This window comes from Excalfactoria chinensis, chromosome 4, assembly GCF_039878825.1.
Source record: "Excalfactoria chinensis isolate bCotChi1 chromosome 4, bCotChi1.hap2, whole genome shotgun sequence".
Taxonomy (NCBI): domain Eukaryota; kingdom Metazoa; phylum Chordata; class Aves; order Galliformes; family Phasianidae; genus Excalfactoria; species Excalfactoria chinensis.
The window spans coordinates 68,839,437-68,910,866 of record NC_092828.1 but is presented as its reverse complement, the minus strand read 5'-3'; the positions used below and the strand labels follow the sequence as shown (position 1 = coordinate 68,910,866).

Genomic DNA, 71,430 nt, shown 5'->3' with positions numbered 1-71,430 from the left:
AACCCAGCCATTCAAGGGGCAGTGGGTCACCAAGGCCCCTGACAGCACACCCTGCCTTCCTCTCAGAGGCCCTCTTTGCACTGTGGCCATCCTCGTGCAGATGAGCACCCATGGAACGAGCAAGCTGTCATTCTCCAGGATAAGACTGCAGCCTTGGGACAAGCTACACTCTTGCAGTGACCTGCAGCTGACAAGCCATTACTGATTAACATCTGTTTTTTTTTATTATTTTACACTGCTGTTTTTTAGCTCAGAAGCATTCAGCTTGCCCCAGGTCACAGCTGGCCTCAAGGCTGGGGCAAGCAGCTGGTGGGAAGGAGAGCCAGACACAAAGGTCACAGCCACAGCATCTCCCTCCTCCTACCCTGCCAGCTGCCCTTGCCCACAGATCAGCTCATTATTTGCTTGCCCAGGCCAGACAAATCCCAACTTCATGCAATGTGTGGAAAGCTGGTTCTGTCTCTATCCCTCACCCCAGCCCTGAGCCAGGTGGTGCTATAAGGGCAGAGGCTTTGCCAAGGTGAGTTTCACCTGAGATTCCACTTTTTGTTCAAAACTGGCTTCTTGCCAGTTGGTTTTAATGCAGTGGTAATTGTTACAGTGTTTCGGGATCACATCACACCGAATTGCTTACAAGAAGTTTTTATCTCCCACTCACACCGCTGCTGAAATCGGAAAAACACGGAGGGAATGCTGGAAGTGCCCAGATAACTCCTTCAGCTGCGCCCCGTGCATTTCTCAAGCATGAAATAGTAACGTCATTATCACTAGAAATAAGGCTTTCCATCAAGTGAGGATTAGGTCTTTACCTACGATTACAGACAGATATCCCTGCCTGTCAGTATATATTCACTGAGTCTCTAGAGGCTTTTTCTGTATGTCTGTTTCATTAATGCTCATGGGAGCTGTATGCAAGACATTAGCTGTGTTACCAGCTGCACTCCGTTGTGCTGGAAGACTGCATTAGTCAGGCAGGAGACTGGCTGCACAGGCTAAAGAAAATCTATCTTCTACTGCTTCTCTGCTGGATCTAGCCTTTCTAGCCATTTTTTAAAGGCCAGCTCTGCAGTAGCATAAATAAAGCAGCTCCCCCACTAGCCACAGGCATCCTACGCTGCTGAACCACAAGATGTTTAATTTCAGCATTCAAATACCTGTTTCATAGCAAAGTTACTTCAAGTGAAAGAAGTTAAAAAATGTGAGCAGCAAAACCTGAAGGAAAGAAGAGTTCAGACAAACTCTGGTTATCATAGGAATACATAAGTTGATAGACACTGTAGGCACTTGGTAGCTGGCACTCCTCACATGAACTATTGCACCATATGCCACTATGCAGTAACAGCAGTTAACAGCCGGGCTATAAGTGAATCAAGATTAAGGATTGGTGTTAGACTATGATATATCTGGAAGGACAGAGATAAGATTTCAGTTCCTGTTCCCCAGTTAAATCTACTGTTGCCTACATGAACCATAATTCACAATTGTGTAGCAGTTTCCCTCAGAGGATCAAACCTTTTAACACCATATTTTTTTTGCCTCATTTGTAAGTCTCTTGAGTTTTGCCTGCATTTCAGATCCATGCAGAGACTGGTTGTCTCTGCCCATCACCTGTCTCCACAGTATTTCTCCAGTAAAAGAGGACTCTATCATGTAGAAACAACGTCCCTCCCTATTGCCCTCTCTTCATGTATGGGAACAAAACCCAAGTACCACCCCCCATCATGCTAACAACCACTCCAGCTTCAGAGGGCTTACTGCAGACAAAATTGCTCGCCATTATGAGCACCAACATGGTTTGTCTTTGATTTAACCTTGTATATAGCCGTCTCCCAGCCCTCCAACCTCTGGGTTGGAGGCCAGAAAGATCCTGCAGGGATGGAAGCAGAATCAGCCAAGATGCGCTTCCCTCCAGTGTTCTCAGTACACTTGTGATACTATAGCACTCCTCTGGAAACAGGTCCAAGTCACTCACGATATTACTTAGAGCTGAGTTATCTCCCAAGGGGTTGAAAAAGGCTGCTTTTTCAACATGACTTGCTGACTGCTTCTCCTTAGCTCTCTATTCACTAGTCTGATCTCCATCTGCTGCAGCAGCAGTTTGGTAAGAAATGTAGGCCATGGGGAAGGTCCTTACAGAGCTATCAATACACGCTCTGGAGCTCAGAGTCATTTGCTCTTCTTCTGCACTCCAGTGCCTCTATCCAAGGTATTTTACCTCATTCAATGAGGCTCAGATGCAGGACTGCTGTTGTGCTCTGAGGTATACTGCTAAGCACCCAGCCATCTCTCTCTGAATTTTACTGTTGTAAAGGGAAGGTAGGTGTGGATTCTGCTGACTGACTTCACATACCTCACTTAGAGAGGAAGACCTCCTGCTTTTTCCTGGCCCAAGATCTGTCTCACTACCTGAAGAGATATGTGCTCCCAGCCAAGTGCTTAACACCCGAATTTGATGTCTAAAGATGAGCCCTGATCCTGATTTGATGACATCCCTGACCCCATCCTTTCAGGAGGCAGACTGGTTCAGGGCTTTTAGTTATGATAGAGTTAGAAATGACAGTTCACTGAAAGCTGGGAGTCGTTGACACAGTCCTACAGGCTGAGGATGCTGTGGACATGATCTACTTCATCCTAGCCAGCAGCATTTAGATTAATCCCAACTGAAACCTTCCTTCTCATCTCTCCAACTCCATAGGAAAGACATTTGAGAAGCTCCCCTAAACTTCAGCCAGTCAGACCCCATCTCTTTCAAACACATTGCCGAGTACATCCCATAGGTAGCTTAGGCAACTGCAACAGCACTGACCCAGCAGCACGCAGACTGTATCTGCTCCAGGATGGCACCCATGGCCCAGACAGGAGTCAAATCACAGTCAGAGGGCTCCTCCTGGACCTGCAGAATAGGCAGCTGACTTCCACAGATAAAGGGCTATAGATGCCTCCTACAGACTCATTCCAGGTCACTTCCTGAACACAATTTGTCCCTTTGAGGTTTCCTGTACTGCATTTCACTATTTTTTTCCATAGACCCAGGTTTTCAGACTGTGATCAGCACCAGTCTCATTCAGCTCTGCATGTGGTCTTCATCCGACACATGTTAAACAGTGATTCTGTTCACACAGGAGCAGTTCAGACATCCCCAAACCAGGAGACATTAAATACCTCCAGCAAATTGCTGTAGTAACGCACTCCACGAGCCATCCTTCAAGAGGGATTACACCAGCTTGCTTCCCTGAAACATCATGGAGCTTCACACTTGTAGGACTTGTAAACAAGTGCTTTACTTATAGCCGACAAGTGTAAGGGCTGTTAAAAGAAGTTAAGCCGATATTTGAGGTTTAGTCTTCAGCCTACAGAGAGCCAACCCATTCAAGCTGCTGTAGCAAACTACAAGGGTTTGGGGTGGGGGGGGTGAAGGACTTTCTAAGCGCCATAACAAGGTCAAGTAGTTAAAGAACAGCAGTGAGTATTTCCCAAGGAATATTCAGTAAGACAGTTGGATCTGCAGGAAGCAGGAGGCAATGGCTTTCTCTCCTAGCTGCCTTCACTTACCAGGCAAAAAGGGTGGGAAGGAGAGTAAGAAGAGTGTTAACTAGGGAACTGTCCTGGCACCCAGCATCTCGCTGGCACTGAAGCTGACACAGCAATGGGTCCCAGAGATGGCTTAAAGAGTGATGGGCCATGAGAAAGAACCAGGCTTTTGAAGGGGAGTGGAAGAGTCTTCCCAAGGGATGATAAAAAATAGATTAAAAGCTATCATTAGTAGTGGATACAGACTGAAAAAGGTTGCAGGGTACTAATAATCAGACACAAATGCTGTTTTTTTTTTTTAGACATGATTAAAGTCTAACATATCCTTATATTTATAAGGGCAGACACATTAGAATTACTTGACATAAGATGTCTATCCACAAAGTTTTAAGGTCTACGTGTCTTTCTACCAAATAAATATGCCCAGTTCAACAGACCCACATACACCCCACCAAATATATGCTAAGTATTTACTGACCTATTAACACCATCAGCAGAACACCAGAATGCACTGCAAAGGATGCAGAGCCTTGATGAAAGAAGACCTGATGAAAACTGTAAAAATCCTTAAGTTTATATGATAATTAGGTGCTTGCATCACCTTCTGCCTCTCAGGAAGGGAGGGAAGGTAGTAATTATCAACCAGCCAAACTCCTTGCTACACAAAGAGGGCTCCCACACTCCTGTCAGCTATGACAGCAGCCAGTACTCTGTGGGCAGTGCCTGTTTTATTCCCTTGCCAAACAGGGAGTGAAAGAGGCTGCATCACCAGCCTGCTTGTATCAGCATGGGCAAGGCTCATGTAGATTAAGAACTGCATGGCTTAAACCAAGGAGCTCCTACAGAGCACTTTGGAGCGAGCACTGATGATCACCATTCTCAACACTTGCCCAACATCTGGACAGGTCAGTTCATGGGATTCCATCCAGCCAAGCCAGCCTGCCAGCCACCACCTCCAAGGCATCTCTTGCCAGGTGCATCACAGCAGCTTTGAAGTCAGGCTGTGGGAGCGAGATTGCTGCCCTTGCCCCATGGAAACATGCCTCTGGAAACAGCAAAACAGGGTCTTCTGTCTGCCTCCTCAGATTCCCATAACTAAATTTCAGTCCATTTCAGTAAGAGCAGAATGGACTTCTCTTAGTATTTTTTTTTTTCCCCTCCTGTAATTGAATTGGGTGTCAATTTGACTTGTCAGCTTTAATTAGCAATTGCATTATGTTCTGCTCTGAAGAAACTGCTCTGTTTTGACAAACAAGGAGGAAAGTCTAGTAAATAACTCGAGCCTAGAATCGAGGATGTCAACATGAAAGGAAAAACTAATTAAGATGCTTCACAGGAGATCACAGTGCTTCCCACAGATACCAGAGACATGATGTTTTAGACAGGCATTATGTACAAGTGGATATATACAAACACATCCAAACTGTAAGGGATTCATAAATGAAAAGTGACATCAATTAGTACTAGCAATGGAAGAGAGCCCAAGACCTGCAGCTAAATTCAAGACTAATAATACTAAATGTATTTGCAAGAAGGATTGATTCTTGCTGTGCTCTTGCAAATAGAAGAAATGTAGCAACTCAAAATTAAAATGCAAAGGAAGCATTATCGTCTGCAGATAATGAATGGAAAACCAACACAAGTACAGACTCTCTGGAGCAAATTTGGTTTATATCTCCTGCTGCAGTCAATCAGTATTACAAACAGGTATACCTCCAGGGACATCAATGGAAATACAAACATCTTTTTAAAGAATTTTAGACATATTAGATACTTCAATTGGCTGAAGCAAACAGACATCAGTTTATTTAACCTATTTAACACAGACTATCAGACAGTGTGCAGCAACCTACATGCAAGCACAAATTTGTTTAGTGTCTTCTCTAACACCGAGAAGCAGCACTGCAAAGTGTCGCTGTATAAAACAATGAGGTTTTTCCACAGGATGCCTCCAACCCTTGCAAAAGAACCTCAGTTCTTAGCAGCTTTACTGAAATGGTGGGAAAAACACATTGGAAAGAGGAAAAAGCTATTTAAGCACTGCAAAAAATATATATATATCGTCATACACAGGCAGCTTTCCATTTTGACTGGAAACCAGCAAAGACACTAAAAGCCATCTAGGAGTAGGAAAAGAAACACCACCATGTCTGTTGTAAGATGCAGTTTGTTCTGCTTATGATAGAGCACATGACCTCACCGGCTGCAGTTATGGGAGACACGCAACAAAGATTCTCCACAGACAGAGTGGTCCCTTACATGTTCTTCCTGCTAGCATCGGCAGCTTCCTTGCTCAAAATATCATCAGTTTCTGGAGTGCTTTCTTCCCCCACCCCAGGGTAAAAGGAAGGCAGAGAGAGAAAGACTGAGGAGAAATTCTAATTCTCTTTAATACATTGCTCAGTTCAGTGTGACAACAATTATTTACTTGCTTTTACAAGCAAGTTAAAAGACTCCTAAGAACTGAGGTTTGTAATGGAAGTAGCAATTGGCCTTCGATTACAGCAGCGTGAACACTGCAGCTCTAATAACTCATCAAAATCTAAGTTGAACCATAGCATCAGGGGGAAACTTCTGACAGGGGATCAATGGTATTTTTTTTGCTTCAGTTTTGGAATACCTGACTAGAATTGGATTAGCAAAAATATATCTATCTCCTTTTTTCTCCTTACTACAACACGGAAAAGAGCACAAACAAGGAAGTTAACAAACAGAAATATTTAGCTTAATAGCAAGGCTGCGGTGTTTCAGTGGATGGCAGAGTTTTGGTGCATGCTGCTCTTCCCACCAGCCCTCAGTTCAAAACCCCAGTTAGGGCCATACTCGGTGACACTGTGGGGTGAGAAGAACATGATTCCTTCAGTGAAAGCTTCTTCCCTACCTACATGGACTTGCACTGTAGAAGTTAACACATTTCATTTCATCCTGCCTTCAGTGAAAAGCATTTCCCCTTTATCTACATTTGATTATGGCACTCACAAACAGAGGAATTCAGGTTGTTCCAGGAGTATAATTCCCTCCCCCCACAGCCAGAGCTGTAGGAATGCAGATTTGAACAAGTTAGAGCCATGATGGTGTTGACTGTTGTTTAACCACCTCTTGTACACAGGCATAGCAGCCACCTCGGCCTCATTTGTCAGATGGAATTACACCATATTCCAAGGTTTGACTCCAAAGGCTAACAAGACAAGGCTCCTGAACAGCACTACTGGACCAAATAACCTGTGTTTCAGGAAGCTACCCTCTTGGCACCTATGTCACATGCAGGTGTGTGACATTAGTGGCAACAGCTGAGGTGCTGGATTGAGCACCACCCAGGAAAAGATCTGTCCCAGCTTCTTGTTAAGCCAAGAGCAGGACTTCCTGTTGTGAAGAAGCATCACATTGCATAAATTCAGGTCCCACGTAATAGAATGCCACATACAAGGAATCTTCAGACCACGATGAAGATCCAGAACAGCACTACCCCATCATCTCTTTCAAAGCTCAAACTGTGCAGAACAACTTCACATAAACCAACTCTACTCTATCAGTCCACACACCTGTTTCCAGAGTTAACTTCTCTCCTTACACTGAGACAAAATGAAGGAGGCTTAGAAAAACCTCAGGCTCACAAAAGTTTCTTCTTCACCATGAGATATTAATGTTAATAGAGAGCATGAATAATTGAGATTTTCTGATCTCTTTGAAGAATCTAGACTTATCATTTATAAGTCCTGTAACATTCAATATTATTTGGATAGTAGAGGAAATAACAAATGGCTTTACCCCTTCGTTCTGTCTAATAGAGAGCCTTAAGGACACTAATAGAGAGCCTTAAGTACAGTAATTGCTGTTATGGCAGTTTGCCCACACTAAGTCTTAATGTTGTAATAAAAAGAGGTTTTTTGGCTCTCCGTTACATTTTAGGGTGAATAAATCTTAATCTGGAAATTGGACTTCTCATTGTTTAACGCTGCTCCCACAATAGTGATCTACTGAGTCACTGGGGCTCTATACGCCCTCTCAATCCAGAACTGGCCAGATACAGTAAACAGGGCAAAAGGGGAGATGAGAGAAGACTGAGACAGGAATCCCAGCACATTTCATTCCTTCCTTCAGACTCCTCAGTCCCAATTTCCTATCAGTAGGCTCAGATCTCAAGCATATTTTGTGCCTAAAAATAAACATCAGATGAGCGCTGCCCCGGGTTTGGCTGGCTACCAGCATCTTCTGCAGACTTTCCCAAGCAGTGCTCAGGACCGCACAGGACTTTGTGGCAGAAGTGCACCTCACAGACCAGACCATCAGTCCCCCAAGGCAACACAATGGTGCTGTGGGCACAAGTGACTGCAGAACTCTAAAATGACCAAGCACAGGGATCCCATGACCAGAGACACCTCACTGCTCACCTGCAGCTTTACAGACTTGTTGATGCAACTTTTCCCTTTAAATTTATATCCTCCATGGTTAACAGAATAGAGCGTAAAACAGAACGCCTTTATTTCCCGACTTAATAGCTGGACTAATCAGCTGTTATTAGAAATAAGCCAAATGATGAAATTATTACACTTACTGTTAAAAGAAATGAGTATTTTCATGTTATTCGTTGCCTGCATAGCAGTAACATTGCCGTACCTCAGCTAGAGGGAATTGTAGCCCAGTGTTGGTCAGATCAGCACTAACAAAGATTCCCATAACCAGCACAGTGCTGAGGTGAGACAGCTCCCAGCTCAGGCTCACATTTCTCAGGATAATAGTGTTCAAGGACCTGAGCACAAATCTGTGTCCCAGTGACAGGGTAATGGAGAGAGGCACACACAGCATAGAGCAAGAGAAGCTGCTGCTCAAGCTGTTTGCTCCCAAACATCAGGCACAATGCATCACCTATTAGATCTCAGGATACCCAATTCAAACATGATGTAGTGTTGCAAAGCACAGAAATGAATTTTTAATACCAGAAAGAATTAGTACTGTCAGACTAACCTCCAGAGTCTGAGACTGCATCTCAGCATTGCTTCTTAAAAGGGCTGCTGCTCCTGAATGCCAGCTCCAGCCCCACGATAGCTGAACTCACTTTTCCCCTGAAAACATTATAGCTATTATTCATATTACCTACAAAACAATTCCTGTAACAATCTAAGATCAGTTGTTTTTAACCAGTCTTACTGGCATCATTAAATCATTTCTCATTTCCAGAAGTAAGCAGTATATATTAGTATGAATGCAACTTGAACCAGAATAAAATCTAGTCCTGGCTGCATTAAAATAACTCAACAAAACGTAAGGAAAATTATAAATTGGCTTGGCTGAACTCTAATGCATTACCAACAATTAACATTTAATCAAATTAAGCATGGTATGCAGATTGGTCCATCTTTCCCACACTTTTGGTTGATCCCAGCCCTTGCAGTGTCAGAGACGAAAGGATCCTGCTCTTCTCAAGGCAAAGCAGATCACAGACCTCATCTGGGTACTCGTGGATGTTTCTGGCTGCTGTCCCCCAGCCAAGTGTCCTGCTAGGATAACTGCCCCATCCTCACAGCTGCTGTGGACAAACTATCCTTTCCATCAAACCTTCATCCAAGTTACACACAAAACATCAGTAGCAAAGAGTAGTCAAGTACACAACTCTACTTTCCATATCGTGAGCTGACAGATTAGATCTCAAAACTTTATCAGGCTATATTTCACATCAGTGTTTTCTGCTGCATGGTATTTAGGGTTTATTTATTTGTGGTCTATATGAGATTTCTTTTTTTAAGCCCATTATTTCACTGCACCTCACCTTTCCAAAGCACATCAGCAGAAAAACCAGGGCAGCAGGCAGTGCAGCAGGCTGTACACCTACTCCTGTGGTTTGGGCAATGCCGCTAATAGACAGTGTCTGTAGAGCCTTGTCTCAACTGATTTACTCAGCTCTCTGCATTTCCAGGAATGATGTTCACGTTTGATTTTCATTTCAAAGTTCCTGCTTCAGCAGGGCTAATGAGAAGGAAAGAAATCATATAGCAAATGAAGGCTTAATCATCATGCGATTCCCTCAGATAAACGTTAATTGTCCCATCCTTGGTCCTTCACAGTGTAATTAATTGTATCTCTGTACCAAAGGGAAAAAGCTACTGCACACTTCATTTCAAGGTCACAAAACAGATGTGAAAGCAGCAAAACGTCCTCTCTGCCCCACCTACTAGGCAGCATCCACTGTTCAGAAAACCAAACAACAACAAAAAACCCACAAAACATCGTCGCTCCCAAGTAAAAAGCAATATGAAAAAAGGCCAGGAAAAGGGATGTTTGCAGCACCGATCATATAAATGAACCACAGCTTATATCTGTGTGTGCTTGGTATGCAATAAGTTTGACAAACAGACTTGCATATAAAGTTACCTAGTTTCTTTTACATATCCTTGTAATGACTACAGCAGTTATGGGCTTAAATATCCAAATCCCATCTCTGAGCTCAGCTGTAATTTACTTTTCTTCACTGGGCTATTTATCATCCTAATGTCCCTGCCAAAACAAAAGTAAATTCTACCAGACACATCGTTAAACTATTTAGCAATCAGAACATGATAGCAACATAATATAACACAATACACAAAACCGTAAACACCCCAAAATACTAGCTGCTGCTATCCCTTTACTGTTGCTTAAGCGTCCTAATGAAATTTCATCTGATTGCAAAGTGAAAACATGAATTATTTATGCATAACAAATAGTCTATTTAATTAGCAGCTGAAATGTTTAACGGCTAATATTAATTTCTGTTTAACTCAGAACTAAATCTCTCCCAGATGAAAGCTCTGAACTCAGGATTCTGTGCTTAGCATTCACTCCAATGGAAAGACTCAAAACCAAACTGAATTTCAAATGCAACTATGTAATAAGGAAGCTTAAGAATGACCAAATCACATTCAGGCTGGAGAGACCTACAGAAATTGTTACAAGGTGGTCATGTCATATCCATCTCAGCCTGCTTTAGGCAGTTTAATAATATGATGGAAAGCACAACAACAGCAGAGCAGCAAGGTTCTAAGCTACAGCAAATGATAGCTTACTCAAATGCAAGAGCTGTAGATGCAGAAATAAAGGAAATAAGCTGCTTACCTTCAGAAAGCCTCAACTACACAAGGATCCCCAGCAAAAAAACCCTCAAGCTCTGCTGCAAACCCTTAAATGATGTCTGGAAAGGGGTGGACCCAGAATCCACCCCTTCTGGCCACTCAGCTACATTGCATGCACCTGAGCTCCCCTGGGCTGGACCTGCCTTCCCACCAGGTGCTCAATCACTGGTTTAAGCCATGACTTATGATTTCTGCTGCAGCACTGTATGCTGCTGACCCAGATTATAGCACGGTTTCATAGAGGTATCATTCATTCTTTACTGAAAGGCCTATTACCATATCTTAAGAGATGTGAAAATCAAAAGATCAAGCAGTTACCATCCCAGCTGTTACCACTGTCTGTGTCATTCCAGCCCAGCTCAGTGCCTCTTTAAAAGGCCACCAGCACATAACTAATTCTTCAAACAGTAACCACTGACATGCTCCAAGGCAAGCAACCAGTTTCAAACGCTTGCAGGGTGTTGCCTCATGGAACATTATAAGATCTAATCTTTGCTTTTCAAAATTCTAACATCAGAGAACAGAGCAGTGGAAACATTTGGCAGCTGGAAAGGTATTGGCTGTCAGTCTGAGGACCTACAGTTGCAAGTGACTTATTTCCTTCTTGAAGTGAAGCCTACCAACCCCCTCCAGTCTACTGAGGGGAATCAGCAGGAGAAAGGCATCTTCATTTTTGAGCTCCTACCGAGCCAGGTGCAGGAAGGCACTGTGCAGTGCCTATCCCTTCTTCTTCTTCCTGTTCAAACAGCAGTCTTTAAGCACACTGAGTCTATGACGTCACCAGTTTCCATGTTAGCAACTCCCAAATTCTTTTATTTTTTGCGGACTTCTGTGCAACAGGCCCTAAAAATGAAAATTTCCATTCCCTACTGATATTAGGATATGTTGGACTGGTTGGATATCAGGACAAATTTCTTCTCAGAAAGTGATCAGACACTGGCACAAGCTGGCAGGGGGACAATGAAGTCACCTGGAGGTGCTCCAGAAACACGGAGATGTGGCACTGAGGGAGAGATATGAATAGAGGGCGTAGCCAGGGCAGGGTGGGGTGGTTGGACTAGATGATCTTAGACATCTTTTTCAACCTTAATGATTCTATGATAAAATAAGTAAAGGAAAAACAACCATGTTGCAGCTAAGGAAAGTTCATTTTATATACCCCAGTCACCACCAAAGTGCCAACCCCTGCTTTCCCCAGCATCACTACCCAATACTTCATCAGTAAAAATAAAAACACCAATTCTCCTCCCTGTGCACAAAAAGGACTTTTCTGTTACTTACAGTTCACTGATTTTTCTGTTGTTTGAGTATGAAGGAATCTGTAAGACCTCACCTCTGATCACTCTGCACGTGTTTTTATGTCAGAGCATTTTAAAGCAGTAGAATTTCAAAGTAAACGAGATACACAAGTGACTGTGTTTCCCCAAGGGCAGAAAAGCACTGTCAGCCTCTGTTGCATTTTCCATTTGTTCTTTCTAACTTATGATTAAAATTGATTCCTTTTGGAAAACGTAGGGGGTGTGTATATCTCTATATATGTTTCCATGCAGTGAGAAGTAGATCCTCTTCTGGATGCCAAGGGCTTCAAGACTGGCTTGCTGGTGGGGGCCCACTGACCAGGGCTCCTGAAGTTGAGCCCTTGCCATTGTTTGGAAGGTGGAGAAGTAGCAGCAGAGCACCAGACACAGCCGCCTTTCCCTACTCCTTGCCATGGTCGTCCTCATAAAGACAAACCTGGGCAAGGCCTCCCTGGAGAACCAGCCATGGCCCTCAGGGCCCTCCTGAGCAGTGGAGCCTGCTGCCAGGTATGCTCCAGGTGGGCTCCAGGACAGCCACATGCCCCCATGCCGTGGAAATCCCAGGATCATTTCTTCTTCTAGCATCCTCATTAGGTTCCCCATCTTGGCCAGGTCCCAGGCTGAGCAAGCACAGTCCCTCCACACACACATTTCTCTCTCATTCCAGCCACAGATGCCATTTTCAGTTTCTTTCCTGCAAACTGCTCTGGTTCTTGTCTGTTTGTTTGTTTGCTTGTTGCTTGTTTTTTTTAATTAATAGGAAAAAAGCTGCCACTTTTCACCCAAGAGGCAGTTGTATTTTGATGCCAGGTTAATGCCTCTATCCTACACACTTGCGAAAAACAGTGGAAACCCAACCTCAAGGCAAAAGAATCTGCTTACAGTTGAGGAAATGATAAGTTTTGCAGCCTACTTCTAGAGAAATGTTGAAGTTTTGTTCACAGCAGAAGAGCACAATGCAGGCAACATTTACAATTACAACAGACCGTACGATTACAAGTCATAAATAAATTTACAACTGCAATAAACCACAATTTATTAAATGTGTTACCTATAAAATATTATCGATACAGAATGAATGATGTTTCAACTGGAAAGACTTATAATACGGTTTGATGGCTCAGTCTATTTAAGAGGCAGCCTAAGCAAGCGGTGACTGCACATCCATTACCTGTAATTTCAAAGACATTAACGTTTCCCTGGCTTCCTAGAAGTTATTATTTGAGTTAAAAACCTTATCTAGAGACTGTGCTTGGGAGACCACATAGAAACATACTTCAGTTAATGACTCAAACCAACCCTTTTTGCTTTGGAACCTGACCCCATACTGTAAATTCTATCTCTGCTGTGCACTGCATTACTTACAGCATATGAATAATGGATATCATAAACAAGCATCACAAAATGAAAATTCCATTAACAGTATTGCAGAGCTTCCATTCACAAACGTAGTTCTTGAGAGGTACACATTTTATTGCTCTTACCACCAAGGAAAATATTTGCATACCTCATCACATAGTTCTTACAAGAACCCATTCTGCTTTTCTTATCTCGGGGCTTTTATGGTAGGAAATATTGCATTAGGCCCAGTAATTTGCATTTTGCTGATAAAAGTCTAAATACATATGCAGCAGATCTTTATTGCCTGGCTTCATGTTATAAATTATAAGCTTGAGAGTAAATATATGAGGACAAATATTGACTTCTAAACAGTAACCATGAATGAGATCTTATCCTGGTGTTGAGTTATGGCACCTCTTGTCTTTTATAGCTGCACCTTATCTCCTAGCTACTAATACTTTGTGGCAAGTACATAAACGAATAACGCCACCTCACTTCTGACAGTTTAATTCATTCATGGTGGAAACAGCAGGTTCAGGAGTCAGTACAAGGATGCTCTAGGATAACTACATGGACAAACATTTTGGGTTCTGCAGTTATTATAGGATGCTCTCAGCATGTTGCACCAAGCGTTGCAAGCTTTACTGGGGAAACAGCAGATGAGTTGCCATGTCTATTGGAAAAGATCAGTGAAAGAAGCAGCAGTACTGCCCTGGGATCTCTTGGAACAAGCAGCACTTCTTCTTTCAACAAGTCTGTTTCATGGCTGCTCAGCCATTTTTGTTTTAATGGGAAATCTCAGCCTTTCCTACCCCTGCACTGCAGCTGCACCTGATCTTGTTTTGCTGTGGTTTGTGGGCTGTTCAGACAATTGCCCCATAAATCGCAGCTACAGTACCAGCTTCAGTCTCCATGTAACTGCAGATGGTTTTACTTCAGAGAAGAGCCTTAGTGCTATTCTGTGGAGCTCAGTAGACTCATTTCATGATCAAATTTGCTTCTCAGTGGAGCTGTACAAGTGTATGGGTTAGCAGAATTTAAACTCTCTAACCTATTTTCATCAGAAGTTTGGCCTGCTTTGAAATACATTCATAGTCACATTGAATATGTAAACTTGGAGGTTCAGTAAAAAATACACCTATGTATCTATTTGAACAGTGGTAACTGATAACCATGAGGTCACACTGACATTTGGAGCAAAGTAAATACTGTCCATAAGTATCCGCTGGGTGATTACACACGGTGTTTGGTTAGGAAACAGCAGTAAGGCACTGTCTGTGTAATAAATCAGGGATCTCCAACTGCAGCTGTGACTGGATCCCCTTCTGTATTCCCATCACCTCTGTTATGGGAGGCACTGAGACCTGTGACAAAACACCTCCAGCCAAGCCAGAATGGAAATATCACTGCTGCAACCTATGGTTGGGATGTAGCAGCTGGAGAACTGTATGAGTACAGCAAAACCCATGACCAAAACGTGCTTCCTTCCACCAGGAACTAACCTGTATGCCTTTTCAGTAAGTCCAGTCCTTGCCTTAAAGGACAAACTCCAAGAGGAAGCTTTGCACATTTCAGTTGTGTTTCTATGTTTATTTTCAAGGTTGTTTTTAATTTTTAAGCCTGTGTTTCATCATGGTGAGCTTGAGGAAATGCAACGAAGGAGACATTGTATCCTGCATCTGCTAGAGCAAGATAACCACTTACCAAAGAGATAGAGGCAATCCTTGCTTTTCATAGGGGTAGTTCTCATGTATTTGTTCTTTTACAACAACGAAACACTGCTTTTCCTTCACGGACTGCGGGGACAGTAGCTCACTTTACATGTATTTAATCCCACCATTTTCAAGCAGTATAACCTCATCTCTAGGGCTTGAGACTGCCCATGGAGAGCCTGGCAGCCTCTGCACAGCACTACCCCAGTGCCAGCAAAACGGAGAATGCCTAAAATACAGCAGAAAATGCAATGAAATGGAAGTCTGCATTTCTCTGTAGACAGCTCAGCAGATGTTAACTGCTAGATGCCAGCTTTCTTTCAGGAACAGAGATCTGGTTCCCTGAGTAAATAATTTACTGATTTCAGACACGCTTTTCTTATCTAAAGCCATTTCTCTCGTAAGACCTTACTGATTATTTAATAACTCTACGCTAATTGCCCTTTCAGGAGTATATCTAATATTCTTCGTCAGAGCACAATACAAAGTGCTCGCAAGTCCAAATTTGACATAGCAACCAAAAGAAGCCAGCTTGCTGCTGTCCAATAATCAAAACAAAACAAAACAAAACCAGTCAAAGCAGTACCTTTACAGGGTGTTTTTTCCTCAGTGGACAAGAAACAAACTCAAAGAGGTTACAGGTTGCAACCCACAACCCGACAGCTACAGAAGATAGGCACAAGGCAGAGAGCTTTGGGTGGACAGTGATGAGACCAATGGCAGGGTGGGAGTTTCCTTCTGATGAGGACAGCTGCCGTGCACTGAGTTGCCTGCTCAAGGAGGGTGGAAGAAGAACCCTTGGATATGACGTATGGCTGAACTCAATCTCTACTTGAACCAATGATATCTGTCAACTCAATCTGCTTTCTGGTAGTCAACAAAACCCAAGGTGTTGTTTCAAATATTTATTAAAAAATAACTGAGAAGGAGGAAAAAAATCAATCAACAGTCCAGTGGGAAATTTATTACAGCTTTAACAGGTAAAGGGAACAAATCTACTTTATGAACAAAAAATTGCAGTAGGAAGTATACTGAAAATTTCTTAATCAAATGATAAAGTGGAAACAGCATATGCAATATATATTCATATATAAATATACCAGTTATGTTCCTCTTAAATAGATTAAACAACATCTGTTGCCAACATGCCAAAGTATTTCTCTATGGCAGGAGATTTGTCTTCCTTCACAACAATACTGTCTCTCTGGGAGTTCATGCCCACTGTGACCATTTCAGGACCTGGGGCCAGGCTCTATGCAACACCACCACGCCACTTCCAGAACAAGTGATGTAAATCCTGTTCCTAGGAGAGGTCAGCCTTATTTCTGAAACTCAAGGTCAGATATAGGACAGGTGGAACTGGCAGAGCACAGGTTAAGATGTGGGATCTCCTTGAATGCTCAAATTGGATTCGAGCTAGATTCTCACAGGGAAACAGACTCTGCTCAGGATTCCTTCCCAGTATAAGAAACACTTCAGTTTTTCTGTAAACAAATGTTAACAAAATAAACTCTCTGTACCCTGTTAACCATTTTTTAACATGAAAATAAGGAGCTGCTTGGGCAGTCATAAAATAACTCAGTATAAAAATCTACTCTATCCTATCCTAAGTACTGTCTCTGTATCAAAGTGCTAGCAACTGGCACAGTGTTTTCTGTTTGAAGCCACATTCCCTGCTTTATCCGCTGGGCAGTGAGGACCACCACCTCTGGGACAGCCTGGTGCCCTGACTGGGTTGTGCTGGGGTGAGCTCCTAGTGCTGTCAAAGCTCTGGAGCTCATTGCAGCACCCATCCCTAGGCTGGGGGCAGCAGGGACCCACTTCACTCAGCCCGTCCCTGCAAGCCCTGCACAGGGCTCAGACCTACGGCAGGAGAGAAGCTGAGGCCCCATCACTTTGCATAGTTCACTTCAGCAGTGACCCTGTGAGTCCCCAGAAGATGCCCATGGTGCTCCTCATCCTACGAGGCGCCAGCAGAGGACCCATCACCTGCCTGCTGGGAGCTCTTTGGCTTACTCGGTTTGGTTCAGTGCTCACTAGCTGTTACCTTGGAGCCTGAATAAGAAATAGTGCAAATCCAAGCTTAAAGAAAAAAACATCACGTGGCCTGCATTGAACATTCAGCTGCAAAGACAACGAAACACAGGATGAAGCCCCAGTTGTGGGGGACTATTAGACACTCGGCAAACCTGTAAAGTAAAAGCAAATGACTGCCTTAAAGGAGTGCTTTAGGTTTGGGTCAGTACTGAGCAGTTAGATAACTTGCTAACATGATTCTGACTAACACTGCTGGGCTGAGGACTGGTCACGGCACATGAACACTTCCCTGGGCACCAGGAGAAACTCCCTGCAGCTCCAGGCGCCTTGGTGCTTTTCCTATCCAAGTTTGACTTGAAACAACTTTGTTTGCACAGAATGGTGTGAATTCATCCAGACTGGCTTTGCTGTAAAGCAACCAGACTGCATTATTTCTGAGGGTCAATATACCTTTATTTGGCCATGCACAGGCAGATTAAGAGGCCAAAACAGAACTCAGCTTGATTCCTATTATGGGATGCTGGCTGCAGTGCATTTTAAAACAATAATTATCTGAAGCTGTGAAGATGTTCAAGTCTGAAAATGTCACAAAGTGCCAAGGCACCATGAAATCGTGGACACACACTCACACTGCAGCAGACCTCACTGAAGCAATGCACTCTACAGTGTTCCTTGGCCTGATCTACAAAAAGGCTTAGTTTCTTTAAACTCTTCTTCCCTCAAAGAATTCAGCAGGAGGGATGTTCAAGCAACAAGACGCTTTCAGCAAGTGATGCACAAATGACTTAACTTTGCTAAGGATTAGGCACTTGGTTTGCTCAGGGTCTTCTGTAAATCCTATCTACCTCCATCTCCAGGCGCCAGCCTGCTGCTACAAAGTCTGGCTCCCAGTGTTTCAAGGCTCAGCCCTGGGAACCAGTCCCTCTTTGGTCTATCGTCAGTGCTTTAACAAGGCTCTGCTTGGCGAAGAGCAGGGATTCTCCCTCTCCTTGCTGCACACACGGGGCTCAGACCTGCTCCCACCCACTGCACAGCTCCTGCTGTGCCGCAGTAGACCAGCACCACAACAGGTCTGCCATCCTGAGGACAGAGCTGCATCAAGGCAGTTCTATATTGATTTAATGTCTCAAAGCAGGATTCTCTCATTTAAAAAGCACAGGGAGATGAATATGCAATAATGCTAAGGAAAAACAAAGTCATATTTAAAGACAGCAACCAGCCTCCATACACACACTCCATTAAAGAAACAGCCTTATCTCTGCCCCTGTGCTTCTTGCTAATGTGATGCTGGCCTCAGCACTCAGAACATCGTTAAAGCAACAAAGACAACAGAGTTCAGGCTTTAACTGAAAACAGATGCATGAACACGCTTAACAAGTTTTCCCCTCTGAACTCCTGTGAATTAATCACTACTTTGTACATGAATAAAATGGAAGAAAATACCCCCCTTTTTTCCCCATCAAGTTCATGCCATATGGTGGGCAAAAGGAGAGTTTGAAACCAACCCTTTCTTACCCTTTTGCTTTCATCTGCAAGTGTATAAATATTGCTGGAACCTCATTTTCTTCTTCTGTTAAAAGCCTGCACGTGCATTGAATGGATAGGGCTCTGCTGTGTTAATCCTTTGTATGATGTTAATGCAGAAGGGACTTCTGAGAGATACTTGGAATGGATGCTGGCCATGACAGGATACTGCCCAAATTAGAAGCAAGCTCCAAGTATCTTCCTGCAATTAAATTATGTCATGTGCTGTACTCTTATTCATGGCCTGGAAGGAGAGTACAAGGGTACTTAATATCTGCAGAGATTCAATTAAAATGAGCACATCTGACACTCGGGAGGTCTGGCTTCTGCTCGCCTCATCTCTAGCCCAGCCTTGCTACTAGGTTGTAAAACAAAAGAAAAAGGAAAATGAGCACACGCAGTGGAAGTCAATGTGTTCATTCGTCTGCCGGCTGGTGAATACTGTTACTAACCTAACCGAGAAGGTCATGCAGTTTACACTTTGATTGCTGTAGCTTGGGTTATGTTAAGCTACAGAACAGAATTCAGAGGGAGGAAGGAAATGCTGGTTTGTAATATATGGCAATTTTGCAAGTTGCATTTCAAATACAAATGCATTTTTCCATGCTCTCTGAGTGCTTCCCTTTTCGAGGGTATTGGCATGCTTGTGACAAAAGCAACCAAAGCAATTAATTAGGCACACAGTGAAAGATGGTATAGGAAAATAAAAGGTAAAGGTCAGTTGTTACTCTTCTGGGAGCTGTTACTCAAAGTCGTGCTGTCACGGTGATAAGTTGGGCACAAAAGGTTGCAGGCTCCTTCCTTGCATGAGAAGGGGTGGCTGTTTGGGATCCAGCAACATCAGCTGTGAAATACACAGGCAGAAAGGCTCTTATATATTACACATACAAATGTAACCCAGAATAAATAGTGCTTCTCTCACTCATAAGTGTATTTCGGCTTGGTTGTTGTTTGTTACGGCTGGGGATGGCTTGCTTTTCAGCCCTTCCGTCCCACCCTTGGACACATCGACGAAGAGCAGCCTGGGAGTCCGAAGCATCAGCAGTATCCTTTTGTACTCCTTGCGGAAATTCTGGTTAAGCAGCCCATAGATCACAGCATTGAGGCAGCTGTTAAAATAGGCCATAAAATAGCTTAGGACAAAAAGCCACTCTGGAATGTGTGGCTGCACTTTGGAAGGATTAATTGAAACAGCAAGGCCGATAAAGTTTAATGGTCCCCAGCACACAGCAAAAAGGACAAAAACCACGAACATAGTCAAGAAATTCCGGATGTCAGCAGCTCTGAGCTTCTGCTTACAGTCTTGTCTCACCCGGTGTTTGACTTGAATCACCAAAATCCAGATCCGAAGGTAGCAAAAAGTCACAATAGACAGCGGGACAATGAAGTGGACGACCACCACTGTGATAGTGTACGATGTACTCACCGTCTGGGCAAAGGTGCAAGAGTAAATCCGGGGGTCATACTGTAAGGAGCCAACAAAGAAGTTTGGCACAATGGCCACCACTGTGAGCGTCCAGGTCAGACAGATATAGCAGCAGGTGTTCTTCAGGTTGAATAGCTTATCATACCGAAGGCTGTGGCAGATGTAGCAGTAGCGGTTGATTGCAATTGCAGTGATGTTGAAAATCGACCCAATGACACTTAAGCCCATCAGGAACCCACTTATCTGGCAGTGAACGTTTCCCATAGTCCATCCATTATGGAAAATGGCACTCAAGATTAGAGGATATGGATACACCGCGACTACCAAGTCTGCGACAGACAAGCTGACGACAAAGATGTTGCCTACGAAAAAGGAGAAGAGACCATGAGAGGTTAGCACAGATCTGACAGACAGCTTCCAGCTCAGAGCTCCTCTTCAGCCTCACTGCTCGCAGCCTTCACTCCACCTACCGTTTGGAGTCTGAAACCATATAAGTTCCTCTAAGTTTCGTAAGACTTTGCTCTCCTTGTTAATAGGCCAGCACGGCAGCAGCCACCAGACAGCTACACAATCACTCACTGTCCTGCAGAGAGCTTCATTACTTTAAATACTACACAGAACACGACGCTTTCTGTATTATCACACAGTGACACTTCACAGAATCACAGAATGAATTAGGTTGGGAGGGACCTCTAGAGACCGTCTGGTCCAACCCACACCTCCACAGAAGCTCTGCTCATTATGGGCCAAAGAACTGGGGCAGGCAGGTTAACTTTTCAGCAGTTTGTTCATTATACTGACAGCAGAAGCACAGGAAAGGTTTTTTTCTGGTCATTTGCAAATGAAAAGCTAAGTTTTCACCACAACTTTGCAGTGCTCATACTGAGGAGCATGTGTTCCAGGAGACAGTGCAGTCGGCCTTTATGTGCCTATCTTATCTCGTTCTTCTGCCCGTTCCTTTAATATTTAAAGTTGTTCAGAGCAATAGGAAAGGTCAATCACTCCTGCACAGCCTGGGCCTATGCAGGGAATATGATTAATAAGCTGCTGTCAGCTACCTCTGCAGTGTATGTGCTGCAGGTTGCACACTTAGGCTTTTAAAACCAGGACAGTAGAGAATCTGTGCAGATATTAAGTAATTTAACCCTTGCTGGACTGAAACTAACACGCCACATAGGAAGACATCTGCCAACAGCACTGCATGGAGAGCCAATGGCCCGTGCAACCCGTGACTTCCCATAGTGGTTTCCAAAGGCTGGGAAGGGCTGCAAAACTTCAAGCACCATCTGCAGAAGTAAGGTACACCTTCACATCACCAAGAGGTTTGGAATTCACTCTTCTGCTTTTGAAAACTGTTCCTGAAACTAAATTAAATAATCCTTTTGAAGGGACCAGAAGCCAGGCTCCCGTGGATCCATGCTGAGCAGATGCAAACAAGAGCAGAGACCATGCCAAGGCACTTGTGCAAGTCACACCGTCACCTCTGCAACAGGGCCCTGCAGCTTGCCAAGCCCAGGCACTGCTGAGCAGAAGCCAGCACGAGGAAGCCAAGGAGATGCAGAAGTGGCCAAGAGCTGTTTCTCCCCATGGCTGCAGAGGTTACAGCTCGTTTTCTGAGTCTGGTGTATTTTTAGGAGGGAAAAAGCTTTTCTGTTGATTTTGCCAGTCAGACCAGAGGAGCACATTAAGAAAGGAAGTGTGAGGTCTTTAGAGAACTGGCAGAATGACAGGAGTAGCCGTCATGCTGGAAGGGATTATCTGCCAAAGTGCAGCTTTCTGATGACTAGACAAATCACAGTTTCCAGAGGAACTCAGCGATGCTGAGAGGACAGCACACTAGGGAAAGCCATTTTCCAAACATCATTACCTGCAGGGTATGTCTGCAGTAGCAGGAAGGAAAACACTACTAGAGTGTGGGTAGAGAGTATGTTTAACACATATAAGGTGCTAACACCCATGCCCCTACATGTTGCTAGCAACACCCCAGCCCACCAATCACGCCAGCATCGTCTCTTCAAACCTTCATAGCCTGCTCTCTACCAGACTATCTCAACCAGAAAAAATAAGAATAAATAAATAAAAAACATGGCTTTTTTTTTTCCATATAGTATATGTGAAGAGACTCTCTGAGAGCTCAGTTCAGCTCGGTCACTGGTTTTGGTATTTGGAAAGCATACCCAAGGGCTGCTGGAAATCACAGCCGCATTGTCAATGCAGTTGGCTCATTGCTATGTTTGTTCCAAACAAAAACCATCAGTGTCAGTCAACAGCTCCCATCAGGCTGCAGAGCACACTTCACACCGGCTGGAAAACAGTCCAGACTTGAGAACAGCCCAACGGTGGCACAGAGCTGAGGCAGCTGACACGAAGCATCACTTGAAAGCAAATATTAGCACAGGTCAGGCGAAGGGCTGAAATCTCAGCAGGAGAGATTTCACATGCACAGCCCTAACGCAGCACACCACTTGTGGGGCTGCCCTGCCTGAGCACCGTGCTTTTTGCTGATTTCATACCTCACTTAGAGCTTTTTAAAACGCAATCACTGAACCTGATCCCCACATAATTAGCTCCGCTTATGTCAAGTTCAGAACTGCTTGTAATTGGGCTTAGGGCTCACGTAGGCACACAGAGAAGGAGCACTAGTCTGCAGCAAAATTCACATTCCTGCAGTCACTAACACGTCACCTCAGCAAAAGGCAAAGGGGGTCCTCAGCACCAGAACCTCCTCTATTTTTCCCAAACAAAGTGGACTGCAAGCCTTGGCATTTCCTGGAGCTGAAAGGCAGCCATGTGCAACACCCAGCTCCGAACCAGGCAATGCAGAACAAGGCTGGATATCCAACTCCTCTTTGGGAAAGCAAACCTGTCAGGCTCTGCTCTGTGCTCCCTGCCAGCAGGACGTCAGCTGCCCTGGCATGGTGTCAGCTACCTGAAAATAAAATCAGAAAGCTTAACTTGGCACCATTTTGCAGAAAAAACACTCATCTTCCCTTTTATTTGGCAAGATGGTCAATTTCAGTCTTCTTCTCCTGGCAGGTGAACATGGAGGCCAGAGCTACACAGCAGCCCCTCGCCAGCCAATCCTGGCAATCAGTACATGTTTAATGACTGAGTACTCCAATGAGGGGGCACACTGCGTGCCTCCAAGCAGAACAGGCCCTTCAACGTGTGGAAACGAGCTGCTCATTATTTAAAAACATGGTGAACTTCAGCACTGAATGCAAAGCCATCTAATGTGCAGCTGTTGTGGAAGGTAAACAGTCTCTGCTAATCATCTTTTTCATTTCACTACTGCATTTTTTCTATTTTCCTAACAAAGGAGTAATACCAGCAAGTAATACCAGCAGGACATTATCTCAAAATCATCTGCTGCTGTAACATTCATTCTTAATGTGTCTTTTTCTCTTTGTATGCATGTAACTAATTCCTCATTGCCTTTCACACTCCTCCATCACGTTTTCAACTTCTTTGCAGCATGAATTAAGTTTGTGGCTGCCTGTGTTCCGTCCCTGCTACAGTCACACAAGAAGGTGGATGGCAGCCTGCCCCACACATAGCAGCAGTGCAGAGCTGAGCATATTTCCAGAGAAACTTGGAAGTATTCTATATGCCAAAGATCCAGCACAGGCTGTGGACTACAGAGGTATAACACAGTTCACAGTGTAATCCACAGGTTACCTGGAGCACAGAACAACCTGAAGCCCGGCAGCAGAGCAGGTTATAAGCATGTGTAGGTAATGCAGAAGGAGATTATCCCAGTGCTTCTGCCCAGCACTTTGAGTTCCACTCCTCACTCCCGTGCTCCCATAGCCACGCTTCTGCTCACTCCAGCTGCTGCTCCTGTACCCAGCAACTTCCCAGAACCCATTCTGCCAGCGTTATCTGACCACACAGGTTATCTGAGGACTTACTGTCAGGGCCTGGCACTAGCTTTCATACACGCGGAAGTCCTGCAGCAAGTTCTGCAAACCAATCAACCAAAAAGAAAGGTTTCCGATGGCAGGCTGCCCAACCACCACCTGACCGCCAGACAAACACACATCACTCTTCTACAGAGATTAACTGAGCATCGCTGTGCAAACAGAGGGGTCACAGCCCTGTAGGGAGGAGATGACCCAGGAGCAGGCCACACGCAGGTGCCACGGGGCTCTGCCCAGCAGGCAGAGCAGGTGCCACGCTTCTGCCCAGCTGTAGGCAGTGACTGACAGCAGGAGAGCAGCAGATGCAAGAGCATATGTTGAGAAAATGTGCTAAGGCACACAGAATGTTAGAAACTTGCTAGGGCGAGCAGTGTGCGTGTTTGTGGTGACACTTCTCTATTTTCAGCTTGCAATAAGAAGCATCTTAACCTTTATACTTCTCTTCCCAGCTTTTACAGCAAGCAGGCTACATAGGGAAGCGAGGGAGACACAGGCACCAGAGGGGTTTATGAATCATGCACTGAGGGTCATGGGTAGTGTGCATGGTGGGGTGGGCTGGGCTTGGACTGGATGATCTTAGTGGTCTTTTCCAATGTGAATGCATTCTATGACTCATGTCCAGAGGGAGATAAAGTGGAACTGAGACCCACATCATCTTCAGAGGTATATCTATACATATAATAGGGTTCCATAAACACTAGGGCCAGAACTGTAAAGCAAGCCGTCGATGACCACTTACTCTATTTAACCTTTGAAAGCTTACCCTCACTGCTAAACAGAAGCAAAATGCACCATTTGCCCCGAGCAAGATAGATAAAGTCTTAAAAGCTTTATTCAGCACACAAGACTATTAGCTGTGACAGCCTCCTCTCTGTGTTTGTTTTCACCTGCCACTTGCTGTGCATTTGCTTGTACTACACAGACCTCCACTCTGAAGACATGGAGCGGAGCTGGTTCACAGAAACCCCTTCCAGAACAACTTGGTTATTTCTGCAATATGAAGATGCAAGTGAGGGTTCTCAGTCATGTCACATATCACTGTTTTGGATTTTGGACTGATCATAATACTGTGATGATTGTTGCTTCTGGACCTTCAGCCCTCACTGATGAGCATCTCTGGCATCAGGAGCTGTGAAGGATGACTGCAGGGCACGAAGTGCCCGCTTGGAGAGCATCAGTTCAGCTTCCTGAGGGGCCTGTGCTCAGTGCTGCTGCTCCACACAAGCCCTGGGCTGCTTGGGGAGCTTGCCCTGAGAGCATCACACACACAGCAACAAAATGGCAAATAAAGTCCAGACTGACATTTTGACATGGAAAGTATTTGACAGGGGAGCCCAAGCGGAAACCTGAGAAACTCTCCCTGAGGTCCAGGCAACAGGAAAAAAACCTTGCTGCTTAATTCATTAATCCATACATTCTAATTGAGAATTTCATTTGGGCATTTAGGAAGCCTGTTCTAAGACAAGAATAAACTAGAGAAAGAAAAAAAGCATCTAATCAATTATCCCACATCAGTGCTCCCCTGGGATCCAGGAGAGGGCACAAAGCCTGGTCTCCTGCAGCCAGGCAGACCAGGCGGTGGGGCTGCCAGCCACTCTCAAATTCTGACTGTGCTGCATAAAGCGATACTGAGGGTAATGAACAGCCAGGGGCATGCAGCATGCTTGTGATGTAAGGTTAGAGACTGTGGAAATACCCTATGTAAGGACACAGTGAAGGTCTTAGACAAAGGTAAAACACTGCAGGATAATTTAAGAGTTCTTTGAGCTCTCTCCACACTACTTTGACATCAGAGAGCAGCAGTGAGCTCTGCACGCACCATCGCCTGTTTTGCTCTTACCATTCCCAGAAGGAAAGGTGTGAGCACTCAGCACTGCCCTGTCTCGCAGCAAGATCACATCTGTGGAGGAGCGAGGGTATGGCAGCCCAGCATCCCTTCAGCACCATGACTGGAAGCCTCAGAGCCCACCTTGCCAGCACATGGCTACGGCTGCAAGGAAGTTCCTTGCCCTCTGGCTTGGTCAGAAGCCTTGCTTCTGGAGGATGGGAAAACTCCACTGTAATCACAGCAGAAGAAAGGACCAGCTCCCACACACTTCCATCACATTCATTTTTTTCTGCTCCATGTATTATTTTGTCTGCTAGCTAAAGAAAGGAATTGCTTACACTGCTAGGCGGAGGACTGGATTTTAGACACTTTTAGGTCATAACCTTTAACTGTATTGCTGTCAAAAACATATCTGAGCCATGCCTTCAGCTGCTCTAATTGAGTGCAGTGAAGGGCAATCATTTGCAATGTTTACACTCCAGAGACTCACAACTTTCATTTGGCTAAGGCCAGACAGCTTCAAAGCAAGATCTGAGCTCATCAGTCTGTGGAAATGGGCTGGAAATGGAAGACCAGCCCTGCTCGCAGGATTTCCTATCTTTCCTTACATTGCTTACCATTACACTGGAAGCAGTGTAAACACCAGCGCATTTGCCCTTGGTATGTTGCAGATGAAAGGCAGACGATGACTCTCAGCTGAATAAAATGAGTTGAATTCCCTCCTCTTCTAGAATTTGAAAAAGGGGTCAGCTCTCTGGTGCCAGTTACTTTCAGCCTTCAGGAGATGCTGTAGTACTAAATCCAGACGACCTTTCCAAGATACACCCGAATACTGTTTCAGAGACTCAGACTTGAAATAAGGCAGTATTGTGTAGCACCCGACTCCAGGAGTGAGAAAGCTGAGCTCAGACAACAGAGGAAAAGCTCAGCCTGGACACAGATCAGCACAACCTAAAATGATGCCATGAATCCAACCTCGCTTTCTAACGGAGGCTCAGGACAGCCCTCTAACACATACTGGTCCTGACAGCATTGCGCCTCCAGCACTCTATCCAGCAAGAATAAGTCAGTTGTCATATAAAATCCAAGGCCATTTCTAGATAGAAGAAAATTAATTTATAAAAAGACTAAGTCTAGATCAATAATAGAGGAATAATAATGAAAACCTTGAGATAACAGAACAGAGTTACACTGTGCACACATGATAAAATAGAGCATCTGTGCTCTGAGCATCCTCATCTCAGAGATGCCAAAATGGGCTTTAAATGCCTGAAGAAAGCTTGTCTGCTTTTCTCATTCTAAAGCAAACTGTTTCCTTTCCCAGCACAGAAAAAGTTTGTGCTACCTCAATTACTGTTCAACCAGCCTTCACAGTCTGCTGAGAGGAATAACACTGCCTGCATCACAGATGGAGAAAGACAAACCCATCATTTGCTGGCCTGGCCACGGCTATGAGAACTGTGAGAGAAGCAGTGCGTGTAAGGAGGAGACTAGGAAGTGAAAGGAAATCTTTCCTAGACCTTCTGTTCATTCACAACTAGCTACTAATCCTATTGAAAATAGAGTTATTTTCACCTGGGAACACTTTAGGGACTCCGATACAATTGCACTGGCCAAAATCCACTGCAAACAATTCAAGATGATTTAATAATCATAAGGACATTGGAAAAAATTACCTCAAATTAATAATAATAATAAAAAACAACAACAAAACCCAAGCAAGCCCTAGAGGACCTCCTTTGTACTTTTCCCAGAAATGAGTCCAAAAACAATGTTTCCCAGATCATCAGCATTCTTTGCTTTAGATATTCCACAGGGCTTACCGGACTGAGTCTGGAGTTGAGTCTGGGTCCAGGATGGGCAACAAAGAGCTACTGATGATGTGAGAAACTCCTGGGAATGGGGAGTCCCAAGTGAGTTACAAGAGGACATCTTCTATTTTTTTTTTTCCCCAATGCCTTGTGACATTTAGTCATCTCTGAGGTGCAGCGTGTTCAGTTATTAAAAGAGAAAAGCAGTCCACACTAAACCTGTTCTAACATAAGCACACGTGGATGTGGCTTAAATGGATGTGCTCCAACACCCATCACAATAGGAAGTCTAACAATAGCTAATATTCAATTAGATGAATAAGGATAAGATTTTATGGGACTATGACACTTAAATTACTGGAACAACCTCTTTCAATAAACAGGCACACGTGCAGGCAGAAATACACATGGTAAATGGAAGATCTTGCACTCATGGAGCACAGCCAATGGAGCTGAGCAGACACCTCTGCTACCAACAGCTTCCAGCACAAGAGCACTGCTGGATTCTGCTCTTACACAAGCAACATCTTGACCTCAGCAAAAACCAACCAACAAACACTAGAAAGAATAATAGATTCTGGGGAAAAAAAAAAAAAGCCATTTGTATGAACCAGAGAAACTCTGAGTTTGCCTAATGCAGAAATACCCTGAGTCCTACTTTCCTGTCTGTAATGATGGGGGCAGACCTACTTTAGAGTTGCATAATCACCATCAAGCGATGGGGCTTTTAAGTGCCTCCTTAAACTCTTCTGCCCTCTCTCTTTTTATCTCTATTGAAGTTTTCTCAGCAAGAAATAAATCACAGGGATTTCTTCTCTCTGAAACTATTTAACATCCCAACCAGAATACTTCAAAGTGGTACCCTGAAACTTTCGCCTTATGACTCCCATCACAGGCTTAGAGACAGAACTACGTGCAGCCCTTCAAATGCCAGCCCCACATTTAAGTCAGTCACTGAATGCTGGAGAGATTGCCTCCCCCTCCAGTGCCCACAGGGCTGGAGTATGGTCAAGAAACCCACCTGGAACACAGCTGAAAGCCACCCCAGAGGTCAGTTGATCATCCCTGCAGGCACAGCTTCTCATCCTAAAGATTATCCACAAGATGGAGTACTGAAGATGAAGGCCACTGCCCTCACTCAAATCCAAGCAGCCTCCCACGCTGCAAATAGAGGTTTTAATTGTGTGCTGGTTGAGCAAGCCTAGAAACAAGGGAAGATTGCAGCAGCACCGCTAGCCAGTGTGCCAACGCCCCCAGGCAGGGTAAAGCAGAGAAGAGCACTGGCATTTCACACTGTCTTCTGCCATCTAAGTGCTGCAACTCCTGTCAGCTTTAGAGGACACCCTTTCATCTGCCATTCTCTCCAAAGGCAACAGAAACGGTCAAGATTCCCATTTTTTTTGAAAGAAAAAACTCACTCAGCCACCTCTGAAAAGCCTCTTCCTTACTGCTAAGCTTTCCTTGTCTAAAAACAGCATTTTTAAAGTGCTGTCATTTGTCAAGCATAAAATACAAATTCCTGTCTCCCTGTCTCTTCAGAACCATTTGTAACCCTCCATTTCCTCTGCTTAGCAGCATTCACTGATATTTTTGCCTTTCCTTGCTGAAATCCCACGTTGTTAGCTGTCCCAGTGAGGCATCTTTATCAACAAGCTCCGAAGTGACAAAGTATCTAAGGAGCTACATCAGTATGAAACAAAAGCTGGGCTTAATACAGAGGTGTCTACGAGAGATCTTTGTGCCCAAATACAAACACAGGTATCATACATTCATCTTGAAGCACTGAAGGCTTTTGCAGTATCACATATCACTAAAAATACCTTCCTGAGAGGGGGCTGTTTTGACAGGGTTAGAAAGGTTGGGAATTTCTAGTCCCCAGCAGGAGTGTAATACATGACCCCAAGGCAGGGAACAAAAACTCACAGCATGCTGCCCACCTCCTGATCCAAAGGGAGCCCCCATATCAAGCTGTTAGGAACACAGACAGTACGGGTAGATCTACGACGAGTTTAGCGCGTGCTGCAGAGAGCTTTGCAGAAATTCTGCCAGAAAATTTGCTTGGCACATTGCCGGAAACGTGTGAGAGCTTTGCACATTAATGAGAAACTGAGCAGAGTCCAGCAAACGCCCTGCGCTTTGTGAGCAGAGCTGGCAGCATGGCCGACACGAGTGCATTTCCCCGGCGGGGATGTGAATGCACCCACAGCGGCTGTGCCCCCTACCTATGCAGCTCAACTGACACCCGAGAGCCAGGAGGTCACTTTCAGTCCTGCAGGACTGTCCTTGCGCTCCATGTGAAGCTCTCAACAGTATGAAATAGCTCAGTCAAACATCCGCATGCGTTTTAAGGAACCCAGGGGTGATGCACAACATCAGAGCTCAAAGGTAACAGGGTGTGCAGCATCAGTAACAGATGTGCATCATCGGTAATAGAAGGACAGAGCCTCAGCACGGGCAGCAGGCTGCAGCCAGGCACAGGGCAGGATGGCCTGGCCACCACAGCCACTGCCCAGGCAGATGTGCCCAGGGAGCACATTGGCTGCACACCATGAAACACGCAGTCTGCACCAGAAGCCAGTGTCTCAGCATCAAGAGTGCGGGGCACGGAGAGCTGTTGCTAATTGGGATGAGGCAGGAGCGAAGGGCAGAACAGGGCAAGAAGTCTTCTTTGGTCTCCCCCAACAGTTCAGAGTCTTTCCCAGATTCAGCTACATAACAAAGCCTTTAAAAGGAGAACTATGGCTTCCTCTGCCTTAGGAACAAAGTGGGAGCTCTCATGCCAGCGCTGCCTTCTGATACTGTCCTTTTATCATTTGTTCGGGAATGAAACTGTAACAAGGCAGATTTATATCAAATGACAAATAACAGCTGTGGGGAACAGGAAAAAAAAGTGTCGCACTTTATTAGAACCCTTTAAGACCCTGACAGCCCGAAACACACTGTCAAAGTGGCAAATGCAGCCGAAAAGGGGAGACAGAGCTCACAGCAGCTGCTAAACCTAATGAGAACTTGTTAAAATTAAGGGCCACCTTCCCCCTTTCATATTTAGTTTCAAAACACCACATGAAGAAATTCAACCTTTTATAAAGATATGTGTCATTAGTGCAGATGTGACACAAGACCCTGGCAAAGATTTTAGATTGAAAGATAGCTGTTAACTCCCAGGCGGTGGCTAAAACCCTAGGAATACATTCATCTGGTACTAAACTGAAACCCTCCAATATTAAAGTCATAAATCTTGCCAGAATGAATTTCACCATTATTCACTTGGTGTTATGATATCGCTTAAAAACCTGCGAGCGTTCAGCTGGGAGAAAGGGATGCTGATGGCTCTGGAGCATCAATCTTCTTCACGCAGTCTTGAGCAAACCACTGCTTGGCATTTCAGCTCTCTGCTCTGCCAGCACCAGAGGATGACGATGGCAGTCGTGCAGACCAGAGGAGCTCCTGATGAACTCCAACATGGATTGCTGTACTCAGAGCTGACCTGCTGCTCCCACTTGGGAACCATTCATGTTCTAAGCTGGATGTACTGAATACAGCCACTGAGTACAGGTCCTGGACTGTCAGTGCTTCAGTGCATATACCCTGCATCAGCCTACAGAGTGCCCCAAGGTCTCCTTAGGAGAAACCTTGTCAGCTGGTTTCTAAGGGACAACCCAGTTCCCCCCAGGGCTCCTGCTGCCTGCACGCCTCCCAGCAGGCCCCACTTTAACTAAGAGCTCACACATACCTCTTGGCTTCCTGAAACTGAATGCATGCTCACCTGCCAGGGAAGAGAGCATTGGCACAGTTGTACAGCAGCACGGTGTTGTGTCCCTGGCTGTAACAACAGCGCTGTGTGACTGCTGGGAGCAATAACGTGGCTCAAACTACCAGCACTGCACTGCACGGTGTTCTAGGGCCACAACACACCCAGGCAAGGCGCACGATTAGGTCGTGTGAAGCACAAAGAGTGACATTTTTGCCAAGAAGCCCGGTGCCTCATGGCGTGTGCAGGCAGCGTGACGCACAGCACACCCTGCGCCAGCATGGGTGCAGATGTGGCTGAGATGCACAGTGACGGACGGAGCTCTGTGGAGGCAACAGCACTCAGCAGCAGTGCCTACCAAGGAGATCCAACACCAGCAGTGCCTACCAAGGAGATCCAACACCAGCAGCGGCCATAGATGCGCTACAGACCTTCGTCTTCAATTCATTCCACTTCATTATTGACTTTTGTTTTAAGTCAGCATTTTCAGCACAATCCTCTGATGGAGCGGACTCTGGAAAACACGGCACTGTGCATCACTGTGATGGTACATGCAGGAGCTTCCTCAGACTGGGCAAAGACAGACACAAGCCAAAGCGTACGCAGGGGCCGCTTTTGGGTAACGGCAGCGTTTATGACAATGTCATCTTCCAGCAAGTCTATTCTGGTAACCACAGAATTACATAAAACATGGCTGAATGGATGCGAAAAGGTTATCTGATTCACTGCCTTCTTCCTTGGAAGACAGAGCACAGTGAGCTACGCTCAAGTGCTGGGGTGCCAGTTGCCCCTACCAGCCCAGCAGACACTCATCCCTTCTGTGTGCACACCTCAGAGTACCAGCGCTGCTCCTCTTTTTTCCTATCCACTCCCTTGAAAAACGAAGTGTGTCTGATTGCAATGCCTGCCTTTCCCCAGTCATTTTTGTTTCTGAAGGCCAGCTTCATTCCCATTTCATAGCAGAGTGGATGACTCATTTAAAACAAAAAACCAACAAAAACCCAGGTTTCCACACAATGGAAACAATGGTTTCCAGCAGAGCGGGGATATTGTTTGTGATCACACTCATCTAAAAGGTATAGGGTGACCCAAGTTTTCCAGGAAAGCAGGGCATTCAAAACTACGGACCATGGAACAAATCCATACACACACAAGGTAGAATTGGCCTGTGGGAAAACTGGCTTCATTTTGGAGCTCGGGGATCAGCTCCACTTTAGTATGAATGACACTCAAAACCAGAAAAATCAGAGGTAATAACAGCGCTGGTGAGAAATCGCTTCCAGTTTCAGGTTGAACTGACCCATCTTTAATCCCTCAGCCTAAACAAAGAAAGCTGCATGGGAATTCAGTCCCATGAGCTCTTGGAGAAATGCTCCCTTTGCAGAAGAAATAGTTGCCATAGTATAAAGAAATAAGCTAAACCTGTAAAAAATACATATGTTAGGAGGGCAGCAAACCCAGATTTAAGTGGAACAACCACTGCATAATGCCGCAGTACAGCAGAAAGGTTGAGGGTTACCTAAATTGCCACTCGAGAAAGAAAAAGCAAGACAAGGAGGCTGAAGTAGTGCTAGCCAGAACAGACAAATTGGTTTGCTAATGGATCTGATGCTGACTTAATCTTCTGATTTGGCAGTGCCCTGAGAAGCCTGTTCTTTTAGCCTCCCCTTACCTAAATGAAATTAACCTATTCCAGAAAATTAAGGACAATTTATCAGGCCATTGAAGGTGGACTGCTTGTTGGAGCTGGGTCTGTGTTGTTCCACCCAAGACAAAAGAGAAACTTGACAATTCAGAAACATGAAAACGGGAGGGCTGGCATTGTCCACGCAGGCTCTGTCTGCCTGCCACCCCAGTGTGAAGCCTGCACACCCTGTCCTGCATTCTGGAAGCACTGTGTGCACATTGGTGCTGCAGGGAACGTCACTGCCAGCACATTGACCAGCCAACGGTTTCTGAATGAGCACTGCAGGGCAAAGGATTCTGCTGTGATGCCAAACCCTTTTCATTCCTTGGTGAAGCTGAAGGTAGCTGAGGCTGTGCAGGAGGTCTCTGCAGGACATCACACCCTCCTTTGTCACCTTCCAGGCACAAGGCAAGACCCATCTCATCAATGGCAGAGGGCTCAGCCCTGGCTCTGGGGACACTGGGAAGGGTAGGAAGCATTTCACATGAGCCACTGAAGTCAGCATTCACAGGGCCTTTGCTCCATCCCATAACCCTCCCAAGGGTGGTGGGACCCTCCCACACCGCAGACATGCCTCCACCTCCTACCATTACCTCCTCCCTCGCATGACCTCCAGCAAAAGTGCATGATGAATAAAGAAGTGATATTGGGATTGTTATCCACGTTGGGGGTTCTGTTGAGAAGGAAGGCAAAGCACACTGTGCCCATGTTGTGAAAGTGAAAATGTGTCAGGAAGCTAACAGCTCTGGTGACACTGTGTAAAAGCAGGGGAGCAAAGCCAGGCTCCACAGAGCACAGCTGTCTCCTGCCTATTCACAGATTGTTTTCCATGGATGTGGTCTTTTGTTTACATCAACACTTGTGGCTATTGCAACAGTCACACAAACATCCAGCAGATACAAATTCAAGAGCCTAAAAATGATATGCTTATAATTATCATTAATAGTCATTACGAAAGCATCCAAGAAATCTTCCTATCCAGGATAACAGAATTCAGAGTTTACCAATGCTCCGGAGATATATTTTGGAAACCAGAATGACATAATGCAAAATACATTTCATTACCCACATAACATCCAAGACAAAACTAGATATTGGATAAAGGCCAGATGAGAAGTCACAAACTTTTGCAGTTCTATAGCTCACGGGGTATTCAATCCTTAGATAATTGCACAGGCTCAGACTCTGGCACACGATACCACACAAATAATTACCTATCTGCACTCATTTCCCAGAGATACACGATCACAGAGGCCTTAATGGGAGGACACCGCACAACTTCATCAGGAGAAAAAAATAAACACACTTTATCCTCACAAGAGACCGTTCAGACACTGAAAGGATGTGGAAAATTGGAAATAAGATCCACGCTGAGAGCATAAACGATCTTGCTCTCAGGGAGAACAGAACTGGGCTGCCGCACCTTACTGGGAAAAGCAGAAAAACATTTGCAAACACGAGTCCTATTACGAGAGCCATAAATCCACATCCCGCAGCTCCTACTGTTCCTCTCATTTCTTCTTCAGCTCTTCTATATTTCAAAGGGCAGGGAACAGCCAGGCACCGCTGCAGCTAAGCCAATCGCATCATTTCCCCTCTCAGCACAGGAGGTCCCCCAGGCCATTCCCCCCTCTCACAGCGGCTTTCCCAGCATGGCAACTCCCAGGGGGAGCACAGCCAATCTCACTGCTTCTGCAGCAGCAACATCAAGAGCACAGCCTTAAAGGGTGGCTTTGACAGATGTATTTAACAACAGTGTGCAGGCAACATCACAAGTTAAGCTCTTGTTTCTGCGCCTTCTCTCTTCTTCCAACCCCTCATCACATCCAGCACACGAACCATCCAATTTTCAGGTTTCAGGAGGAGAAAGAGCATGAAGCATCACACCAAATCAAAACTCCATAAAATGCTTGATCGTAAGGTAGCATTAAGTTCTCCCCCACTTTAAATTTTCTCTCTAAATTGGGATGAATATGCACAGTATTCTGAATGGAATAAATCACAGCCCGTCCCAGAAATGACACAGAGCCCCGATGCACAGGGCTTCAATACATGGCGTCATGGATAAGCTGTGGAAATTGTTCTCCTTTTGCTTAAGCATCCTGCAGTTTCACCTCCGTATATAAACCATGTCTTGGACGTCGAGTACCACCAGAATGGGGAAGTGTTCAGAAAGCCACTTACCACGTTGGATTACTCCGTGGAGACGAGAGGGCTCGCGTGCACCCTCAGAAGAGCAGGAGCAGAGCCGGGGGTCATCCGTCCCCTGTCCCTCTGCCAGCAGCAGCAGCTGCCTCCCAGAGAACACACACTGGGCTGCGGTGAGCCAGTGTGCCCTGGGGAGCGCTCCTCCTGACATGCAGCCAAGCACTCCACACTCACATGTAATATTAATACAACACGCTCGCTTTTCTAACGAGAGCACTCGTTTTTAAACGGTAAATATGCAAGAAAATGTTACAAAGTGGTTGACGCATAATGCTTTCATTTAACAAGTTAATGAAGGGAACTGGAGGAAGAGATAAGGCGAGGAAGCAGCAGCTGAGGCCGGGAAGGGAGGGAAGGTGCTGCGCCTACACGAGACAATGCTGCCAGAGCACAGGCACAAACAGCGGCCAGAAAACCCAACTGGTTCAACAAAAGCACACCCTTACAAAGCAGGCAAATCTTGAGTCACTTCCAAGAGAAGCCTGCATCACATAAGTCTAACTTGCTGTTAGTTCAGGGATCTCCAACAAAGCCATAGCCATGCTGCCCAGGTAACAGCTGACCGAGGCTTGAGGCTCCAGCAGAGACAAACCAGTGGGAGAAGCCTGGCAGTCCATGCAGATGCCCTGGTTAACCAAGTCAGGCGCATGTCTTGCCTATAGTAAAGCCCCCATCGTACATAGAATGGCCCAAGTGCACCCATTATACATGAGAGCAAGCATATGCTCACTGCCAAAGAGCTCTACAGCAAGAACAGGAAACCCTGCTGCAGAAATAAATCAAACCACACTCTTCCCAAAACAACACACAGGGCCAAATTTGCGACCTTTCATTTTCCCCATTCAGTAAAGGGGAAAAATCCCACACAACAGCACATATCCAATATGATTGCTTTGGAGAAATGAGAGGCTTACACCTTAGGGAAGTGTAAAACCTGCATCACTAAGGTGTCCTCAGCATCGAGGGAACAAAACATTGCCTCCTGGTGATTAAGAATGTAATTATTATTATTAGTTCTGAAACACTTTGAATTACAAGGTCCATATTCTTTAAATGGGCACTATCGTTAGCACAAGCCGATGCGAACCACTGATTTACCCATATCTCAGTAATCCCATGTGTTTGGTACACTTGGCACTTTTTGCTTAGTGCTCTGCCTTACAGGCTGGTTGCCATAAACAATCAGTTGAAACGTAAAGAGAAGCTTTTGAAGCAAAGTTATTCAGAACAGATACACAAATTGAAACACCAACGACGCTGATATCTTACTAGTGGTTCCTTCTAAACTCTAAGCACCTACATGCGCACACTTGGATCTCAATAAAGCTTACAGGCAGTCTCAAGTTCAAGGCCATATTCAAGCAAAGCTTTCCACTCAGACTCACTCACATACGGAGGAAGTCTGCCAGGCAGTCTGAAATTTCTGCTGATAAAATCTGAATCAGGCTTCCCCCGTGGTGACGTTAATAAAACATCTCCTATTAATCTGCAGTATTTCCTCCACTTTCTCAAGTAAAAAAAGCCCGGCTCCACTGACTTCATATCAAAGCAGGTCCTAAGCAAAATTAACCATGGAAGAAGAGAAAAAGACTTTATAAGTTTCCCAGATACACTGCTGACAAGAAATGACACATATTTAACCGCCATGTAATTGCAATATGATTTTCATTCTGAAAAGAAACAAAAAAAACAACGGCTGTCTACAAACCAGGATTGCACTGCAGGAAGTGTCAGAGCCTGCCTGTTTGATTTCATCCCACGTGCAAGGAAGAGTGGGCACCTTTCAACACTCAGAGCAAATGGACAACAGCATCTCTTCAGAAGGTAAGAAAATGGTGAAGGACCGGCCCATCAGTGCAAAGTGAGCGCCTCAGCAGCTGCCAACTGCTTTGTAAGGTTAACAATCCACCAGAAGATCTGCAGCCTACGCCGGGGAAAAGAAATGTCTCAAAAAAGGAAGCGGATAGGAGAGAACTGCAGTCCAAATGTAAATAAGGAAGGACAGATGCCACGGCGGGAAGGCAGAAATAGTCTCGCTCCTTGTAAGACCTACTTGTTGCTTGCCCGCTGCTCCACTTCCATTTCTGTATAATTTATTCCAAAGCAAATTTATTACTTTAAAGACTCCACAGAGAAGGCGGAGAAGGCAGTGCCTGTGCTGAGGGACACAATGCTGGTGTTCACCCACCGGTTACTTCTTGCTCCCACACTAATCGCAGAGGCTTTGTCTAGGCTGGGATTTACTAGGATTTTAATTAACGGTTTCCAAGAGTAAAGCCACACCAGGAAAGCTCCTCTCATTATCTATTTAGCTAATTGTCCCAATTAGGCAGGGCAAGACAGTTTAACTCCCCGGTTTCCTTGCACAGAAACCACTCACCTGGCACTTCCTGCAGGCTGGTGCCTGGCTCCCATCTGATCGTCTGCAGGAGGACTGGGCAGGCTGCGGCAGACAGCATTGCTTGGCCTTTTGTGCCATGGTCACCATGGATGTCCTGCAGTGAGCAGAGTGTGCTGACAGCCCTGCTGAGCCATGGGTGGTTCAGGGCTGGCTGCCCAGAACCCATCAGTGAGCTCCAGGGTGTCCGGCCACCCTCAAGCTGGTGCAACTAGGGAACTGAGCCCAAACACAGTGCTAAGGTCATTTAACACACACAGACCTGAGGCCTCTGCAGAAGACACTGAACGGACGGCCTCAGAAGACACCGATGTGCTGGTTAAACCCAAACTTCCAATGTTCAGGAACAAGCACGGCTGAACATCAAAAAGCACAAAGCAATGCCATCATTGTGGGACCGTGCAGGACCCTGCACAGCATACTCCTCCTCACCCCCTGCCCAGGACATGGCCCCATTCTCCTGCTGTGCTCTGCCATGGCCTGTGGATGGGATTAAACATTACCCATCCGGAGAGGAGAAAGAAAAAGCAAATAAAACAGAAAGGAAATGGAAAAAAGAAAAGGAAAAAAAAAAAAAAAAAGAAAAAAGAAGAGCAAACAGAGCGTGTGTGCCCACCTTCTCTCTTCCTGACACCACACGGAAATGAGCTTTCTTCATGGCATCCCAGCCTAGAAGGCAAAGCTCAGTGAGCAGAGCTCCCAAGGGTTGCAGATGAGTCTAATGCAGATTTCCTAATTAGAGGAACTTTGCTTGAACTAATCCGAGCGCAGTGTGTGGAGACCTGCAGCACCGAGTAGCACAGCTTGCCTGGGCCATGCATGCTGTGCTGTGGGCACGTCCTGCTCCAAACAGAGGCTCCTGGAGCCTCTCTCTGAGGAGCTGGGCCACCATGAGGCCTCTCCCCATCCTCATGTTCCCCTTGCTGTCAGCCAACACCCCCAGCTCCCTCTCAGCCCCTGGGGCTGTACATACAGCCAGGGCTGCTGCTTCCCAGGCACAGCATCCAGCACTTGCTCTTGTTAAACTCGATGCAATTGGTGATGGCCCAGCTCCCTTGTTTCTCTGAATGACTCCAGAGGCTCCTCCGCACTAGGCATCAGCAAACTCACTCAAAACACCTTCTAGTTCTACACTCAAGTCTAGGAGACAATAAAGAGAACTGCCTTGGGGAACCCCACTACTCACCAGCCATCAGCTTGATGGAACTCCATTGACTATGACACTTTGGACCTGACCCATCAGCCAGTTGCTCACCCAGCCCATTCGGTTTTTGCCTTGCCATATGCTGGACATTCAGTACAGAAGGATGAGGATCCCACCCAGGGCTCTGCTGCACACCTCTCATCCCAGCCAGCACCACACCTGCGTGGCACAGCAGCCCACAGAGAATGGGTATCTGCTGAAGCCAGGGCTGCAAGGCAGGATGTGCCAGTGTTGCTATCAGGCTTCCAGGAGGCACTGAGAGAAGGGTCCTCACTCAGCTGGAAGAAACCTAAAACCTCCAGCCACAACTGCAGAAGTACTTAGCCCAGGAACACCTGCAGGGACTGCTGCTGCTCATAGCACAGAGCCCACAGAGCAAATTGGGGTACACTGTACTGCCCCACAGCCTGCCGTTTGCTACAGCCACACTGAAGCATGAAAAAGGGCTGACCAGCAGCATCTCTCCCAGGCTGAGCCCAACGGGGAGCTGCAATCCCCTCCCTGACAGAGCCCCACATCCAAACGGGCCAGGAGAGATCAGTGCTCACGGTGAGATTCTGCGCCACGAGCTGGCAGAACAGATGAGCAGCTCCTTAAAGTAGATACCCACAGTGTACAGAGAGAAATTATGTCATCTCAGGCTTGCAGCAGATGCTGGAAGGTTTGTGGTGCTAAAAAAAAACAAACCAAAAAAGTACTCTCAAACCACCTACATGGAGTCAGCAGCTTTCTAGGACAAGGAAATCCTGCAGGAGCTGGGAGGAAACCGGTCACAGCTCCCATATGCATGAGATGTGAAAACAGAACGTGGTCCAACACGATGCCTCAAAAAGGTCAACTTCCTCAAGCCACAACCAACCAGGCACAAAAATATCTGAATGAAAACACCTAAATAAAAACAAATGTGGCAGTGTTCATTGGGAGATGTTTAAAGAGACTTCAGCACAGCCCTTCTCCATCCAAAAGGAGCAACGCCACGTTCAACCCTGCTGCACACCTTTCAGGTCTGCAAAACTAGGAGCGAGGCCGTGCACGGGAGCTCCCCACATCGCTAACAAGGAGCTTTGTAAAAGAAAGCAGAGCAACATGTCACAGGGCAGTGCGGAAGTTCCGGAGGTCTTGGAACAATAAATAAAAGCCCACTCAAACACAAACGCTCGCGCCGTGCCAACATTCTCAGGCGGCAAAGGGTTGACCCAGGAAGCACGGGCTGATAACCCTGGCTGCGGCCCGCAGAGTCAGGCAGAGGGCAGAGCAAGCAGCACAGGACTGGGGATGGAAACACAATTAATGCTGGTCAGCACAGCTCTGAGGGAGGAGGGCCTGTCAGACCCATCTGAGGGCTTCTCTGAGAGTATACATTTGGCTGACAAAGGTAACCGTGCTGACATAACGCGTGCAGACTTGTGCGTGGCACTTGACTTGGGCTGGTGTGACAGCCTCCCACAAAACCCCCTGCACAACACAAGCGCTGGGTGTGTGCGTTGTGAGGGGACGGAATGCTGGCAGAGCCCAGGGGCCTTGTAGGGGTGCACCCACACTCAGCTCCCTCAACAGACAACATCTCTACCAAGGCACAAGGCAGCAGAGCAGCTTTCTGCGGGGAAGCTCCAGGCTGCACTGGGTTCTCAAAGAATGCGCACTTTGGCTGCGTGCCTCTGTTTGCACAAAGTTCAGGAGAGCTACGGAAGTGCAGATCCACAGCCTCTGCCCAAAGAACAGCCTAATCCTTTTAAAATGTTGACTACTTCTTAGAGCAGTTTTCACATCTGTAAAGCTAGAAGGATTCACAAATGACAACCTGCACGCTCAGATATGCAGCAACTCCCTCCTGTTGGCTGTGCATCTGCACATGCCATGTAATGCACTTGCTATTTCCCACATGGGTCTGAAGTTACGCTCAGCCCTCTGAGCTCCATCTAGCAACAACACGGGGAGTATCACCACTCATCTGACACGTCCTCCTTCCCACAGGGAAAGCAGAGCACAGTGGTTTCTTCTGGACAGTTTTAGAGGTCAGACTGTGAGAGCTTTCAGCTGCCAGAAAAGTTCATTCCTCCTTATTTGCCTCCATAAAGGCACATGGACACCTCTCCTGCCAGCGGAGCAGAGCTCTGCCTCATGCACGCCCTTTGCCTCAGCCTTCTCAGTGTCCTGCACATTAAACACACACCAAAGCCTGTTTGAAGCTCCCTGGGCTCCCCATTAGCATGTATGCATGCTCCCCATGAGCAGCTCCATATACAACACAAGGGTGTCTGGGTGTGACTCCAGGGAAGTGAGATGCCACAAGTTCTCCAGAAAGGCTGAACTAACCACTACCTGGGAAGCCCAGAGCTCTTCATGAGTCTGGGTCCCCTCTGCCCACAGCCATCACCTTCTGCACTCACCCAGTGCTGGGCGACTGCTCTGCACCCAAAGCAGACTCTGCTCATAAATAAGCATGTGCCTGCTGCACTGCGCCAAGTCCTGCAGAGAAGCCCAGGAGCAAAGTCCCATCCCTATGACAGCAATCATGCACTGTGCAGTGTCAGCTTCACAGCCAGGTCTGGTCCAGCTCAGCCTGGGTACAGCCCTGGCTCCAGGTGGACAACACTGCAGCTGTTCTCCTTCTGGGTCCCCTACAAGCCTGCTCCAGCAATAGGGCTGGGTGCAACCCGGATTTGATAAGAGCTGCCACATCCACAGTGGCATCCTTTTCATCAATTGCTTGGCTTAGTGCAGGCTTGAATGGGAGCAGGAAAAGCCTCTGCTCAAAGAACTTCCAACCATATGCTGCACCATGCCAAGCCCTGCTCCTTGTGCAGCCCAGAGGCCAAGGGGCAGCAGCAACTGCTCCTGATGCTGCAGCTGCGATGCTGCGTGAGCACCATCCACACACACAGTCCTCTCAGCCAAACAAGATGATGACAATCAGGTGGTGGTTGGATTACCTTAATAAACTTCAAACCACCACTACCTGCCCGACCACCTCCCTCCCCTGCTGCTGAGCTCCTCCGATCTCGCCCCCAACACACCCACACCACCAAAGCAGGACTTCTGTCTGTGTCTCCTAACACCAGCTTCTGCTTTGAAGTGAGCCCCTCAGGCTCTACGCACGCCATTCACCCATGATGGTTAATGAGGGCTTCACCTGCGCTGGCCTCAACCGTGGCTCACAGGGGCTTTCTCAGAGAGCAGAGCACAGACTGCTAAGCAGGAGGAAGACTTTGAAAATATCTCCAGTGTCACACAAAGGGAAAGTCATTCTCCTTCACTTCTGCAGTAACTTTAACTTAGCTCACAGGGGAGACGGTGTCACAGCGTGTTCAAGGGGTGAACAGAGTGAAAGGCAATGAAGGCAGCTGATAGCTCTCGATCCACTCGCTTCTCAAGCTGACAACAAACCACCAGCAGTCTGGGGGCTGTTTGTCCTTCCCACCGCCCGCAAGCTCACACTGCTCACGTTTTGAAACAAAGCTGAAGACAATGGAAAACGTAATGCATGTTAATGTACCGTGGACACCATGGGGCACTTTCCTTGTGCTGGTGATAACACAGCAACTCAGTGGCAGGGCTGCTGCCCCCCACCCTGCCCCAGCCAGCAGCCACACAGCCAGGAACCATCAGATACTGGTACAGCCCCTACTTGTAGGGAACTCTATCGAGTAACTCCACATCTACAGCAGATAGAGAGATCAGCATCTCCAGAATGCTTTTAACTTTCTCTTGTTATAAATACTGGAGACGTTTCATCCAAACCATTTAACAAGCTATAAAAGTAAAGGTCACTCGATGTCTCTGGCTGTAAAAGTATATCCTCAGCAAAAGGCACACTGCAGTACCCGGTCAGCAGCATCGTGCAGCCTGCGTGCAGCTCCCCTCGGAGCCATTTATGTACTGATAGCCTCACATAACACAACTTCGAAAGCAAAAAGGAGGACTCCCTCAAAACACCCAGTTCTCTTGGAAAGGGTTAACAGCAGCATCGCCACCACTATCACTTTTTCCTAGATTAACTCGTTGCACGAGCCAACGCACAAACTTCAAAGCAGACTCTCAAAGCACCGTGCGGAAGAAGCTCTGCTCCGCTCTGCTGCCACTTGGACGCCCGAAGCTCAGCAGCTTCACGACGCACCCGCTGGGCGCACGGCGGGGACGTCGCAGCCCGCGTTTGGCGGAGCAGCAGCTCTGCGTTCAGCGGGAGCTGCCCCAGCCGCACCGCTGCCTGAGAGGTCCCGCTACCGCCGCCTGCTTCCCCTGCTCTCCTACCCGGCTCTCTTCTTGAAACCGATGAGGGCTTTACCTGGATCGCGACCGGAGGACGGGCTCCTTTATTTGCAGCTGTCTCTGGGAGACAAAACTTCGAAGAAGTTGGGAGAACAAAAAGGGAAAAAAAAAAAAAAAAAAAAAAAAAAAAGAAAAAAAAAAAAAAGCGACGTTGGGAGGAGGAGAAAGGACAAAAAACAAAAACAAAAAAAGACAGTGAGTCCGAGCAGCCCGGGGCACTTCGGGGCCGGCGGGGAGCGGCGGGAGCCCCGCTGCCCAGCGTCCGTCCCGCACCGCCCCGCGCCCAGTGGGGCAGCGCCGCCGTGCGGGGCCGGACCCCATCCCGCGGGGCGGCGGAGCCCCGGGCACGGTGCCGCTCCGCCCGCCGCCCCCCGCCCGCCCGCGCTCACCGGCGTTGCGGAGCTTCTTGTTCCTCAGCACCGAGAGGATGACCAGCGCGTTGCCCAGCACGTCCACTACGATGGTGACGATCAGCACCGCCGCCAAGCCGCTGGCCGCCCGCGCCGCCGGACCCCCCTCCAGCCGGCAGCCCGAGCAGCTCCCGTTGCTCCCCGGCCGCTCCATGCGCGCTCCGCCCGGCCCTACCGGGGCCGCCCCGGCCGCCGCCGCCCGCTCCTCCCCGCCGCGGCTCGGGGGGCTCCCGCCGCCCCCTCCCCCGGGCGGTGCCGCGGCCCGGCCCGGGGCGGGGCGGGGGGGGCCGGAGCGGTGCCGGGGCAGGCGGCAGCGCTGTCCGACGGCGACACCGCGCGGCGGCGGCGGGATGCGCCCGGAGGTCCGGAGCGGCGGGGTGCACCGCCTCTCTCCGCTCCGCCGGCCGCGGTCTGTGTCTTGCGGGGCGGCCCCCGCACCTCCTGCGTTGGAGACTCGGTTTCGCTCCGTCCCGCCGTGAGTGGGAGAGAGAGTCTCCGCCGTCGGGTTCGCTCTGGGAACGCGTGCCTCCTGCCGCTGCCGTCCCGCGGCCGCATCCATTCTCAGCTCGGTTTAGAAAGCAAAGCCAGAAGGCGGATGTTAGTGGGGATGCGGTGAGCCGCGGCTGCCCCGCGCCGTCGAACGGGCTTGCCAGGGAGGGGGTTGCTGGCCCGAACGCGGCGGTGTTAAGGAGGCGTTTGGATGGCGCCTTCAGTGATATGCTGAGACTTCGTCAGCTCGGAAAGACTTAATCTACGTGTGTGGCAACAAATGAAAGGCAATTGGACACATGAAAGGCTCCTTCTTTCTAAACTATTCAATCCTCCTCTGGCCCGTCCTGTCCTGTCCTGTCCCATCCCTTGCACGGATTTGCTGAATTCTACACAATTTTGCAAATATTTTCAACCTATACCGACCATCTTTCTCTACAGCCTTTTGTGTCCATGCCCAGGACTCACCCGCAGTTCGGTGTAGCTCCCACATCCACATCCTTTCAGCAGTTCTCGACTTCCAAGTGGTCTGCTCTGTGCTGTTTCCACCACTTTAAGACATTTTCAGACATGCTTTGGACATGAAGAGCTGGGCTGTGATTTCCGAGGACCTTGGCTGAAATGCAGGTGCCTCGGGTTTGCTGAACCTAAGGAATTCTGAATGAAATCAAGGGCAAAGCTGCGCTTTCAGCAGATGTGTGTGATGCCATCTCTGCCAGCTGGGAGGCTTTCAAGAGTCCCAGCAAACCCACACCAGACTGACCATCTCCTGCCAACATCACACCCGCTCACACTGCCCCAGCCCCCCATCGGGGTGGCTGCTGAGCTGGGTGCCCCATGGGGTCCTGCCCTATGGTGCTAATGAGCAGACAGTAGCTGACTGACCTGATGCATGGTGTCATAAACCCACTGCTCCCCATAGCTGCAGAGCAGGCTGCTTGTTGGAGAATGTCCTGGGCAAGAGCAACCATGGAAGCATCAAAGCTGCCCAACAAAGTCTTTGGCCTCACTTATGTTATATATATATATATATTTACACACATGGACATACATACATATTTAGTAGCAGTGCAGCTTTAAAGCGATGAAATAAGAAATGGTTTTTTTTTTACCTGGTAACTTTCTTCGGTGCAAAACTGAGAGCTTCACCAAGCAGTTTGTTCTCCAGCACAGAGCCCTGGTGAGCAGCTCTGCTGGGCGCATCTGCACAGTTAGAGCAGCCCATCTCCCTATGACACTCAGAAGAAATTATGATAGATGGAGTGAGCAACTGTTTTCATCGGTGGAGCAATTGAGATGGATCGCTCTCGGGCTGTTTCCTCCCACCTTCCTGCTAAATGGACTCTTCACAGTTTCAATTAAGATAAAGCTGGTGTGCCAGGAACCAGTGGCAAGGAAAGAAAGGAAGGTGGATGGATCAATAAGACCTTCCTAATTATGCTTTGTCTGAACCTTTGATGCAAATCACGCCGGAATAAAAATATTCAGAGCGTTAGGCTCGTTTGATTGTGCAAGAACTGCAAATGTGATCACAGGAGAAGGTGACCAAGTGAGGGTCAGCAACCAGAGCTCCGTGATTCCCAAAGCACACGTGGCACACACACACACATAGAGGAAGATGGAGAACACACCTGCTGCATGGAGCACTGCCTTCCCCTCCCACCTTCTCCACTGTGCTCAGCTTGGGAAGAGTTAACCAGGTGTATGGCAACAAATGAAAGCTTGCATAATTGAAAGATAGCTGAGGCATTAATCTTCCTCCTCGGTACCTTGAGTCCTCTTTAAAAAGATTATTTTGTCTTCAGAGACAGCTCTAATGCTACTTAATGAATCGCTTATAAATGAAGGATTCTTTCCCCTATACAGGGATGGGCTGACTGCTACACTGATTTTTGTCAGCGTAAAAGAGACCATTGACTTTTGTCAAATACACAGAGATAACATCCTCCTCACACCTGAGCCCAAATGTAGTGCCTGGACAAGTGGCTGCATGGGGCTGACTGTGGACAGGGCTTGCTCATGGGACTGAGACTTCCAGAGCAATAAGAGGAAAATATTAAAAATAAAGAATTTAATAGAGAGAGCGCTTGATATTGTTCCCATTGAGATTCCTGGCAGCTCCCTTCCACCACTCACATTCCTGTCCCTTTTGAAAGCAGAGATGCTACTGCTTGCATAGCCCCAGCACTGGTGCCCACAGGGATGCTGCTGCAGGGTGGCTCCTCCTTGTCCCATGACTATCAGCCCCCCTCCTCATGGCTCTGCCAGTTCATCCTTCTAGCCCTAAGCCCAGTATCCTGTCCTGTTAAGTAAGGAGGAGCTGGAGGGCAGCCGTTGGGCACAGCAAGGTCTCACCTGGTTTTCCTCCAGCTGTGTTCAGAACAGGGACTTAAGCTTGTACCCTGGCTGTGCTTCAGCCCCAATAAAAGAGAGTTACCAGTCCACAAGGAGACAGGACAGGGAAATCCTTGGTACCCCCCCTCACCTGCAGGCATTTCTTCTGCAGTCCCAGCACCCTCCCCAGCCCCACACAGCAGTAGAGCCAGCCCAGCTACCTGTGCCTGCTTACCCAGCCTGGTGTACCATCCCTCCTGTCAACATCCTCCCTCTTCCATAGGTACGAAGCCAAGGCTGAAACTGCCACGCTCATCTTCTGCGAGGGGAGAAACAAGTGACTAAAGCAAGGATGCTCAAAGGGAGCCTTGCCCCATGCAGTCCCTTGCTGCAGAGGTGGCAGGAGCCAGGACACTGCAGCACCACAGGCACTCAGCACCTCATTGTGACTACTGGCATACTGGGGGGGAGGGAGGCAGCAGTTCTTAATTGCACACCAAGCAGCACCACTGCATCCACAGAAAGGAGCTTTGCTACCTGCAGCTGCTTGCAAAGGCCTCTTTTCTTCATCCTCATTATGGGAAATAGCCTGCACGGATCCAGCCACTGGTGGAGACACTTCCTCTTATGAAGTGTATTGCTTTCTGCTGTCAGTTATGAGCAGAGTGCTCGACAGCCCACTGCAAATTGCTGGGTGAAAGCATAAATAGGAGAGCAGAGCCCTGATTGCATTCCTGGTGTCAGACTTGCTAAAACAGCTGATAGAAATGCAGAGGTCAGGAGAAAAAGAGTGTGTTATCAGAGCCCTGTGGGACTGCTGGCACAGACAGAGATGGCTGACCGCCTTTTCCATTTCTCCACTGGCCGTGTTTTGGTCAGTGACCTCCTGGACCCCAGTGCCCTCCCCATGGAAGCTCCATTAGGAAACCTCCCACACAACACCAGCTCTGGGCTGAGCCCAGCAGCGTTTCCACAGGCTCTGCAGGTCAGTATTGATCCCACCAGCAGTGCTCCTGCCCACCGCAGTCAGTCCTTACCCAGAGAAGCCCCCAGCCCCAACCCTGTTGGGGATTCATCTCCTGCTCCTTCTGGGTACCCCACACATCTCCCACGTGGGACGGCTGCCTGCTTTGGGATTCCTTTGGTGGAAAAGCTCACCTCGATCAGTAGCTGCACTTACCTTTACGGCAAGATGAAAGTCATACTTGAATTCCTGTGGCTTTACAGGGACTGAGCTGCCAGCGTCTGCTTCCTGTCGCTCTGCTCTGCCACAAGCACTCCGGCCCCAGCTTTATACAGCCATGCAGAAGCCCGAGCCAGGCTTCATAACAGGTGTGAAATTTCATTTAACAGAGCTTTAGAAAAGGGAAAAAAGGGGGAAGAAGAGAAAAGAGAGGGACTTACATGTCTCAGGTTCACCCCACGCCCCTGAAACTCTGCCTGAAGGAAGCAAATTTGGAGCTTCAAATCTAGCTGTAAAGTCTTAAAGGTTTGGCACACCAAAAACAAATCTCTGGTGGGCAGCACTGCCCTGAGTCACGCTGCAAGGAGGGGCAGCCCCTGGCACCGGGGCTGGACACAGATCCCCTGTGGGGGCACAGGGAGCAGGGCAGAGGGCTGCAACCCAGACATCACCTCCACTGCAGGAGAAAGTTGCCAGGGATATTTAGAGTTTGTACGTGTCTTACATTTGTATATATATGTAAAGACTGACAAGGCGTTTCTATATATGCAACGTGAGCAGGGTGTTGCTATAGTGATCTTAATTTCACATTCCTTACATTAAGGAGAATACTGCAAGTTGTTTGGCATCGGGACTGTCTCTTTGTCACAGTGCGTGCAGCACTCAGCCCAGCAGGGCTCTGGTCTCTTCTGGAGCTATGGAAATAGAAATCATTGCAAACAATAACGCTGTCATCACTGTGCAGCAGCCTCAGATGCAGAGTCCTTTAAAGAAGGGAAGCAAAAAAAAGATGATGATGCAGACAGCAAAAGAGACGGCACGTACAGCCAAACCAGGCTGCAGCACCGTGAGCTCAGCCCATGCTATGGTGGGAGACTTGGCTGGCAGCCCTGGCAACACTGTGGGCATCACTAGGCTGTGCTTAGTTCTGCCTCCCCCTAAGGGAGCAAACCTCCTCACCCCTTCAGAACAGCAGGAGAAGCGGACAGGATTCAATGTTAAGCTGTAAAAAAGCAAAGCTCCAGAGCTCCTCGCTGGGGACCTCTGGCCACCAGCAGTCTGTGTAGGGCACAGCAACAGGTCCTGCAGCCACAGCAGGCAGATCACTGTGAAATCATCATCTATCAGGGTTAAACATTACGCATCTCCTCCCTGCCTTCCCCGGCAGGGCTGCATCAAGGTGTCTTGTGTTTCTTCCTCTGCAAAGGAAAACTTGGGGCAGTCACTGACAGTGGGAGGTCAGCGCTTGGAGGAAGGCCAGCCCTATGGCAGCGGGGCATGAGGGCTAAGAGTTAGGGAACACAGAGAGGGATATGGGCACGTGTTACTGTCATCCCCAGACTTAAACAAACGGAGGGTGTCACATGAAACTACACTGCTTTGACATTCAGAGGGGGAAATATTTACCTTGAGTGCAGAAATAGATGTTATGCTCTATGAGTCATATCAAAGCTTTTATGCTGAAAACTCCTCTCTGGATGAGTATGGTGATATTTCTCATCACGGTCCTGATCCAGCCGATCTATTTGCAGAGCTGAAGGATCAGGTAGGGCCACATTCTCCAGACGATCTGTTGATGGGATGAGCTCTTCCAGGGAGCTGGATGACACCTGCACCTCCCACTGCCCACACATCCCCAAGGGAAGAGCTGGGTACCCGCAGCCCTGCATCCCACTGCCAGCACCCATGTTAGGGATGTGGATGTGCACCCACTCGTGAGCAGTGTGAGCCCTCACTATATGGGTCTGGGTCCTGGCCCTGTGGCCATACTGGATGAGCCATCCAGCTCCTCTGCCTACAGGAAAGGCCGTGGCACTGCCAGAGCACAGCAGCTGGTGATTTATTTGGGAAGAAGCTTCATTTCTCACTGATCGCATTAGAAGCGCAGGATGGATTACTGCATGGAGTAACCTTGATAGCTGAGAAATTCAGCGTATGCAAATATGAGACTTAAATGGCTCTTCCTACAAAAGATTAGCCAGCGCATTGACATCTCTGTGATGTGGCACCAGAAAACAGACCGGTATGTAAGAGCTGAGTCTTTGTCACAAGCCACAGCACGCAGTCTACTGCCATCCACAAACGCAGCTCATCCCCATAAGCACAGTGTTTTGCACTCCTGCTCACCCAGCTGCACAGCTCTGTGCCCTTATGCCAGCGGGTGCTCACTAAAATGATGCTACACAGTTGAAACCACAGCGTGGAGCTGCTGGTAGCACCCAGGAGCCCCTCTGTCAGCACTAACCTCAGCCCAGGGGGAGCCTGGCCTCTCTCCCCTCCTCCAGCCCCACAGAGCTCAGCATTAGAGGCATGAGTGAAGATAGGAGCGGAACAGTACAAAACTCACAGCTCCCCCAGTGCAATGCTGCCCACTGCCCTGGATCTCATGGTGCCAGGCTGCATCCAGCCCTCTGGGCACCCAGTGGGACACAGCACACACAGCCCATCCCCAGCCAGGAGCCATGGCCAGGCACTTGGCACGGGTGCAGCGGGTCCTATGCTGCCCATGATGTGCAGGGCTGCTCAGGATGCTGCGCAATTCGAGACAGTCGCCTGAAGATGGCAAACCAACACTGCTGCTTATCATACATGCAAATAACCCTGTTGGAGGAGGAAGGGGGCTCCCTACAAATATCAGGACTGTATTCTCAGCCCATGGAATGCCAGAGCAGAATTTCAATCGCGATGTTTATCAAGGTCTGAGCCTTTCCCTCTCCTCCTCTTTGTTCAGCGCTGCCCAGCTCACAGAACTGCACGTGGCACACCTGGTACTGCACCACTCCTCGAGCTTGAATGCAAAGTCTGAGGGAAAAAAAATTGCAACGCATCCATTGGCACCAGGGAGCCATAGAGCCAGTGTGTGCATGCAATAATTTATCCTAAGCCTTCTAGTGGCATTTTATGTCTTTTTGCTGTAGTGCTATTACAGCTTTGATTACTCCATTTTTATGTTTGTCAGCACAGCATATGGGTGAGATAATTTGTATTCAAAGTATTAAACTGGCGATGTAAATTATTAAAGACCCAATTCATAAAAGCATTACACACTACATGCAGATCCCTTCCCTTGAACTCTTCTCTCTCCATTTTGCAGACCTGACTTAACCAAAGGCTGCCAGCAGCCCTGGGCACAGGGGAACCCCACAGAGCAGATGTGGGACAGGAATGCCGCCCCATGCAACTCACTCCTCCCCATAAGCCTGCTGTCCCCAGTGTCTCATTCTGACATCTCTGAAGATATAATGGAGAAGAACACGTTTCCCCATCTTCTCCATTTGCTACGGAGCACCCTGTGAAAGCTGCCACTCCTGCCAGGAAATGCAGCATTTCAGCTGTATCCCCTGCAATGAGGGGTGGCTGATTCCGGCGGCTGCTCACCAGATCATGCACAGTACCGTCATATTAAGCAGATGCCGTCTTCTGTTTTTCTCATTACTGAGATTTACTACCTTATAAGCTTATTATTGACGGAGGCTTTAGGCTTTCCTCAGGGCTGGGACATGGGGAAAGCAGCATCCCAGCCACAAGAGCATCCCCAGCACAGCTCTTTGTGTGGCCCCAGTGTTTCACCGTGCCCTGCAGCTAGTACGGAACAAGGCACCAAGTGAAGGCGCTGTGTTCTCACACCCGCACACACCGTGGCTCACTGCAGAGTGCAGGCAGGATGAAAGCAGGGGCAAAGCAAAGTGCTGGAGGTGAAGGAGGAGAATGGAGAAACAGCACACGCTGAGACGCAAGAACAGAGATGGCTTTTGGAAGAAGAAACAACATCAAAAAGAAGTAAACACACAAGCAAAACAAAAACAAAACAGTCAAGCCGCTCTTTGGCTATTTCTGCTCACAACACATTAACTCCTTTTCCAATATTTTGCTTTCAAAACCTTTTTCTTTAATTCCCATTTCATCACCAAATCAAAAGAAAGACAACCTCCAACCTGCCCCACTCCCTCGGCCTGGGCAGAACCAGGAGCTGGGCCTGAAGGTGCTCATGGGTCCCTCAACGCGGGGCACTTGATCCTGTGAATAGAAGCCCATTCGAGGTGCATCTGCTTCTGCCCAGGGCCAGTGGCGGTGCTCAGCACAAGCAGGGTTATGAGAGCCAAGCACAGCCCTGCTGTTTCCTGAGGGTGAGCTTCTAGCACATTGATTGCATTGGTCGTGGCTTTTTCATTAAAGGCAGGGGACTCTGGTAGGGAGGGGTTGCTCTACACATAGCACAAGTAACTGGTTTCGGAGCAGCCCCTGACAATGGCCATGCCCAGTGGCCAGCCGAGCCGCCACCAGCACAGCAGGCTTCCAGATGTCCAGCCTCCCTCCCGCCCCAGACTCATAATCCCCTACTTAGTCTGAGCTCTGGCTGATTTCTGATGCATTCAGCTTACCCAGCTGCTAGTGAACATCTGAATATTTCCCCCTTCCCTCTCACATTTCACCTTGGAGGAGAAGCACTTCTCCATCCTCAGCTCCGCCTTTATCAAGGCAATTAGTGCAACACAAAAGCGGTGAATGGGACCAAGAGGAGATCGCTGGCCTGTAAAATCCCCAATATTTCAAGACAGGCTGAGGCCAAATATGACTGCTGGAAAAAGGAAAAGGGTGAGTAACCGGAGTGCTGGCCTTTCTGCTCACAAAGAAACAGCTCAGCAGATCCACGAAGATACAAACCAGCTAACACAACGTAAAGTTTACAAACACAGCAGCTGTAATTCCTTCCATAACATCAGAGGACCAAAGTTTGCGAGGAACAAAAGGAAATGATTAACAGGGGAAATATGCATGGTACAAAAAAGACTTTTTAGTCCAAAAAGGGATGTCCATATTTAGAAACGCTTGATTCTCATTGTCAGGGCCTTGCTTTTCCTGAATGCATTTCTCCTCCATGAAAGAAAAAAGTCACAAAGGGAGTTTGTGGGCTGCTATGCCACATGTACACAGAACGCCGCTTATGTTCCTCGAGGAACAAGGGAAAAATGCAAAGACTGCAGAGCAAGTAAATAAATAAGCAGAAACTTCTTGTTCTTATTTGGGAGATGACTCCTGGCGAATGCAATCAAAATCTCCACAGAAGGAGAGTCCTGGGCAACTTGTTCCAGGGCTCCATCACCCTCACTGTGAAGAAGTTCTTACACGTATTTGTGCAGAACTTCGTATACTTCAGTTTGTGGCCATTTCCACTTGTCCTGCCACCACATACCACTCAGAAAAGACTGGTCTCATCCCTTTGCTGCCCACACCTTAGATTTTTATAGACACCGATCAGATCCTCTCTGAATCATATTTGCTCAAGGCTGAACAAATCCAGGTCACTCAGTCTTCCCCCGTAAGAGAGATGCTCCAGGCCCTGTGTCATCTTTGTGGCCCTCCGCTGGACTCCTCCCAGGAGATCCCTGTCTTTTTTATACCAGGGAGCCCAGAACTTTACACAACACTCCAGATGTGGCCTGACTAGGGCAGAGTAGAGGGGTAGGATCACCTCCCTCCACCTGCTGGCCACGCTTTTTGAATGCTCCCCAAGATGCTACTGGCAGCCATGGCCCCAAGCAGCCCCAGAGGTAGGCTGGGCCATTAGCACATGCCTGGAGCTGCTCCACACCTCCCCCTACAAAACACACGCGTTAGGGTACCGACACAAGCAGCAGGAAGCAATCCCATAGCACTGCCTTTGCTGAGGGCCAACCCCCCGTGTTGGGGCTGCGCTGAAGCAGTTCCACCTCAGAGCCCGCCCAAGTCCCAGGGCGTGCATTCAGTTCACACAAAACATTTACCAGACTTCAACCTGATTTACAATTGTATGGGCTACAGAGCAGCAGGAGAGCACCGCCTCGCAGCCCCAGCTCTCCCTGCCACACTGTGGAGCTGAGCAAGGGAAAGGGCAGGCTCTACCCTGCATCAGCACAGCCCTGTCCGTGCTACACCTTCCCCAGCCAGTTTGGTTTGAGGACACGTTGCATTTCAGCAGTTCGCATGCTGTCAGGACTGAGCACGGCCCCGAACACAGCCCAGCACCACCTGCCTTCCCAGAGAGGTGAACGGGTCCCACAGCCACTGCACAGACTGAGACCAGCTCCCCTCAGGCAGGTGCACAGGGTGATGTAACGGAGCACACTTTGGGAACAAAAGCCATTTCATAGCCAGCTCCAGCAAAGTCACACAAGGGGAAGTCCCCCTCCATCCCTCCCCTCAGATCTATTTCTTCGTTATCCTTCTCTACGCAGAATGGAGCTAATAAGAGACACATTTACTCTGCACAGATCCGGCGTAAAGTTGAGCAAGGAAGTTTCAGCTGCACAGCAGCCCAAAGCAGAACCGTCTGTTTGGAACACCACAAACATGTCAGAGCATTCTATCAAATAAACCCAGCCGTGTGAAATTAAGCAGTTCCCAATACTTCAGATGACAACATCTCTGAACACAAATCAGCGGTGGTGGAGTGGGGGAAAAAATCCTACGCTATTTATATACATTCACACTGCGGTATTTATCAATGGCAGAGCACCAAGAGGATAGAAGCACCAGCACTGCATCTGCAATACCCAAATTCAAGCCCCCAGGGTCCTGTGCTAGCAGTGTATTGACCAGCATCCCCCAGGCATGCCGTATTTCAGTTATTTGCCAGGCAGGAATAGGTAGTGCCTACAGCCCAAGGCCTTCATCGAGCCCTGCAACTTGATAGGTTTCCAATATAACAAAGACAAAGAGGTGTCAGCTCCAGCTCTTCTTTGCTAATACTATCAATAGGGCCTCAGCTCACTAGCAGTTAATTCAAAGCCAAGCTCGATTTGCACAGCAGCGATCTACACTAATTCCCATATGTGGCTAAAGGCAGATTTTGCCAACTAGACAATAGGAACGGCATTAGAGCTCCTGAAACGATGCCATCGCTTTTCTCTTCTGCTCCACCACTTCCCATCACATTTCCACGTGCTGGCATCTCCAGTCTTCTCCCTCATGACCCGAGGAACAGGAAAGGCAGGCGATACAAGGGTACCTGTTTCTTTTCCAGGCACGGTTTTATTCAGCCTTTTAAAAACACAACTTCCCATAAAATGGGAGCCAATTTCACACTTCTTTTGTTGTAGTTCATTAAAGACATTTAAGAATTGCCATCGTTAAGCAATTACAGAAATATTTCCAAGATCCAACCAACACTAAACCATAAAAAAAGAAGAAAACAAAAATCACCACGTGCGGTTATATTCCATAAAAGTTTCTAACTTGTTTTTGCTCTCGGGTCCTACTCTATCTCAGCATTAGATCAGTGTTTCGCCACAATACCGCAGTTATCGAGAGGTCACAGAAAGCCAGACACACGCCCAGTCAGGCGATGAAGCTGTTTCTCCTCACCATCATTGCTTCTCCTGCCTGCAAGCCTGGCCCTCGTGCAACTGCAGTTGCTGGCAGCACCCATATACCCACTGAGCACTTATCCTCTCCTGCCAAGCGGGCGGCATGCGGCAGCACACATCTGATGGTGTCACCACAAGCGTGCCTGCATGCCCACCTCCCCCTGGCCAAGCAGATGGGCTGCAAGCCACAGCCAGAACGTGAGGGAGAGGCTCAGAGCCACCAGACCAGGACTGAGCACAGTAGCTCGATCCCAGGCAGGGGGACACCCCGCTGCAATTGGGAAGATCAGGTCTGCGCTGCAGTCAGTGCCGGCAGAGGGAAAAGAGGTGTGCCATGCCCCTGCCCTGCAGCACCCGGTCACCTGGTGTCATTGGGAAGGACACAGAGCGGAGCACCTGCAGCACACTCCTAGTGCAGCAGCCAGCCTAGGCGCCTCACTCCTGCCGAGGGTTAAGATGCTAGAAAAAAACCACAAGTCTGAAACAGTTTAACACAGGACAAAAAAGGCACATTTTAATATGTACAGCAATGCATTCGGGCTATAAATTTACCCAACACAACTGGAAAAAATAAAAATAAAAAAAGAAATTAAAAAGAAAAAAAATCCAAACTATGCTTTTATACTTATTCCATAGTATCAGCCTCATTCCTAGCCACCTACCTTTCTCTGCATCTCTGAATGCTGCTATATACACACACAAACAAACAATTACGTCATGAATGTTCATTTAGGCTCCCAAGTTCAAGTAATAAAGTTCAAACTTGCATAGCATCTTATGCCACTCAGCCATAAACAGTTAGGATTGCATATTAGCTGGAGCAGCCTTCTCTTTCAATTCAGCCAGTTTTGGCTGGCCACCATTTATTTTATACGTTTAATCCTTGAGTCAGAATGTTTCTTAAGTCACCAGCCCTGAGGGATGCCACAGACTTCGAAATGAACCTCTCGCTCTTGTTCCAAGATCCTTTTAAAACCAGAAATTCCGAGTGTCGTCGAGAACGGTTTTAAAAATGTAATACTGTTTATTTTGCTTCAAAAACATTTCAGCATTCTAAACATACAAAAAAAAAAACCAAAAAAACAAAAAAAAAAACAAAAAAAAAAACAAAAAAAAAAACAAAATAAAACCAAAACCCAGAACGTTGCAAATCCGTTTTTTAAGTACAGAGTGTTTTTGAACTTCAGTTTGCTGCACCGGCTCTTCACTGAGGTTGACGATGAAGAGATGTCTACAGTTTCAGTTTAAAAACTACCGCACTTAACTAAAAAAATTCCGTACACTTCTCATGCCAGCTGAACCCCCTTCCACAACTAAGAATGGCAGCAGAATGCTATTTCACTATATACAGAAAGACAACTTTAAGCTAAATGGACGCCCACTGTAGTGTAAATAGATCTACCCTCACAGTGCATGCTTCGGGCCATGGCACCCCGGGGAACGTACGGCCTCTCCAGTAATCACTGCTCCTCTAAGGCATCATAACTCTAAGCATGTACCACAAGAATCTGTCTAGTTTTTACAAACTATAGATATGTACAGTTTATAACCCAGGATTTTCTAGCCAATAACCATATAGTAACACCACCTTACAAATTAAAAAAATGCTTGAAACATTTTTAAATGCTTTGTTACACCAACAGCAAAGTGCACAGAGTTAGGAGAACACTAGAGGGCCTTTTCATTTTAAAAATGTTTGGAAATATGTACAACTTTGATACAGTTTCAGGGTGCTAATTACACCCATGGCCACTTCATGTAAACCAGTTACAATTTCTAGAGCACTTTTAGAAACTACAACGCGATCGGAATCCAAATTATTTCTTTTTTTGTTTGTTTGTTTTTTAATTAAGCCTAATAAGGGCAAGAGGCGCCATCTCAAATGAGAGGTGCCGCATTGACGGTGTTTCCCCTACTCTATGGTATTCACATGGAGACAAGTATAGTACAGTTTTATTCGTCATCATCATCTTCATCCTCCTCTTCTTCATCCTCCTCCTCCTCTTCGTCTTCTTCCTCTACCTTTTTCCGAGCAGCTTTGGTTGCCGCTCCCTTTGCGCCATCAAACTTTCCTTTAGACTTGTAGTCTGCAACATCCTGCAAAGTCAAGGGGACGTCTTAATTTGCTCTAAGTGCCAAACACCCAACGTTTACACAGCAGTGCGGGACTGTCTTCCTGCAGCCACGGCCCCAGCGGGCGGGCAGCCCTGAGCCCCGCTCTCATCATTAATTGTCTGAGGGTAAGGGAAGCCAACCTCTTGTCACCTCCCTGCTAGCAGGACACAGTTCCCCTAACAGCACGGCAAACTCCGCTGCAGCTACAGGTGTGTTTTGCCTGGGGACGTTCCTCCCTGTCGGAACGCACCTGCCTGCCTCTACCCGACTGGAACCTGAACTGCATCCACCGTGAGAGCTGGGCCCTGCAGCACGACGAGAGCGCCTAACCGCCAACAGCCCCCACTGCTCAGCTCCGTCTGTCACACAGAGGCACCAGCAAAGGAGCCCGCAAGGAGAGACGCGTTTCAACAGCCTTACCTTCTCGTACTTCTCCTTCAGCTTAGCGGCCTTATTGTTATAAGGCTGCTTTTCACCATCGCTGAGGTTGTTCCACATTTCACCAAGCTTCTTTGCTACGTCCCCAATGGATATGCCAGGGTTTGTGGACTTGATCTTGGGGCGGAACTCTGAGCAGAACAGGAAGAAGCCAGACCTGGGGAGAAGCACCAGAGGACAGGGATCAGCACAGCAGCACACCCCAGCAGCAGCCCCTCCCTGCCCCGCAGCACAACATTCTCACCTACACCTACGAGTGGACAACAAGTTGGTTTTTTAACTATTATTTTTTGATAGTACCTATTTTGATTTTACCGTGGGCCGAACACGCAGCATTAGACCTTATTTTGTTTCTATTATACTCTATCTCCTCCCCTCTGCAATTCCACTTGGATGTACAAGTCTCACTGCAGCCCTGCTGTCCACATCCCTCACCACAGTGATTTAAGGGCACCGAGTATTGACAGCTCTGCCAGCACTCCACATGCTCAGGGTTACCGGCAGCCCAGAGTCTCACAAAACACTATCAACACCATCAGTACTTCAACACCCACAGTACGTCCCACTGAACTCTTCTGTCACAAGTAACAGGCAAGTTGTAAGCGCTGCAAGATGAAGCACGGTCACAGCCGTGCACACCGTGCCTCAGGTACTTACGGTGGTCGCTTTGGGGCGTTGGGGTCCTTCTTCTTCTTGCCACCCTTAGCTGGGCCGTAGTCCTTCATTTCTCTATCATATCGTACCTTATCGGCCTTTGCCATTTCATCAAATTTAGCCTTCTCCTTGCTTGACATGGTCTAGAAAAACACACAAAAACCACAAGACACCGAGCCACGTGATCACCCAATGTTCAATAGCTGGCAAACTTTGAGTACACAAGCCAACGCATGCCAGCTCCACAGGGCCGTTTCAGAATGTGTTTGTTTTCTAGTGGACCACTGTGGGGACCAAGGTCCTGGCCAGAACAGTGGCCACAGCCAGCACTGTGCAAGGGAGGCGGCCAGGTTGGCACGAGAGCTCACAGCTCTTACAGGGGACGACAGCAGAACACAGGGCAGGGACGCAGCATGCGGACCAGAGCAGCAGTAGCAGCATCCCCCTCTGCCCTCAGATCGGCACAGGCAACGCAAGCAGATAACAGGACAAGTCATCACTTCAAATTAAGTACCTTCCACCTCTCTGAGCACTTCTTAGAGAACTCTGCAAAGTTGACGGGAACCTCTGGGTTCTTCTTCTTGTGCTCCTCACGGCACGTCTGCACAAAGAAGGCATAGGCAGACATCTTGCCCTTGGGCTTCTTCGGGTCACCTTTAGCCATCCTGACTCTGCGAGGCAGAAGGGAGAACGGAACGCGTGAGCTTCAGAACACTCAGGTGTGTGCACAACGTGCACCTGTTTGTACATCAACACCCCCAGAAGCAACCTGCCCTCACTCACACCTCTCTTCCCACAACACCTCCTGCTGTCTCCCACGTGGTTCTGCAGTTATTCTTCCTTGGGCTGAAGACCTAAGCCAAGTGGAACCCATCACAACTAAAGTTTTACATCGATACGTTTACATTAAGCCAAAGGATGGGAACCGGGGCCATTGGGCTCACGATACTGCTGCCCATAAAGCACTACTCAGAAACCAGTAGGAGGTGTTTGAGTTGGTCTCCACAGCAAGGCTAGAGCCACACGTTCGGCACCAGCTATGCCTCATCCCCATGCTGGGGGCAGCTCCCCAGGTGAAAGGCCACTCAGATCCCACCCCACAGGAGCACTCTAAGGGTGGGTACAGGCAGGTGAGCACGCCTCAGCCAGCACAAGGCTGGGAGCACAGGGCAAACTTCGGGACCGATCTCCCCCACCCCGTCTGTTGTTCCCTCGGGGAACACAAACATTCCCACAGCAGCGCTCCCTATTCACGGCTTTCCAGCGGTCTGAAGACCCGGTGTTTATCGGTGCAACACGGCAAGGTGCCGCCACGGGGCCGGAGGGCCCGGCCCGCTGCTGACACCGCTCGGGGCCGGCGGGGCGAGGCGCGGGACGGGCCGCGGCCTGGCCGCGAAGTTCGGGGCGCGCAGGCCCGGCCTCCTCCCGCCATCTTCTGCCCCCGCCGCCAAGGTCACCGACGGCGGCAGCGGGCACCTGCGGCGGGGCCGGGCCGGCGGCACGGCGGGCGGGCGGAGGGGGCAGCGGCAGCGACGGACACCGATAATTCATCTTCCATTTTGTGCGCCGCCTCCCGATGAAAGAAACTGCCCCTGAAATACAGCGGGGTGCCGGGCGGGGGGCGCGGGGCGGCGGTCGGGGGCGGCGGAGCGGCGGCACGGCCCGCGGCGGCGGGGCTCGGCTCGGAGCGGGGAGCGGGAGCGGCGGCCGCGCCGCGCGCCCGGGCCGGCCCCGCTCGCTAAGATGGCTTCTGCCGGCGCCGCGCGCTAACAAAGCCGCGCTCCCCCTCCGCCGCGCTCTGCCCCCGCGCCCGCCGCCCCCGGCCTCGGCCCCGCCGAAACACCGCCCCCGGCGGGAAGGGGCTCCGGGGCGGCCCCACGGGCGCGGGGGCGGCGGGGCCGGGGCGCGGAGCGGGCTGAAGGCGCCCCCCCCCCCCCCAGCCTGCCTAGCGCAATGCTCTGTAACAAAGGCTCCCGTGCAGCCATTATAGCCGCGGCTCCGCTCCTCCGCGCCGCGAGAAAAAAGTGCCGCGAGCCTCCGGGCGGCCCCCCCCACGGCCCGACCGAGGGCGCGGGGCGACGGGGGGGGACGGCCCGGACCGAAAGCGAAGGGTTTGGGCCCCCGGCGGGGCGCTGGGGGGGAGCGATCCCCCGCCGCGACCCCCTCCCGCCGCCGCACGTCTTTCTTCCCCGCGCCGCGCTCCGGCGCCAGCCATGTTATGCGCGGCGGGCACGGCGCAGCAGCCGCCGCGAGTGCAGCCCCACGAGCGGCCCGGGCCGGACCGGAGAGCGGCGGCGCGGGCGGACGGAAAGGATCGGGGCGCCGGAGGCGGCGGCCGCGGTCCCAGCGCCGGGCCGGACGCGGCGCAGCTCCCTGTCACCGCCGGAGCGACAGCCATGTTAATGCGGAGCCCGCGGCGGCACGGCGCTGCGCCGCGCGGCTGCAACTTTCCCCCGCCGCGCCGCTCCCACCCGGGGCACACGGCCGGGGCCGAGCGGCGGCAGCGGGCGGAGGGAGGATCCCGGCCCGGGCGGGACGGGGCGGCGGCGGCGCGAAGCGGCGGTCCCACGGCGGGCAGCGGCCCTACGGAACGAGCGGGTGGGCGCGGGGCGCCCCGGGGCGCGCGGGGGGGGGGAGGTCCCGGCTGGGCAGCACCGAGGAACGGGGACGGGGCAGCCGCCGCGCCCCACTCCACCCGAGGCACCGCGCCGCGCGTTATGTGTCCCGGCCCCGCCGCGACCCGCGCGAGGGGAGAAAGTTTTGGGGAAATCTTTTTTTTTTTTTTAATAAGGAAAAAAAAAAATAAAAAAAACGGAAGAAAAAAAAAAAGCGGAAAAAAAAAAAAAAAAAACGGGGGAAAAAAAAAAAAAAAAGCAAGCCCCGGTAGAGCGAGAGGAGACGGACGGCAGCGCGGGGCAGGGCGGGGCGCACAGGGGGCAGCCGCCCCCCGAAAAGTTGCGGCGGGGCCGCACGTACCTGTATTGTTCGCGGCAGTGTGGCAGGAGCTGAGCGCAGGGCACGGCGCGGGCTCGGCGCGGCTCAGCCTCGCGTTGGCTGCCTACGAGAGCGGCCTGATTGGCTGCGGGGCTCCGCCGTTTAAAACAACCTCCTCGCCCGCCGATTGGCTCGCCGCCTCATGAATATTAAGCGCGGCAGCCCGGCGGTTGGCGGGCGCGGGTGAGGTCATTCGTTCAAAACGAGCGCCCGCCGGGGAACGGGGAGCGCGGCCCGGCCCGCGCCCCGATAGAGCTGCTCCAACCACGTGGCTGCGACGGCTCCGCTATACGGGTGTCCCCCAGAAGGATGGGGTCGAGCCCGGTGCCGCCCCCGCTGCGGTGGGCTCTTGGCGGCGCCGCGCTCTCTGCCCCGTTTAGGAAGCGGTCCGCAAAGCAACGCGGAGCGAGAAAGGGGAGCGGGGCTGCGGGGAGCACGGAGACCCCCGCTGCGTTGTGGGGAGCGCCCTCCTCCAGCAGCTGCTCCTCGGCGGTTCCCGTCTCCGGACCGCGAGGTCCCGATGTCCTGCCCCGTCTGCAGAGTTCGGTTCTGCCAGGCACGACAGCGGGCGAGTCCCGTCCCGCTGCTGACAGCTGCGCGGGGCAGGAGGGGCCGCCCGGACAGCACATCATTGGCGCGGTACAGCGGCTCCGCATTCCCGGCACCGACCCGGGCTAACACCGCACGGGCCACCAGAGCACCCGGAACCTCAAAGAACCTCAACGCGCGCTCGGGCCCGAAACTACGCCAGAGCCAGCGCACGGTATCCCGCTGCCTTGAAGGAAGGGGCAGCTTCCTCCGCCGGTCTGCTACTGCGGCCGGCTCGGAGAACCGAGCTGTTGATCTAGGGCTGGGGTGGAAGGCACGTACAGATAACCAGAAGGAGCGGTTGCTCTCTTTAAGGAACAGATAGTGACAAGGAGCCCCGCCAGGCAGCGGGTTCACCGCGAGCCCTCGTGGATCTCACAGCACACAGCTGCAGGTTGGCAGTGCTGGAAGAGTTCACATCAGAACGCTCGACGAGATGCAGCCACGCAAGCCTCCTGCGTGCTGACCCTCTGGGAAGGCACGGAGTTTCGCAGAGAATTTAGCCAAAGTCCTGTTCCTTCTCAGCCCAAACCCAGTTATCGTCTGCACTCTGATGCTGCCAAGGTCTACGACCACCTTCCGTGCTGCCCCGGGTCCTGCAGAGCGCCCTGCAGAACCAGCCCAGCTCACCTCTCGCCCTAGTTCCACATTCTCAAACCAAAAGCTCAAAACAAGGGGCTCATTCATAAACATTAATGAGCCTACCTGAGGGACTTTATTCTGTAGCATCATCATAAAATAACACAAGCAACACTACCGCAGGATGATCTCTTTGTAGCTGACAACATCCCTCTCGCCTATTTTTAGGGATACTTTAAAGCGTTTCAAACTAGTTGAATAATTAAGGCTTTATTTATTTATTTTTCTTTAGCTCAGGAGTTGTATGGGTTTTTTTTTGCTCTGGAACACCTTCTTCCTCCAGTTATGACCGGCCTACAGAGCACACCAGGCTGGAGCAGCCCTGCTCATCACCTCCTGAGCATCCCTCCCATTTCTCATAAGCCAAGAGAAACAGTCCCTGAGATGCTTGTTCTAGGAAGGTCAGGAAAATTCTGACAGCTGGTCAAGGGGCAAAGGAGATACTCTGGCAGCTGGGGGACAGCTGGGTGGAAGGTTTTGTCCCAGCAATCATAGCACAGTTTTGAAAGCACTGGAGGACTGAGTAATAAACAGGTGAACACAACGCCCCAGAAAACACATCTACTCACCCCAGAGCCACCACTGCCAAAACAAATACTCCCCCAGCACCCTCTGCACCACGCATTGCATCTGGCCCAGCATCTGAGCACCTTGCTGCGCTGCACCAAGAAAATTAGCTGAGCAGACTTAAGTGTTTTTCCACAACACCTTCCAGGCCACGTGAGCCCGCTTCCTCCTGCAGCCTGGCTCTGGCACCTGAGCCCTGAGAGCCAACATAGCTCACTAACTTCACAAAAGCAGAGCCCCACGCTTCAGCTTTCTTTCTCAGCTGAATTTTCTGCTGGTTTAGTGAACCAAACCAATGTAACAGGGAGTTGGGTGAGTCCCACAGTCAAGGCAGTGAGGGTGCAGCCGTGTACAGCCAGGACCAGACAGCATTGGTTTGGATGGCAGCTCATCCAAGGACCAGCTCTACTCTCCTGCCCAAATGCATCTTAACTAAACACCCATGTCTTAGTAACTGGGATGAGGAAAGGGAGGGAGCCTTTCCGTGTCTCCTAAGAAGTATGGGTTTGGCAGTTGTTAGGGTTCTCCATTTTCTTTTGTTAAATACAGACTGTCACGTCCTTATGCTATAGTAAACACGAGAAACAGTTCGAAACTAGAAGAAACATCGGGATGCCTGGCTCTTGAAAGGCTTGCAATGATCCCAGGATGCAAAGAGAGCTCAAAGCACAGTCTTGTACCCACCCTTCAGACAGGGTGACCTGACCCCCACAATTGCTACAGGCAGGCTTTATTCTGCAAAGATACGCCACATTTTCAAGCAACTATAAGCCATACCCTGCATTCCACAGCAAGACCCAGGTCAGGAAGTACCTAGAACATAAGGACTGCAACGTAAAATTGAAGGTGAGGTCCCATAGGAAGCAGACAGTGTCAAACGCTTTCTGAGAAGACTGACTGCAAAGTCTTGTCCCAGCTGGCACTGCCAAATACCGAAGGCTTCCTTTCCCTGTAGGTCGTGTTGGTGCTTTCCAGGAAACAACAGAGCTGCAAATTGTTGAGGCCAAGTCAATACCTGCCAACATGGAATGACATCTCCTCCTCAGCTAGAGATGATTAAAACAGGGAGGCTGCTGTGAGTGAGTCTGGGAGCTACCGAGGACTCCTTCAACAAATCAATGGATTATACAGATACAGCAAAGCCATCCACAGTTACGAATGAAATTCTGTCTTCTGCTCCCCAGAACTGCCTGAGGTCCAGGTCAAGTTCACCTGTTTTCAGCCAACAGCCAGATCTTGTCTGAACACCAGCCACAGCTTGGTGGGGACGGGCATCTCAGCTCTGTCCATCCTGCTCCAGTCGTGTCAGGATGCCAACAAAGTATGGCCCACCATGTACATAAGGCCTTCAGAAATCAGAAACGTTGAAAGGGTATTTGTGGAAGTGCTCGTGTGATGGGTGGAATATGGAAGCTGCATCTTCACCAGCACCAGCTCCATGGTTCAGCCAGCCATCCTTACAATGCACCTCAACCCCTTCTCATCAGTGAACCCACAAACACCTCAGAGGGTCTCACAGGACAACAACTGAATATGAAAGATTATTCCCCAAGACCTCCAGTGACCTTCCCAATCTGCATCCAGGCTGCCTCAAGGCAGAACGTTTGCCCGACACTGATTTCCACTTGACCTCCAGCAAGCGATGCCATGCTTTGCTCAGCACTTGGGATGATTTCAGCCCAACTGTAGGTTTGAACTGGTGCCGTGTCTTTGTTGGATTTGTCCAACAGAAGTCAGAGTGCCGCTTGTGTTGGCCATCTTCATCACGGGTAGCATCACCCATAACACCAACAAGGTGCAGTGGGTCACAGGAACAAGACAAGCGTACACACACTGCTGCTCACAGGGTGAAGTTCACGAATACACTGCTGATAAACATTCAGTCCTATCAAGCGTGTAGCTCCGTTCCTGTGACATGTTTATTCAAGCAACCAGGGTATCCAACATCAGCATGCTGAAGATGTGCCCAGGGCCCCTGTAGAAACACCACTGGGAACTGCCCACCTCCGCTGGGGGTTACAGGTGCTGGCGAGTGGTCCCTCCCATTGGCCCTGTCCCAGGCTAGAAGGTTCACAGGCAGTGTCACCCCATCACACTGGCTCTGCAAAACGCTACCGGTGTGGATGCTGCAGTCTTAGTATGTTGCAACGCGCTCTTTATAGCGGCACATCAAAACCACCCTGCTCTTTGCTCTTCCCACTGTGGTTGGGAAGCTGCAGTTTTAACGGTGTAATTACAACCATTTGGCACTTCCACTTCTGTCTGGATCGCATCTTTTCACAACCCTTACCCACTGGCAAAGTCCTCTAGTGAAGACTTGACCTGAAAGGAAAGGCTGATATACACACATCCGCAGGGTGCTGCCAGTAATTAGAAATGAAGGGGGGGGGAATCCCTCCTAGGAACCTAACAAAGCCAGGAAACCTTCTTAAGCAAAACCAGCCTATCAGAATGACAGAGCTGACATTTAAGGTTGGATGGACAATAGCGGCAAGAAAAGTGCTAAATGACCTGTTCATCTCAACAGCATATTCATTAGGCTGGTTAGGGAGCTGTTTGAAAAGCCTTCGGTCTGGACCTAGCTTCTCCCGTCTCTGACCTTCCGTGTTAACATGCAGGAGAGATGAAGAGGTCAGTTAACCATTCTCTAACTGGCATAGTTGAAAGCTGTTGACAGAGATTTTAGTTATGAGAATGTATTTATTTATTACATCAGCAGTTTGACTGTAGTAAAAATGAGGAGCCATCCCCTCCTACCCATGTGGAACTTCCACGTGTGGGTATAGTCTCTAAGGTTGAATTCCAAGTCCTGTAACTACTGTAAAATACTTGTGATTGCTTGCTGGGATCTCAGCGAATGAGAATATTTCCCCTCTAACCTATTAAAAAATAAAGAGTTGTCTTAAATACGTGCTGAAAATAGAAAATAAAATTAGCAATAGTGTTTTAGGAGCTTGCCAGCACGTAAATTCAGAGAGACAGAGGTTAATCTGACCCACTTCAACTCTGAGAAACATAGTGCTCCAACAATTTCAGTATTAGACCAGATGAACAGATGACCCTCCAACCCCAATCCCCCAGTGGGGCGGCGCAGCCTGTTATCCTGCATAGCCACATCCCATTAAGCTGACACCTCTGCAGGAGTAGGATACATTCCCAGTCGCACGCACAAAATTAATTATTGTCAAACTCACTTCATGGGGACTGAGGTGAGAAACACAAGTTAGAATAACTGACGGTCATATTAGGCAGCGGTTCAAAACCTCCTTGCAGTGCAAACGCCGGTAAGATAAACAGAAACGGCTACTACCTTTGCAGGTGGATTCTCCCCGCTTCTCGTCACATTGCTCCTTCTCTTGGCTTTCTCTTCTTCTTTCTCTCCCTTCTTCCCTTCTCTTTTTGCTTCCCTTCACACCTCAGACTTGGCCCTTTCCCAGCACAAGCTGCCAGGCAGCACAGGGGATGGCAGCAGGCACCTTGCCCCTGCACACCTGCTCTGGGAGATTGGCTGCCGCAGCACAGCACCTCCCACACTACCAGATTCCTGGAAATTGCATGTCCCCTCATGCTGCCTCCTTCCACTCCTTGTGCCTCTCTGCTCCCTTACCTAACACATCCTTCCCCCCACGACAAGATTTGCTCAGTAGTCTCCTCCCATGCTTGGCTACCACGGGACCACATGCTTCCACGTATCTCTTTTTTAAAGAGGTTCTACCCCAACGAGCAAACTCTCAACTCCTCCAGCTTCCTAAGGGGGTTTTTCTGCTTCCACACAACACCACAACAGAAAGTTAAAGGTACTGGAGGGGAGAGAAGGAGGAAAAAAGAAGAACAAACCAAAAAAGCACCCACCTACCTAGCCCACCAAAGCCAAATTAAGAAGTCAGGACAACTGGAGATGGGACAACATTTCCCAGTCTCTGATGCTGTATCCAAACTGAGGGACCCTTCCACAAGAGGCAGGCCCCTGGTGCTACACTACCATGCAGCACGCTTCCAAAGAAAGCTCTGAGTCTGGCCATAGCCTGTTGCTGGTGTGTAACTCAGCTAAAGGCACTCTGCCTGTGTGACTGCTGAGGTCAGGAGCGGTGCATGAACTCCTTGGTCAGGGAGAAGGAGGAGGGAGCTGTGTCCCTCAGAGCTGCGGGCTGAAGTAGACACAACAGGAGGCTGCAGTGTGACAGCAGCCCATGGGAAACACACTGCCCACACTGCAGACCTTTAAGGCAGGTTAAAAACGTAATTGTCAGAAAGAACAGACAGTGCTGGTCCTGCAAAGGGGGAGACTAAAGCACTTTTGTTGACCTGTGACCAGCACAACACTGCTCTATGAGACCAGCTGGGAAGCTACAAAACGAGCACGCTACCCATAGGCACTTACCCTTGAAATGCAAGGAAAAAATACAAGCAGATTAATATTTACAGCTCAGGAGAATGCATAATTGGTTGTAAAAAGAACCTGCCACGGTAGTACTGCACAGGATGGTTCTTGGATCCTCTTCAAAGGGCTTGGTGTGCCTTCAGGTAAGCAGAAAGACAAGCGCTAGCTTAGGAAACTCCTCCGTATTCCTTAAGCTTTTATTCTTCCTTTCCTTTCTCCCCCATATCCTTTTTGCCCCTATTTCCCCCCCCCCCCCCCCTTATAAATCTGTTCAGAAAATATTGCTTCCCTTTTGGTATCAGTTTGGTGCTATCATTTCACCATAGCAACAGGCAGAAAAGAGCAGCTCCAACAACTGGAAGCCGCTGGGCGGTTCAGGTAGGCCTCCTGTGGCAGCAGACTTGAGTGACTGCACTTGAACTGATCAGTTGCCTAACTCTAGATTTAATGATGCTACGAGATAATACACACAGTTAACTAAATGCCACCAATTAACCTATCAAAAAGGCAGAAATATTTTCAGTAACCACACTTTGTACGCAGCTACACTATAATCAAGGTGAGATAGGACAGCCTCCAGCAGATGCACCAAGCTACCTTTCCAGTAGCTGCCTCAAGTCCTGGAGATTGACACGGACCACAGATCCCATTGGAATACCGTGGTAAATCCCTTCATGTGTGCTGGCACAGGCCAGACTGACACAGCACCCAGGTGCCGAGGCTGGCTGGAAGACCACAGCTCCAGGCTGCTCCCAAGCAGCACCCAGCAACGAGCTCAGGTGTGAGCTGAGACACCAGAGCATGAACAAAGCCAGTGAGGCTAAACCCTTCTGTCAGCCCACGGAGGTACAACACTCAACAGGACAGCAGGGAAGTAAAAGACACAACAGGATGGTAAAGCAATGGAGAAGAGAAGGGGAGTGTTGCAGTGCACAGCTGGGATGTATGTGCATTAGTGAAAAGTGTGCATTTCCCCTTTGTGTATGCTGGGGTCAAATAGTGTGACAATTTGAGCTGGATGCTGCCAAGAAGTGCACACACATATTCTTGCTAATGGGGAAGGAGCAACTTATTTAGAAGGAAAAAAAAAACTAATAAAAAGTTCACATTTCTGTCAAGTACTCCTGAATTATTCTTCTTGCTTTACATTTGTTGAGCTCCTGTTTTGTTAACACATTTAACTCCTGTTTTGCATAGGAGCGTAGAAGCATCACAAAGAGCAAACAGACTTTCACTGTAACTGCTTGTTAAAGTGATATGGTTCGGGCGTGCACACTCCTTACAGAGACACAAATACATCTGTGTACGCACACTACGAACCATCATCAAGGAAAATAAGCTTCCTCCCCGCATTTGTAACTATTTCAACTTTCTTTCAGGTTTATTAAGCCATTTCAGGTTTAGAAGACGTTTCCTATTGATACCAAGGGTTCATATTGTATATCCATCATCAAAGACTCCACTGAAGTCAATTAACAAATTTTTTTCTATTACTTCTCTTATCAAGATGAAGGCATTTGATAAAACTCTTCCAAAGCGTCTCAGCTTTGTTCTGTTCCCCAACTAAAAAGTAGATGCCTTTCCAAGGAAAAAATAGCTTCAATCATAAAAGGAAGACAAAAAACTGAAGAGATTAAAAGGAAAAACGATATCAAAAAGCTCCCAAACTTCCTTCCCCGTATCATTAGAGGCGGCACACTTTCAGGACAGCAGCATCCCAGCCTATGTGGCATTTAAAAAATACCCAGACAGTTTAGACTGTGTCACAGTCCTGAGCTCCAGCTACAAAAGCCCAATTCAATGGAATTCCATAGGTAAAACTCAGGCAGGAATTCAGCTGTGTGTGGCTTTCATATATCTAGCCCATAACAGACTGTTTTTTTTCCCCCACTATTGCATGAGTTGGTGAGGTAAAAAACATAGTAACTAAAAATGGTTTTGCAGCATCCGATTTTCCTTGAGGAGAAGGGGAAAATGAAGAGAGGAGCAGTTAGCTGGAAATGGTAAAGTTGTGTGGTCTTGCTGTGAAAATGGTACCTGTGCTCTCAAGTTCATCTTGCACTTTTTTTTTCCTGCTTTTCCATCAGCTCATTTGTTTTCCATGTGGCTGCTTGGATAGATACAATTGTCTGCAGTTATCATACGTTGAATATTATTGTTATGCGCTCAGATATACTCCCAGCATGAGAATTATTTGAAAATGGGCGTAATGAGGGGAAAAAACACAAACATCATCTGAGGAACTCGCACAGTAGAGCGTTCAAGAGCTTGCTTTCAGATTTGCCTTCCCTGCCAAGAAGAGGCATTGTAGTGACAGCCGAGAGGCATGTGTTATAACAGGAAAATGATACAGGATGCAAAAACCAAAATCTCAATCACAGGTGACAATCGAGGCGGCTGAGGAGCATAGATACAGCACTGCTCTTTTCTCCATATCTCCCACCAAAAGTTGCAAGTGATTTATCCTTCCCAAGGGGAGGTGGCAGTGTCTGAAGCTGGGCAGCTGAGCATGCTCAGCCAGAGCCCTTCCAGCACTGGGCAGCACATCAAGCAGAGCACTGGCCCCCAGGCAGCAGCTGGCTTGAGGGCCATGAGCCCAGCCCTGGTCCCTTGTCCCCCTGTGCTGGGCTGACCACCCTAGGCCAGCCACTGCCCATCCAACAAACAGTTATCCCCACTCTCCCACCCTGCTCCGGAGAAGCAGGGCATGCATCACAGCCAGATTGCCTTGCTGGGGGCCTCTGCTGGCTGGAAGAGCTGATGGTCCGTTCAGTCTGAGCCCAGGGGTCTCTCCACCAACTTGGCTGGACCCAGGCAGGTCTTGGCCGGTAGGTCCACCAAGTAAAGAGCACCACTGCCCCAAACCAGCGTAACCACAGTGGCTTGAGCACCAGCATGACACTTTTGCTGTGCTACTGTACCTGCGTTTTCAGCCCCCAAAGGATGGGCTCAGGGCTGACACCTACACCCAGCCGAGGGCTCAGATGATGCCTGGTGATTTCAGGATCAAGTCAGTGCAGGTCAGACAAATCAGGTAAGACCCCATACACAGACAGTTATTTCTGCATGACAGGTTACGCACCTCAGCTCCCTCTGCTCTCCAGCTACTAAGCCTTCCCTATCTGTTGTAGTAATTCCACCAGCAGTGCTTCCTACTACTACTACTTACCCTCTTAGAATAATCACACCTTACAGTACCTCTTGCAGCCTAATGTTTTACAATGAAACCTGAGCTGGTCTGAATAATCCTAACAGCAGTTCAGCAGCGGCACTCTCACAATTACTGTATAAAAGGTAAGTGTGCTCCTACTAGCTCTCCATTTAAATTTATAGTGATTGGTTCCATACAGTAATATGGTAAATGAGAAAATCTCATAGCCTTCATTTAAGAGGTCTGTAGTAAATAAGAAATGCCGAGGGTTGCGCGCTGGCCCCCAGCCTGTCAGCTCGCTGTGCAGCAAGGGATTCAGGCTCCCTTTCCCAGCCAAGCATAAAATGCCGGGTGATATACTGCTCTGCGAGCACAACTGCAGCGACAGCAAGAGCAACTCACGCTGCTGGTCCTAAGGAAAGCTCCTGAGCAAGCCCAGGCTGGTATGGCTGAGACAGAAATCACACATGCTCTCCAGCAGCCTGTGTTCCCTGCAATGCCCCCACATCTTTGCAGGGCTTGGCAGCACGCTGTTTCCCAGGCACAAGGCTGCGTGGAGTCGAATCCCTGATTAATTTGGCGCACAACGCTCTGTTACCGTATTGAACAAAGGCTGCCAACTCCGTCAGATGCGGCGAGTATTGTATGAGTTATTTTTTCCACGAGGAGCACAGACCTTGAGAAGGTTTTTAAACTATCTCCGGAGACTAAAGGCCACGCTATTATTCCGCACTGAGGCTGCAGTGCAGACAGACCCTCGTTCATGAGATTTTAATTTCGGCAGCAGCACGAGTAACTTCAGAAAATATACCCTGGGTCTGACCCTGACTCTTACTGAAGTCAAAGCCAAGACCGGTGCAAGTTAATGGGAGGAAAGGTGAAATTCTGCTACACGGAGCAAAATGTCTGGGAGTGATTCAAGCCTATTCAGCTGAAAAGTTTGTCACTCCTGGGTGAAAACGGCGGAGGTGCCTCCTCCTTCGTGCCCCTCCTCACAAGCACCACACTGGGCAGAGGAAAAGTCTGCATTGCCTTTACATCACCTACATGGCCTGGACCCTCCCTTGCCGTGAGCCTGCAACGTCTGCTT

General features: G+C 48.6%; 2 protein-coding genes across 3 annotated transcripts; both read right to left on the bottom strand.

The window, feature by feature from the left end:
* Positions 1–15,949: 15,949 nt before the first annotated feature.
* Positions 15,950–44,217, bottom strand: GPR50 (G protein-coupled receptor 50). 2 transcript variants are annotated; one of them, XM_072335083.1, is made up of 2 exons: positions 43,900–44,217; positions 15,950–20,337 (listed from the first exon to the last, which is right to left on the bottom strand). In XM_072335083.1, exons 1-2 carry the CDS (start codon positions 44,018–44,020, stop codon positions 19,472–19,474), a joined length of 987 nt encoding a protein of 328 aa, XP_072191184.1. In that variant the 5' UTR covers positions 44,021–44,217; the 3' UTR covers positions 15,950–19,471. The 2 variants fall into 2 exon arrangements, with proteins under 2 accessions (XP_072191184.1, XP_072191185.1); XM_072335084.1 differs by lacking the exon at positions 43,900–44,217 and adding an exon at positions 43,441–43,623.
* A 10,230-nt stretch (positions 44,218–54,447) lies between these two features.
* Positions 54,448–61,102, bottom strand: HMGB3 (high mobility group box 3). Its single transcript, XM_072336017.1, has 5 exons — positions 60,997–61,102; positions 58,535–58,691; positions 58,024–58,163; positions 57,349–57,523; positions 54,448–56,910 (listed from the first exon to the last, which is right to left on the bottom strand). The coding sequence occupies exons 2-5, from the start codon at positions 58,682–58,684 to the stop codon at positions 56,767–56,769; spliced, it is 609 nt and encodes a 202-aa protein (XP_072192118.1). The 5' UTR covers positions 58,685–58,691; positions 60,997–61,102; the 3' UTR covers positions 54,448–56,766.
* Positions 61,103–71,430: the final 10,328 nt, after the last annotated feature.

Coding starts and splice junctions, on each gene's coding strand:
- HMGB3 (XM_072336017.1), bottom strand. CDS start 58,684: ATGGCTAAAGGTGACCCGAAGAAGCCCAAGGGCAAGATGTCTGCCTAT. Junction 57,524..58,023: donor AACGCCCCAAAGCGACCACC/GTAAGTACCTGA, acceptor GCTTCTCCCCAG/GTCTGGCTTCTTCCTGTTCT. Junction 56,911..57,348: donor TGAAGGAGAAGTACGAGAAG/GTAAGGCTGTTG, acceptor TTGACTTTGCAG/GATGTTGCAGACTACAAGTC.
- GPR50 (XM_072335084.1), bottom strand. CDS start 43,615: ATGGAGCGGCCGGGGAGCAACGGGAGCTGCTCGGGCTGCCGGCTGGAG. Junction 20,338..43,440: donor CAAGAAGCTCCGCAACGCCG/GTGAGCGCGGGC, acceptor CCTTTTTCGTAG/GCAACATCTTTGTCGTCAGC.